This window comes from Arvicola amphibius, chromosome 15 (assembly GCF_903992535.2).
Source record: "Arvicola amphibius chromosome 15, mArvAmp1.2, whole genome shotgun sequence".
In the NCBI taxonomy this organism is placed as follows: domain Eukaryota; kingdom Metazoa; phylum Chordata; class Mammalia; order Rodentia; family Cricetidae; genus Arvicola; species Arvicola amphibius.
Genome location: NC_052061.1, coordinates 19,135,686 through 19,207,774, shown reverse-complemented (window position 1 = coordinate 19,207,774; position 72,089 = coordinate 19,135,686). Strand labels below are relative to the sequence as shown.

The 72,089-nt window shown below is 40.5% G+C and overlaps 1 protein-coding gene and 1 pseudogene across 1 annotated transcript; one reads left to right on the top strand and one right to left on the bottom strand.

Moving 5' to 3' along the window:
• Nucleotides 1-1,876, bottom strand: part of LOC119802283 — a 2,253-nt pseudogene extending 377 nt beyond the window's left edge.
• Nucleotides 1,877-19,088: 17,212 nt separating this feature from the next.
• Smarca5 (SWI/SNF related, matrix associated, actin dependent regulator of chromatin, subfamily a, member 5) lies at nt 19,089-55,459 on the top strand. Its single transcript, XM_038313097.2, has 24 exons — nt 19,089-19,259; nt 21,664-21,738; nt 23,221-23,387; nt 26,018-26,118; nt 27,964-28,064; nt 29,069-29,248; nt 30,594-30,749; nt 30,832-30,963; nt 32,758-32,826; nt 34,327-34,436; nt 37,370-37,596; nt 39,666-39,787; nt 40,458-40,610; nt 42,647-42,779; nt 44,253-44,401; nt 45,307-45,426; nt 46,164-46,274; nt 46,529-46,642; nt 46,960-47,082; nt 50,069-50,201; nt 50,336-50,454; nt 50,990-51,202; nt 53,167-53,274; nt 54,281-55,459. The coding sequence occupies exons 1-24, from the start codon at nt 19,089-19,091 to the stop codon at nt 54,344-54,346; spliced, it is 3,153 nt and encodes a 1,050-aa protein (XP_038169025.1). The 3' UTR covers nt 54,347-55,459.
• Nucleotides 55,460-72,089: the final 16,630 nt, after the last annotated feature.

Below are 72,089 nucleotides of genomic sequence, written 5' to 3'. Positions count from 1 at the left end.
CGTACTTGGCTGAAAATCTAACCCCCCAACTTTGGCTGGAGCTGTAAGCCTCCAGGACCTAGGGATTCTGGAGAGTACAGACTTGTTAAGAGAGGAAGACATGGGCAATGTCTCCTTGACGGGGGGTCTTGGAAAGGTCCTCCCTCCTCCTGAGAGCAGTGGACCTGGGATGCAGGCTCTGATGACTCTGCCAGGAGTAGGGGCTCCATGGCCGGCTGTTGTAATGTGCTGGGGTCCTCTGAGAAGTAGTTCAGGCTCATCCAGGACAGGGTGGCCGAAGGTGTTGTTTCTTCCGAGACCAGCTTGCCTCCCTCTTCTCTCTTCACTTAGCTACCAGCATTTCTGAGACACCACGGGCTGAGACTTGAGCCCACGATAGGACTTCTTGGGCTCTGGGGGTGGGAGAACAGAGACAGGAAGAATCTTCTCAGGAATTGGACAGTTCTTCTTTCAGTGACACACGGAGACAGACAATTTTTTCAAGGGGAGGGCTCTCCACTTTGACAGGCCTCTCTAAGTGTGTCAAGTCCTTCCCAGGCTGGATTTCTTCCTCCTTAATGGACTGAATAGGAAGCAAAGGCAATAGCCCTTCTTCAAGCGGGGTTTCTCCTCATTCTCTGGTCTGGTAGCAGGAAGTGGCCTATCCCTTCATTGACTAGCAGTCCCTTGGGTTGCAATTCGAACTCGCTTGCTATGACGGGCAAGCTCTGAGCTCTTAAGTGAAATTGCCAGAGGCAATGGCATCTTCACCAAGGGCGTAACCAGCAGAGACTGGTTCACTGGTGAACTGTATGTGCACAGGTATGAGCTGACCCATGGGAGGAGTGACTTATCTTCTGTCCTGCGCCCAGTTGGAGTTCAGTTTTTGATGGTCACATTTCTACGGAGCTCAGGATTGGGTCGTTTCTGCTGCTGTGATTCCAGTTCTCAGGCGATTGTGGGAGGACCCTGGTTCCAGTGGCTTTAACACTTGGACCAACGTCAAGTAGTGATTGAATGGTCCAGAAAGAGACCTTATCATAGTAGATCTCTCCCCCCACAAGCATGTCATGTAGAGAATGCTTCTTCCAGCCTGCTTGGTGATGGGCTTAAAATAGGGTAAGTGGTCCTCAATCCAAGTATAGAATCCTTCCAGGTTGTACGCTTTCTCTCAGTTCTGTTGATGGCAAATTGTATCATGGTCATGGAAGAGTAGGGTGAACTCTTCAGACAGATTCTGCAAGATTGGATGCTCCCGAGGGCTCCTCAACCCTTAACCTGATTCTGCTCCAGGTGACAAATTCTCCTTCTCTTCCATCTCCCTGCTTGATGTGCGGGAGCCCCAGCCTGTCAGAAAACCCATCTTCCCAAGCCTGCAGCCTGCAGCTTGGCCACTAGACACTTTCCTCTGTCTTCGCCTTGGAAGGGCCCCAGGTGGCTTGGGAACAGGCACACCCTTAGCTGCTGCTTTTGGTCCCAGCATCTCCGTGATCACTTCTGTCCCCTAAACTCATTGCTGGTTTGGGCTTGAGGCTAGGGACAAGGAGAGTGAGACAAGGTCCCCCCAGAGCTGATGAGGATAAACCTGTTGGGTCCACTGCTGCCGGCTTCTCTTTTCCCTTTGGCAGTTAGTGCTGTGATGGCGCTGGATGCCGGCATTGTTGGGGATGGCCACCACTTGTGTGCTGGTGCAGTGGGTGCTTGATAAGCTTGATTCCCAGCTGCGAAAACTTAGAGGAACTGGACTCTGCCACCTCCTGGGAGGCCTGCTGTGCTTGAGTAGGCTCCTGCTGGGCAGGGGGTCTCTTTGCTTCTTCCTCTGATATTTCTCATTTTGAACAGGAAGGGGCAGCCTCCAACTTTTGAGAATCCGTGGCCACTGGGGGCTGGTTCTCATCATGAAGCTCTCACTCTCCATTGAGAATCACAAGCATTGACCCTCACATGCCGTGTGCGCTCCATGTGGGGATGAGGACAGGCCCAGGCAGCAGGTCCAGAGGGACTGCCAGGTGGGAGCCCCGGGGCTGGGGTTGGGGGAGCCTGGGCCTGTTATAGTTTTCTGGCTTGTTACAAAGTGATGCAAAAGTCTCTTTTTAAACCTTTGCTATTGACCTATTTTTTTAAATAAACTTCCAAGGTCTTCAGCACATTTACAATCAATAATTGATTGCTTTATGCATCACCTTGTTCTAGAGGCCCTGGCAGACCCATATGGGATCAGATGTGAGGACAGTGTATAATTCTAACTATTGGACAGAATCAAAAGGGCTTTGATTCACTTTACTTAATTTTCTAAATTATAACCTGTCTTTCCTGATTTATTTGCATCAGTATAGAATGTAGGGAACTCCAATTAATTGGTGTGTCCTGTACACTGCAAGGAAGGATCCAGTTAGTTCTCTTATAAGTTGAATTCTCTTGTTTTTAGGATAGTTGTCAATCTCTCCCAAAAAATTACCACAAGCTCTTTGTCAGGGTTCACTTTCTTTCCATAATTTGTCAATTCCATCATTATTAAAAGGTAATACAATTTCTGCTCTATATAATTTTGCTAATTGACAAAGTCTCAATTTTCCTTTTAGAATAACTAAGACCTTTTCCACAGGTGTTTTTAATTTTTTACTCAGTTATATGGTTAAAATGATCCATTCTAAACTATTATTTTCCCTCTGCATTAAAACTTCTGTAAGGGAATGTTGGAGGGTAATATGACCAGAACGCAGTTAGGCTTTGGATCCACACGATCCACATGTGCCTTCTGTAATTTATCTCTACCAAAGCCAATTCTCTTTCAGATTTGGCTGAATGTTCCTTGGAACTATTTAAGTCCTTGCCACAACCCAAGGTTTTGTTTAAATTAATCAGTGCATCAGGCTTTATCCCAATAGTGTATAGATGGGAGATGTCTCCTAGCAATCTTTGAAATCATCAATGGTCTGTATTGATCCCCTCTGATTTGCACCTTTTGGGGTCTGGTTTTCTGTAAACCTATTTTCTAGCCTAAATAATTAATAGAATCTCTGCTATATTTTTTGTCAGGAGAAATTTGTAATCCCCAACGAGGCAAAATATTCTTTACTTCTTCAAATATTTTTTTCTAAAACATCTACATTTGAATCAGATAGCAAAATGTCATCCATGTACTGGTAAACTATAGATTTAGGATATTGCTTATGTATCATTCATTTCCAATGGCTACCATACACAATATTGGTACAGGTTGGAGCTATTTAACATTCCCTATGGAAGAATCTCCCATTGATGTCTCTTAGCAGGCTGAGAATTATTATAAGTAGGCAGTGTGAAGGCAGGCTTTTTTCTCTATAATTTCTTGTAAATTATAGTGAAGAAACAATCTTTAAATCAATAACTATAAGGGGCCATCCTTTAGGCAAGAGGGAAGGCAAAGGAATTCCAGATTGTAGAGAGCCCATTGCTGAATCACCTTATTAACAGTTCTTAGATCTGTTACCATTCTCCATTTTCCACATTTTTTCCAATAACAAATACAGGAGGATTCCAAGGGCTGGTTAATCTTAAATACACTGAGCATTTAGTTGCTCCTGTACCAGATGCTCTAAAGCCTGCAGTTTCTCTGCTGTTAAAAGCCATCATGCAACCCATACAGGTTTGTCTGTCAACCATTTTAAAGGTAGGGCTGTTGGTGCCTTTGGAAAATCAACAACTATTGTGCCCTGTTCTTGTACAACCTGAATGGTCCATGCCTGTTCTTTATAACAATATTTTTTTCAGAAACATGCATTAGTTTATGGTTTGTTTCTAAGACTAGGGGAATGTTAATCTGGGTATTCCATTGCTGTAACAAATCTTGTCCCCACAAATTCATTGCTATGTTGGCCATGTATGGTTTTAATATTCCTCTTTGTCCTTCTGGTCCTGTACATTCAACCCATCTCATGCTCTCTTTTACCTGAGATAAAGTTTCTAATCCTAAAGCTGAATATTTACCTTCTGAAGAGGCCAAATTTGGATGCCAAGATCTGGTGAGATAACTGTTACATCTCAGTTGTGTCTACTGGACCTTCAGTGACAATGTCATTTAATCATATTTTTAATTTTGCTCTTTGTTCACTTATAGTTTGCCAAAATACTGCTTTGTGATTTGTCCTGAATTTTTTGCTCTCTCTTTTTCATAATGTTCTATTATTCAGACTAATATGATTTCTTATAATAATTATAAAGCTTTAATTGTTCTGGGAAGTAGTTTCCTCTACAATGACAAGAAATGACTTTACCAGATTTGGCTTAGGAGCCTGCGAATGGCACCTCAAGGAGTTTCTCAATGGCACAGGGTTACCTTAAATATCACCTGTTGACCTGCATTCATTAGTCCAATGCCTGCCTTTGCCGCAACTTCTGCAAATCCAGAAGGGAAGGGTGTTCTGAATGGATTATTCTTAGACAAAACATTGTTTTAGGAATTCCCTGCTTACCATCCCCTTTAAACTGACCTAGTTTGCCATAATTATAACACTTAACACTTCAATTTTTTCTAAACCTTTGGAAATCACCTCTTTTATCCAAGCAACATCATGGTCATAAGATTCAATGTAGACAGTATCTTGGATCCATTCCTTCAAGGGTGCTGGCCTTGCCTTTAAAGACTTAATTATCCTTTTGTATTTAAATTAGCATTTTCAAAAGCCAGAGATTCAATTATTATTTGTCTAGTTTTCTGAATGTGGTATCTTATTATTTACCGGTGAAGTCAATCTTTGTAAGAAATCTGTGAAGGCTTCCCTTGGGCCCTGTATAACTTTAGTAAATGACTCAATTTTCTTTTCTACTTCTCCAATTCTGTTCCAAGCATTCAAAGTTGCTGCATGGCATAAATCTGGGGTGTGGTCATCATATACAGATTGTCTTTCTATAGTAGCATAATCTCCTTCTCTAAGAAGTTGATCTTGGGAGATTTCCACACCTTTACCTTTACTCCATTGTTCAATAGTCTTAGCCTCTTCTCTGAACTACATATTCCATTGTAATTGTGGACCAGGCTCTAAACGGCTTTAACCAAGTCTATCCAGCCTTTAGAGATAATTCTATTACAAACTGACCATGACTTAAACATCTACTTCATAAAAGGTGAGTACATGCCATATGTGACTTCTTCAAATCTCCCTAAATCTAACATTTGCACCCAAGTCCAATGATCTCTTTCAGAGCATCTGTCATTTGGCAATTCCTGTAAGGTTACTGGATATATTAAGGTTAGTTGTTTGAAAACCTTAGGCTGTTCCTCACTAATCCTATAATACAATGCTGAAATTGGTTCTCCTTTAAATTCCTCTTCTAAATTTGAATATCTCTATGACATGTTATTAAAACATCTTAAATGGGGGGCTGGAGAGATGGCTCAGCGGTTAAGAGCATTGCCTGCTCTTCCAAAGGTCCTGAATTCAATTCCCAGCAACCACATGGTGGCTCACAACCATCTGTAATGAGGTCTGGTGCCCTCCTCTGGCCTGCAGACATGCACACAGACAGAATAATGTATATATAATAAGTAAATAAATATTTAAAAGATAAACATCTTAAATGTCATATTCTGTACACCTCTGAAGTGTTTGAAGACAACATGTCCATTTTAAGTAATTCTGTTTGACCTTGAAAACATAGCAAATATGACTACAAGTTTAATTCTAACAGGTGATTAATTACTAATCTGCATTTCCTTTTTTCCTAAACAGTTTGTAATAACAACTTTCACAAACTAGAAATTTGCATTAGATTGTTAAATGGACCTGAATAGGTAAAATACCTTGAACAGATTAGAAATGTAAGTGCAATTTGTTTTAACAAAATTAATCTTAGATGTGTATCAATATTTAAAATTTGTATACACTATACAAAATTCCAACCCAATGTTAAATACTTAAAACTAGTATTTGCTTTTTTTTTTTTTTTTGGTTTTTCGAGACAGGGTTTCTCTGTAGCTTTGGAGCCTGTCCTGGAACTAGCTCTTGTAGACCAGGCTGGTCTCGAACTCACAGAGATCGGCCTGCCTCTGCCTCCCAAGTGCTGGGATTAAAGGCGTGTGCCACCATCGCCCAGCTTAGTATTTGCTTTTTTTTTGTTTTTCGAGACAGGGTTTCTCTGTAGCTTTGGAGCCTGTCCTGGAACTAGCTCTTGTAGACCAGGCTGGTCTCGAACTCACAGAGATCGGCCTGCCTCTGCCTCCCAAGTGCTGGGATTAAAGGCGTGTGCCACCATCGCCCAGCTTAGTATTTGCTTTTTTTTTTGTTTTTCGAGACAGGGTTTCTCTGTAGCTTTGGAGCCTGTCCTGGAACTAGCTCTTGTAGACCAGGCTGGTCTCGAACTCACAGAGATCCGCCGAGCAGAACCAATCTACTTCAAAGAAGATGATGGACAATGGAGAAACTCCACATGAAGTTTACTTTCTTTACAACAAAAGTAAGCCACTGGGCAAGAAAATGCCCTTGCCTCAACTGCTGACAGCATGCTGTCCTAATTGGACAAGCAGGACACAAAAGAAAGTGATTGCCAAATCTTATCAAGACAAGGCAGGACAGTCCTTTAAATATCCTACTTCATAAAAAAAAGTCTGTCAAATATTCTAGGCCTTTAAGATGAAGATGGATGCCCCAACATAGCAGAGAAACTTTTGGTGACTGTCTAGGCAGATAACTGTTTCTGTTATTTCTCACATTTTTTTAGAAGTCGCTTGCTTGTGCTTCCTGCTTATTCAGTTAATATTATTTCTTTCTCAAGTCTCTGAGGTAGTTGAAGACTAAATAGCTATAGTTTTCCTTGTTTACAAGACTCAGAAAAGAAATTCACTAAAGAAGTGCAAAGTGTATAAGGTTAAGAGATATCAAAAAATAGTTTTAGATGGTAATGCAAGTTATGATAGAAATTATACACACAAGACTTTTGACTCACCAAGGTAAGATAGATAATGGAGTATTTTCTCTGAATTTGTCAAATGCAAATGGACGAGACATTGTTGATGTACATTGGCTGTATATATTGTATATAGTTATTGTACTTATTGTATATCTTTTTTATATGAGTTATAACCTTTTTATATTAGACAAAAGGAGAAATGTAGTGATATTTTATTTATATTTTAATAAATAAAACTTGCCTGAAGATCAAATTGCAGAGCTAAGCCAGTAGAGGCCAAGAAGTGGTAACATAAACCTTTAATTCCAGGACTGAAGGCCACCCTGAGCTACATGAAATTGAATCTGTCTAAAAAGAAATAGAACTCGCAGAAAGGTGATCCCTGTACTCGGGAGTCACATGTCCTTAATCCCAAACTAGGGAGATGGAGACAGGAGTGATATGGCTGGGCAGAGAGAGGACTATAAGGCAGGAGGAGACAGGAGCTCAGTGCAGTCTGAGGTCTGGTGGAGAGCATTGCAGTCTTCAGTCACATGGAGGACAGGCTCACCCCTTTGTTTGTCTGAGCCCTGGTAGAGGTAAGAGCGCTCTAGTGGCTTGGTTGCTTTGCTTTTCTGATCTTCAGCTTGAACCCCAATATCTGTCTCTGTGCTATAAGGAGTGGTCAGTCAGCTGACTGTCCATCAGAGGGAACATCTCCTATGTTGCAAATACCTTGCAAAATCCCCATGACTTATGCTCCTAGTTCCTTAAAAGAAATCTTTCAACTTAAAGATATTTTTAAAGAATTAAGAAGGCAACTAACTGTTAATACCTGCAAATCACAGAGAGAAGGCATCTAGATGTGAACCCGTGCACTCTGGGTTCAGACATAAAGCAGCCATGACAAACAATGAATCCCCATGACTCCATCACCCAGCTTGACTCGCAGCTCACAGCCACTGTGTTTCATCTCTACCCATGACACTTGGGAGCAAATCTCCTTCTACACAGTCCAGCGTGTGTCATTGGAGAACAAGTGACCTCTGTCCCAGAACCCACATCCTAAACTCTAGGCTCCTTGGAGATGTGTGTGGAAAGACAGGTCACTGTAACCTGCCCCAGGGATTTAAGTGTGGTGGAGACAGCAGGTGGACCACAGGGAACACCGAGATGGAAGGGAAGGGTTCTCTTCTGAGGAGCCATCAGCAGGGACAGGAACAGGAAGACCCTGGGTCCAGACCCTCAGTCACGTACTTGAAGCAGCCATGACAGCAGAAGATGTATCTCCGGGCCTCTCAGGTCAGCATGCCGTTCACTGCCAGTATGTGCAGCCCCATCTGAAGAAGAGCATTCTGCAACCAACAAGTTAATGAAAGACAGAAACCAACTTCCTTCACATTAATTTGTCAATAATTTTGTACACAGTTATGGAAATCTCACTTTCTCATTTAGTTTATAATCCTTGACTATGTTTGAGAACCCCTGAGAGGCCTGGCTGGGAAGATGGGGACCTAGTTACTGGGCAACTGCAAGAACAGAGCCTGGTCTCCCTGGCAAATCCTCTAAACAGAGATTTTTTTTTCCTGTTGGGGAAAATATTTTCCTTTTTGGGCCATTACTTTCTCCAGAGTCCCAACCATTCCAAAGATAAATAAAAAACAAATTAAGACTTAAAAAACAAAGCTGATATGGTGTGCGCCTTTGATCCCAGCACTCAGGAGGCAGAGGCAGGAGAATCTCTGAGTTCAAAGCCAGTCTGGTCTTTAGAACAAGTTCCAGGACAGCCAGGGCTACACAGAGAAACCCTGTCTCAACCTCCCCCTAACACACCGTGTGTGTGTGTGTGTGTGTGTGTGTGTGTGTGTGTAAAACAAATATCCAGGGCCATCAAGATGGCTGATTGGGTAAGGATGCTTGCCACTAAACCTGACAACTTGAGTTTGATCCCTGGCATCCACAAGGTGAACAGAAAGAGGTGACTCCTGCAAGTTATCCTGACCTTCACACACACTGTGGCACATGAACATTAACACACTAAATAAGTAAATGTAATTTAAATATTTTTTAATTTTTAAATGTTTAGATTTTGTCTGCATGTATGCCTGCAGACCAGAAGAAGGCATCAGATTGTGAACTGCCATGTGGGTGCTGAGAATTGAATTCAGGTCCTCTGGAAGAGCTTCCATTCCTCTTAAACACTGAGCCATGTCTTCAGTCCCTAAATAGTCTTTTTGTTGTTGTTGTTTGAGACAGGAATTCTCTGTGTGGCTTTGGTTTTTTTTTTTTTTTTTTTTTTTTTTTTTTTTTTTTTGTCTTTTTGAGACAGGGTTTCTCTGCAGTTTTTTAGAGCCTGTCCTGGAACTAGCTCTTGTAGACCAGGCTGGTCTCAAACTCACAGAGATCTGCCTGCCTCTGCCTCCTGAGTACCAGGATTAAAGGCGTGCGTCATCATCACCCAGCAGGGTTATGAGTCCTTGGCATCAAAATTCCTAACAGTTGAACCCAGAGATCCCTATATGCCATTGTTATATCAGGCACCTTATTTTGCCATTTAATACGTGTGTGCACATGTGTGTTGTGAGGCTGGGGCTCTCTATGTCACCTTGGTTATCCTAGAATTCACTAGGTAGACCAGACTTGCCTTGAAGTCACAGACCACTGCCTGTCTCTGCCTCCTGAGTGGGCATTAAAGTTGTGCTTCACCACAGTCAGCACAATTCTTATGACAGACATCATTATAAGAACATTATCTCAGGGCAAAGCTGGATGGTATGATAAGACAATGATACAGGTGAGCAGGCTGATTCAGAGAATATGAACTAAGTTCCAGAGCCTGCACTGAATGATCTAGTTGTGTCTAATTTCTCCGTCTGTCCTATTGCCTTCACACTAACTCCTTGTTGTGAGATCAGCTGCAGAGCCAGCCGTTAGTGTAAGCCTTGGGAACAAAACACATCTAGATGACTTAGTCACCAGGTGCTGCCTGCCTGAGAAACAGCAGAGACTGCCAGAGTTCAGGCTTTCTGTTTTTTTCTGTAGTTGTTTGATGTGGGATTTCCCTCTGTATGCTGTGAATACCATTAGTTAATATAGAAACTCTCTTAGGCGTGCACAAGGAAGAACTTAGGTAGGCAGGGAAAACTAAACTGAATGCTGGGAGAAAGAAGGTGGAATCAAGGAGAAGCCATGTAGCCTCGCCAGAGACAAATGCTGGAACTTTCTGGTAAGTCACAGCCACGTGGCAATACACAGAATAATGGAGATGGGCTAGTATAGGGTGTAAGAGTTAGCCAGAAATACGCTTATGCTATTGACCAAAAGAGGCTCCCACAGTTATTATTTTCTCCTCTCACTGACTCTATGCCTTGCTCCAAACCATTTTCTCTGCTTCTGATGGTTATTTAGTGACCTTATACATACTTTCTTTCTGGTTTATGTATCATTTTTCTATAATTTTTTTCTATCAAGAGTCTAGTGTATCTTTCAAATGCTGATAGATTTGGGGAACTCACATATATAATGCACATGCTAAAGGGACAGTTGTTAGCTTGGAGGTAGTATTCACTTACTTGCACTTTTCCTTGCTACTTGTTATTTATCTTAGCTATCAAACTCATGATTCTCCTTTTGCACAATTATGTATAATTCTATGGTTTCTAGACCCTAGACATCTACCTCAAACTAAAAAAAAATGAATACCATGAATACTAAATAAATATGCTGCCTGCCTGCTTGCCATCCCTATCTCTACGTGTTTGGGAGAGGAGGGAAATTGAGACAGTTTACTAGATAACCTCAGTCTGGACTGGAATCCAAGATCTTACTGCTCAGACTTCCAAGTGGTGAGTATGTAGTCATACAGCACCATATTGGACTATGTACTTTCTAACTAACAACATGACTATTACACCAAACACACACACCACACAGATAGCTCATCAGTTAAGAGCATTGGAAGCTCCTTCAGAAGGCCTGTATTTGATTGGATGTTGGCTCACAACTGTCTGTAACTCTAGTTGTAGGAGATACAACTCCCTCTTCTGGCTCTGAAGAAATCGTATGCACCTGGGACAGGCATACATGAAGGCAAAACACTCACATTCATAAAAATGAAAATAAATCTAGGAAGCTGGAAATGGCTCAATGGTTAAGAGCACTAGCTCCTCTTCCAGAGGTCATGAGCTCAATTCCCAGCACCTGCATGGTAACTCACGACCATGGAATCTGATGCCCTCTTCTGGTGTGCAGAAATACATCTTGTCTTAGTTAGGGTTTCTATTGCTGTGAAGAGACATCATGAGCACAGCAACGCTTATAAAGGAAAACATTTAACTGGGGCTGGCTTACGGTTCAGAGGTTTAGTCCATTGTCATCATGACAGGAAGCACAGCAGTGTGCAAGCATACATGGTGCTAGAGAAGGAGCCAAGAGTCCTACATATGGACTGGCAGGCAGCAGGAAGAGAGAGTGACACTGGACCTGGCCTGAGATTCTGAAACATTAAAGCCCACCCCTGTGACACACTTCCTAATGTCATAAACCTCCTAATAGTATCATTTCCTACAAGTCTATGGGGGCACTTCCATTTAAACTACCACACACATAGACAAAACACCCATGTACATAAATACATGAATAAATAAATCTATAAAAAAAGTAACACTAAAAAAATCTAAACAAAATGTAAGACAGAATCTCACTATGCAACATTAAAAAATCTAAACAAAATTTAAGACAGGGTCTCATGTGTAGCCCTGTCTGGTCTGGAACTTAATATGTCAACCAGGTTGGCATTGAACTCACAGAGATCTGCCTGCCTCTGCCTCATAAGTGCTAGGGTTAAAGTTATTTGTCACCAAGCCCAGCTAAATACAAGCTAGATGTATATACATATAATAGCATATAAACACTATTCAGCAAGAGAATATGTGTCAGATATGACTCTAGACATTATCTTTTTATCCTTCCATATAAATACTTTTGGCAAAGAAATGTTTAAGACTGAAAATTATTTCTTAAAATGAAGAGATGTTGGTTAAAGAGTGTGTGATGGTTTGAATAGGAATGGCCCCCAAGGGCTCATATGTTTGTATACTTGGTCATTCGGGAGTGGCACTACATAACAGAAATTAGAAAGTGTGGCCTTTTTGGAGGTTGTGTGTCACTCAGGAGACGGGGGTCATTGGGGTTTCAGAAGCCCACACCAGGTCAGTGACATTCTCTCTTGCAGATGCCTGTGGATCTGGGGGTAGAACTCCCAACTTTTCTAGTATGAGTCTGTAGTGAGAAGGCAAGCAGGCCTGCTTTTTATCCCGCCCGGCTCCCAGCCACCTGGCTAGCTTATGCCCGGAAATAACAACACACAAATTGTATTCTTTTAAACACTGCTCATTAACAACCTATATTTCCTGATTATACATTACATTTTTAAATGAACTACACAATCACAATACCTTAATCAAGATCAGAAATACATATGCATATAACAATATTGACCTTAAATTTCTATCAATAAGGCAAAATTTATAGCAATGCAAATTATTCATCTCTATATCATGAGTCTGCCTGCATGCTGCCATGCTGCCCACCATGACGGCAATGGGCTACACCTCTGAAACTGCTCGCAAGCCCCAATTAAATGCTGTCCTTTAAGCACTGGAGTTAAGTAATGAGAATTGCTGTGGACATGGTGTCTCTTCACAACAATAGAACGCTGACTAAGACGGTACAAAAGTTCAGTTATTTGGGAAGAATAAATTTTAGAAGTCTAATGTATATCATTGTTACTGTAGTTAAAAGTACTCAACTGTATATGTGAAATTTGATGATAGATTTTATTTTATTTTATTTATATTTGGGTGCTGTAGAAACCTCTCTCTATTATACAACCCTGGCTGTCCTGGAACTCATTAAGTAGACCAGGCTGATCTAGAACTCACAAAGAGCCAACTGCTCCGTCTCCATCAAATCTCTCCCCTCAGGGCTCAGGGAACTCCAAAGAGGAGGTGGAAAGTGTGTAAGATCCAAAGGGGATAGAGGACACCAAGAGACAAGGCCTTCTAAACCAGCAGTCTTCAGCCTGTGTATTGAGACCCCTTTGGGGCCGGGGACCATTGGAAAACATAGATAATTATATTATGATTCATTTTGTCTTTTCCAAGAGCTGAAGACTGAACCCTGGGCCTTGTGCTTGCTAGGCCTGTGTGTTTTCTAATGAGAGACAGAAAGGATGTGGATCAGATGGGATAGGAGAAGGGGAAGAATTGATAAAAGTTGGGGGAGAGGAAACAATAATTAAAATATATTGTCTGAAAAAATCTATTTTCAATAAAAGAAAATATTGCTTACCTTTTATTACTACTATTTATTTGAGGCATGGTCTTATATAGCCTAGGCTGCTCTTGAATGAGATATGTAGTTAAGAATGTCCTTGAACTTCTGATTGTCCCAGTTATACCTCCCAAGTATTGGCATTATAGGTGTGTGCCATCATGCGCAATTACGTGTAGTTCTGGGAACTTAACCCAGGGCCTCTTCACACCAAACACTCCTACCAAATGAGCCGTAATCCTTAGCCCCTCTATTTTTGCATTGGTGTATTATCTCACCCAGGGCCTTCTGCAGGCCAGAAAAGTTATGCACCACTGAACTACATCCTCACTAGACCTTAAATATCTCTCTCACACACAGTAAATATATGAGATGATGGTGAAAGGTTTGTAGTAATCATTTCACAATATATCTGCATTTCTAAACATCACATTATACACCTTGAATAAACACATTTTCCTTCTTTCTGTTTCAGGGATTGAATATGCTCAGCAAGAGTGCTCTACCACTGAGCTACCCCTAGTTCATCTGTCAATCATACCTCCAGAAAAGTAGAAAGTAGGGCTGGAGAGATGGCTCAGAGGTTAAGAGCACTGCCTGCTCTTCCAAAGGTCCTGAGTTCAATTCTCAGCAACCACATGGTGGCTCACAACCATCTGTAATGAAGTCTGGTGCCCTCTTCTAACCTGCAGGCATACACACAGACAGAATATTGTATACATAATAAATAAATATTTTTTTAAAAAGTAGAAAAAGTAGATTTTTCACTACTACAACACATTTATTTAAAAAATGCAGGATTAGGGCCCAGTGAATGAAGGACACTCACATGCCTGCCCAGGGTCACTTGCTTGCCCTGTTCAGGGAGGAGGAACCACTGGCAGTTGGGCACCATTATGGTGGGCCAATATATATATTGGTGTATGAAAGAGAGGGAGGGGGGGGGGCGGAATGGCTCATGTCTTGTGGAGAGAGGCAGATCTGAAGAGGCAAAGGCAGTAAGGAACAAGTTGATGTGGGTAACCTGCTTGCCCCTTGAACCATGTTGACGTCTGGGTCTGGGCTTCTGCCAAGGACCATGTCTTGGTCAATGGCCCTGCTACAGCTGTGGTCTGTGTTGATGTCTGTGGTTCCTGTTATAACCGAAGGAAGTGAGGATACCCGGAGTCTGGGGTGTCACACTGATGCCCAAGAGCCATGCCACTGCAGGGGCTACCCTGAACTACCAGAGGCCATGGAGGCTTCTATGCCTGAGCTGCAGCTGAGGGTCATGTCTAGGTTCACAGTCTTACCACAGCTAGGTTATGTGTTGATATCCACTGTGCCTGTTGCCATTGAAGGTCTGGGCCACCACCTGGGGCCATGTTGCCGCTGGAGCAATGCTGATCCGAGAGACCTACACTGCTATCTAGGGCCATGGTGACATCCTGGCCCAGGCTGCTGCCAGGAACCATGTTTGGGTCCGTGGTCCCTGCTCCGTTTGGGTCTGTGTTGATGTCCATGACCCATGTTGCCACCAAAGGCCACAAGGATGCCTGAAGGAACAAAACAAACTCCATTTTGAGAAAGAACTCCATTTTAGACAGGGCCTAATCGGGGGCTGAATGCAGTCGAGCAAAGCCATAAACATTCCCTAAAACTGTGTCTGCCCTGGTCAATGTGATCCACCAGGGTACATCTGTTTACATCTGCTTCCTTTAAATGTCCTTGTAGATACCTGATTAGCCACTGTTTGCCCCTGTAGTTAGCACAGGGTCAGCAGATGTTTGGAGGACGTAACCTGGGGGGCTGCTGCTTAGATACTAATAGCCTATCAGTGTAGTAGAAGGGGAGTGGACCTGCTTTTCGTCCCACCCGGCTCCCGCACGGCTAGCTTTAAACCCGAAATAACAACACACAAACTGTATTCATTTAAACAATGCCTGGCCCATTATATCTAGCCTCTTATTGGCTAACTCTCACATCTTGTTTTAACCCGTATCTAGTAATCTGTATAACACCACGAAGTGGTGGCTTACCGGGAAAGATTCTAGCCTACGTCTATCTCGGGAAGGAGCTTCATGGCGACTGCCTCACTGCCTTCTTCCTCCCAGAATTCTGTTCTGTTTGATCCACCTATCTAAATCTTGTCCTATCAAAATGCCAATGTAGTTTCTTTATTAACCAATGAGAGTAACACATAGACAGATGACCCACCTACATCATATCAGGAGCTAACAGCTCAGCTTTACCTCACCTTTAGCCAAATGTGATATAGGATAAGGAATTTTGTATTTTGAAGTTTTTGTCTTTATCAACCCCTTACAATAGTAGACGGGGTCCTTCTCCCTCCATCTGCTATGTCACACTGTAGAGCAGAGGACCTGTGCTAGCCCATACTTAATAAACGAAACCTTGATTTTGCATTTGGAAATGTGGCTCCATGGTGCTCTTCTTGGGGTCCTTGGACTCATGCACAATGCCATATTTTGGGCTGCCAGCTGTGGCCATGTTGGGTTCCCATGAATATGTAGCTGCTGGGGTCATGCCGATCTGAGTGGCCTGTGTTGCTGGGCCTGTGGTGTCATCTGGGTCCCTAGCTACTGCTGAAGACCATGTCTGGGTCCACAGCACTACTGCAGCCAGGACTTACATTGATGTCCATGGCTTCTCTTACCATTGAGAGCAGTGCAAATGCCCCGGGGTCTGGGCAGACATCTGAGCCCATGGTGGTGACCGAAGGTCATGCTGCAACCAGGGCCATACGGGATGTGGGTGGCCTGAGCTTCCTACCTGGTGTCATCTGGTCCTGAGTTGCTGCCGATGGCTCTGTCTGTGGCCCTACCATATCCAGGGTCCGAGATGATTTCTGTAACTTGTTGCCACCAAAGGCTGTGAAGATGCCAGGGGTCTGGGTCAACACTTTGGGTCACATTGGTACCTGAGGGTCAGGCTGCCACAAGGGCCCTACAGATGGGGGGGGTTGCACTGCCACTCAGGACCATAGGGATGTCTGGACCCAAGCTGTGCCTAGGGTTCACTCCTGGGTTCGTGGCCCGACTGTGGCTCCTGTTACCACTGAAGGCTGTGTGGCTACCTGGGATCTGGGCTGCTACCTAGGGCCATGTTGGAGTCTGGGGACTGTTATGTCTACATTACGGGGACCCTCAAAAGACCACCACAGAGACTGAATCCTATATGTAAAAGCAAAGAGCCTTTATTCAAGTTTGAACTTGAACTCTCTGTGTCCAATGCATTGGCGTGATCAGAGAGCCTCAAGCTCAGTTGGGGTAGGGATTTTTTTTTTTAATAGCAGAGGTTGGGGTGAGGGATTTCGAGGATTCAGTGCCCCTGATTGGCTGACATTTGTCTAGGGGTGCCCTGGTGAAAGGGGATGGGTATGTGCTAGACTAAGGGATATCGGGTGATCCTATCTATAATGGGTGAAATGTTAGGATTTCCTTTAGTTAGGTACTTTCCCCTTGGATGGTCCATTCCTGGTTGGTGCCAGGGTAGTCTCAGTTTCTGGTCTTTCCTGGAACAAGGTAATCTGAAACTCAGGTCTCTCTGGAGTTTGTTGTAGCTGGGCTCGTTCTGAAAAGAGGCCTGCAATACCAACCTAGGCCATGGTGACAACTGGACCCAAGCTGCTGCTACTGGCCATGTCTGGGTTTGTAGCTTAGATGCAGCTGGGGTCTGTGTTGATGTCTGTTGCCTGTGTTACCACAATGGCTCATGTAAACCATGTGTTTAACCATGTGTTGAACTGTGTGTTAAAGTACAAGGACTGTAGGCCTGATGGTGGTGGTGCATGCCTTTAATCCCAGTACTAGGGAGGCGGAGGCAGAGGCAGGTGGATCTCTGTGAGTTCAAGGCCGGCTAGCCTGGTCTACAGAGTGAGTTCCAGGACAGGCTTCAAAGCTACAGAGAAACCCTGTCTCAAAAAAAAAAAAAAAAAGTCAATGACTGTGCTAAACTGCTCCCAGCCCCTCACTAGCAGAGGGAGAGCTGTTTCCAACGGAGAGCTAACCCTGCCCCCTCCCTCACCTCTCATAGGAGATGGTTGTGTCCCCCTACTTGAGAAAGCTGCCCCCCAAAGGACATGGGAGAGCTGGCTCCGCTCCCCACCGAGGGTGACAGCCCCAGCAGCCCAGATTGATCAACTCAGCTACCACGCAGGCACACATCCAGGGCTTTGAATTGGCAATCCCCAACATCCACCCCATGGTCCTGGGGAAGCATAGCCACAGGATCTCCATGAACCTGCAGCAACAGCAAGACATAGGAGAGGAGTATCCATGAGGGCCCAGTAATGATGGTGTACCAAAGCCAGAGGCCTTGAATCTGACCAACGACACATCTCACAGTGAACATTCACAAGTAAAGCTGCTGGACAAAAGGGTCTACTGCACGACACACAGCAGCTCCCAGTGCCACCAAGACGGATGAAGAGGTGATGGAGAGGTGGGAGAGATGGAGGATGCCTCACCACAGGCAATCAGTTTGGGCTAGGGTTCAAACCCAGGGCTCAGGCATGCTCACGCATTTCACCAACCGACCTACAACTCCAGCTTTCACAAGTATTTCAACGCGAGTTTTCCAGAGCGTTTTGATTGGACAATTACTAGGGTAGTACAAACATTTAAACTTATTACATAGCTCTTCTAAGAGATTTGAAATTCGACATAATTCAGTTAACTCTTGAAGAGACTTCCTTTTTTCAATGTTGGAGACCACTAAATCACGAACAGGCGAATGTACGCCTGGGAGTAGATGGTGAGGTGATGCAGGAGCAGAAGCAAGGCTTACTTAGAGCCTCCATGTGTCCTAAGGCCAGATATAGAAGCAACACCAATAATTTTTCGAGACAGAACTTCTCTGCCAGCAATGCCCAACTAAGAATTTTTCTTTTTTAATTTTTGAGACAGGGTCTCACTGTTTAGCTCTAGGGCTTTCCTGGAACTCACGCTGTAGACCAGGCTGGCCTCGAACTCTCAGAGATCCGCCTCTGCCTCCCATGACAAGCAGTTCTTCTTAAGGCGACAAGAATGCGCATTTTGTTTTGATGCACACGGAAAAAACACGCCATCATCTGTCTCCGTCGGCGGCCATTCGCGCTCTCAGGGGTGGCGAGTCTACCCGCCGGCCACAAACGCCGAACTCTGGAAGGGGATGCACGGAGCTGCAACCCGAGGTCATTGTTTTCCTGGACGTCCGACGTCACTTAGCGTCACGCCCGGAGCAGAGGCCAACCCGAGCCGGGATGGCGGGCGGGCGGGCGGGCGCGCCGAGAGCCGCCGAGCCGTTACGGAGCCGCCCGCTCGCATCACGCCGACGAGCCCAGACGCAAACCTACGTCGCCGCGCTGCCTCGAGGCCCCGCCCACCCTCCCTCCGCTGCTTGCCGGAGGCCTGGAGGAGGCGGGGACAAGGAGGAGCCGGCGCATGCGCCGTCGCGGGCCGGCCTGTGAGGGGGAACTAGCGATCTCGCGAGGGTTGGGAGCGGTGGCGTAGGCGGCCGTCCCGGTGGTTGGAGAAGAGTCTGCTCCGGAGCGGAGAAAGCGCGGGAGGCCTCCGAGGACCTTTCGCTTTCCTTTCCCCTTCCCTCAGCCCTCTGCCTCCTCAGTCAGCCCGCCCTCCCTGACCTCCGTGACCCCGCTGGCTCCGCCCACCCTGGTCGACGTGATTCCCGCCGTGAAGTAAACGCCGGGGAGCGGAGCGGAGCGGAGCGGAGCCGAGTGCGGCGGAAGAGGACTCCGGGGCGAGCGCCGCGGCGGGGCCGGCTCGGATCGGTGGTGGAGCCGCCGCGCGTGAGAGCTTGCGGGCGGATCTCGCTCCTCGGGGGGCCCGGACGCCAGAGCCGCGCAGGCCCAGGCCGCTTCCCTCCGCGCCGCGCCTGCCCGTGGCCGCGGCGGGTGACGCAGCCGGAACATGTCGTCGGCGGCCGAGCCTCCGCCGCCCCCGCCTCCCGAGAGCGCGCCTTCCAAGGCCGCGGCGGCGGGCGCCGGCGGGAGCGGCAACAAAGGCGGCCCCGAGGGCGGCGCGGCGCCGGCGGCCCCGTCGTGTGCTTCGGGCGCGGGGCCCGCGGACGCTGAGATGGAGGTGAGCGCGGCGGGCGCGCGGGGAGGGAGATGGATGCTCGGCTGGCGCCAGGTCTCCTTCACCTCTGCGTTTTCCCTCCGTGTAGCCAGCCTAGGCGGGCCGCGGGCGCCCCTAGGAAACACATGCTCCTGATTACCGTGGCCGAGGGGACCGGTGTTCCCCAGCGCTAGATGCCCCCCAGTCTCGCTCAGTTCCCCCCGGATCTGGGTTTTAGTTTGCACGAAACTTTGGGGAAGGGCGAGGGAGCTGCCCCTCCGAGTGGGATTCCCGGGGCGAGCGCGACGTCTCCCAGCGTCGCACGCAGCTGGGGACTTGCGCCTCGAGTGCCCCGTCCCGGTGCTGGCGGGGGCGGCATCTGTCTGTTTTGGGCAGAAACAATGGCGAGAGCTGGAGGGCCGAGGGCGCAGCTGCTTCTGTGCAGCCAGGAGGGCCCTTGCTCCACCGGGAGGGGAGCGAGCGTGACAGCCGCAGCACCTGTCCTGGATCCCCATCTAATTAGGGGTTTGTGGATGGAGAAATGAATGAATGGGAACGTTGGGGGAGGGCGCTGGGCTGCTGGCCCAGCGCATTATCTCCTGCTAAGGTCCATTCAGATCGTTCGCTGTTGAACCACCTTCTGGGGTTCGAGTGGGCCAGATGATGATGACAATACTCGAAGTGGGGGGGAGAGGGTGGAAAAATGGTGGCGCTGCCAGGAAGGTCTCTTCGATATGCTCCCAGGCTTTGAGTTGCCTGGGAACAAAGTTATTGCTTCCAATTTTTATTCTTGGCCTTGGACTTGTTTTGAGGTATTCTGTAGTTCCAGGCCCAAAGCTTCTGAGAGTTTCAGTCCTTAGATTGGAATGAACCCTAGTGCAGCATTTCCACCGTAAGGAAATGACGGGGCAGTCTGATTCGCTTGGGTGAAATAACGTGTTGTTAGTCCTGGAAATAACTTTTAGTGGAGAGGGGAGGTGTTAGTGTAATGCCCTAATTTGAAGTGTATGAAGTTTCATTTTAAAATGGATTTTATTCTGGGCGTTGGTGACATAAGCCTTTTATCCCACCACTTCCGAGGCACTTGGTCTACACTGAGTTCCAGGACAGCTAGGGATACACAGAGAAACCCTGTCTCCAAAAAAAAAAAAAAAAAAAAAAAACAAGCAAAATTTTGTATTTGATGCCCCTTAAGATTTTAAACTGTCTTTTGAATTTCTGGGACTGTTTAACTGGATTCTTGGATTTCTACCCAGAGTCTGGGCACCAATGACACTGAAGGGAATTATATTTACATGTGCAGTTCTCCAAGGGAGATGCTCTTAGTTCACCATAGCTTTGCAGATTCTGTTTGTTGTAACTTGGAGTCACATTTCCCCTATAGGTGTTAGTTCTATTTACGGGTCCCAAAGATGAGAATTTAAAACCCAGATGAAATTAATTTTTGAGTCGCTATAAGTGTGAATGTGATAACACCTGTGGTATAAAATAAGTGCTATTTTTGTTCATCAGATGAGAAAACTGAGTCTTCTAGAGATAGAGCCCGGGGCAGAACTGTGACCTGGTTCCAGAAAGAGCCTTTTCTACACGCCTTGCCCTGTCATGTGTTGTTTTTTCTTTAAGTTTCACAATTTACATATTGCAAAATATCAGTAATTTCTGTTTTTCTCAATTTTATTCTTCACTCCTTTTCTGTTCATGTAGTTTTTATTGTCTTTTAAGACAATTACCTTCAGTCTGCTTTTCATTATCTTAACTGAAGTTAGAATCAGAATTATGTCTGTGCTGAGTACACTTACTTGCCTGATGTATCTGATGACCTGAAATATGTTGTGTAGTTAGTAAAAGAAGACACTGAATTATAGAATTAATGTCTGCAGTTGGAAAGCACATACTATTGTAGGGTATACTTTACCTCTAATGTGTAACGTAGAGTAGGTTGGAGTTTTTGTCATTTGCTTGTGGCATTTGACTGTCATGACTGTTTCGAGTATATTTATTACTAACTAGGAGTCAGACTAAGAATATTTAATTAAGCTCCCCTATTTTTGGTAATGTTCTTGATAGGGGAGCTCAGTGACTAACGCCCTGGCCTCCATGTGTGCATTTGTGTAATAGCACAGTGCATGGACGGAGGTTTATGATAAAAGGGGAACATTAATGTTATCTTTATAATTCTTTTTCCCAAAAGATACAGATTTGCCCTTATGGCTTGGGTAGAAAGTAATTTTGCTTTAGGGTGTTGTTGATAATATTTTAATCATGGCAGCAGTTTATAATTGGGAAAAGTGATTTCCCCATAGTATTTAATTTTATCCTTATCAAGTTTCATGTTATGTGATAGCCATTAAATACCTAGGGAATTTGGAGTAAGAATATATTATTTAGTTGACAATTCTTAAACAACTGTATTTTCCCTTTCTACCAGGAAGTATTTGATGATTCATCACCTGGAAAGCAAAAAGAAATTCAAGAACCAGATCCTACATATGAAGAAAAAATGGTATGTTCTAGATATGTGAATAGCATTTATGATGAACCTTTGTAAAAAAGATTTTAAATGTATTCATTAATTTACATGTACAGGTGTCTCTAATTGTGCTGTAAAACATTATAAATTGTGGCTCTTTTTAAGATGAACATAACTACGGTGATAATACAGAGAACTTTTACCCACTGTAGTTTAGATTGTAATACTAATATATTAATATATAGCTTCAGTCCTCTGACTAAAGTTTACTTCATTGCTGCTAATCTCACATGTATGTATTATTCCCTGAGAGACCTTTTTATTTTATTTTTATTTTTTTATTTTGGTTTTTCGAGACAGGGTTTCTCTGCAGCTTTGGAGCTTGTCCTGGAACTAGCTCTTGTAGACCAGGGTGGTCTTGAACTCACAGAGATCCACCTGCTTCTGCCTCCCGAGTGCTGGGATTAAAGGCGTGCGCCACCACTGCCCGGCTCTGAGAGACCTTTTTTTAAAAAAAAAAAAAGATCATAATTGACTTTCTTAAATTAAAGGTGTGTGCTACCATACCTAACTTGTTTCTCTTCGTGTAAATAGATTATCATGTCTTTAAAACATCACTTACTGAAGGACTTGAGAGTTCATTCTTAGTAAGCTTATTTTCAAGAACTTGTTTTCAAATAAATTCACTCTCTTGATATGACAACAGGAAATATTCAAAGGGATAGCTAAGAAATATGAGAGAAAGGAATAGTACTATATGACATCTGTTGGAAAGTATTTGAGACTGAGGAGATCCATCCGGAGGGATCATTGTCAACAACTTTACAAACTGGTCTCTGCTGGCACATACTGTAATGTCATTTCTGGAGATAAAATTGATGGCAATTGTACCAGAATTAAAGTCTATGTTTCTGGTGATGGCACTGCACAATTTTCTATTAGTAACATGGCTGGAGACCCATTTATTACAATCCATGTTGAATCAAAACTATAAAATTTAAAATAAATTCATACTGAGATCATCAAAGAAAAAAAAGAAAAGTATTTGATAAGTGAATTTCAGACCTGGTACCCATTTAAAATTTGGCATCAGGTTGAGTAACCAGTATGCTTTTTTTCTGAATACATTTCCTTGTACAATGTTTTTCTTGTTTGTTTTGTTTTTATGTTATATTTAAAAATCGTGTTACTGTTATCAAAGAATAATGCACATAAAATGTTAGTTTTGGAAATACATGAATTCATTGAAGCATGTCTGTAGGCATGGTGTATTTTCTGTCATGCCCCTTATAGTCATTCCTGCCCTTAACCCACTCCCAGTCTCATCTTCAAGTCACTAACTGCACCGATAGGGCCGTGTATGCAGCCTGTACTTGTCCATCACCCACGTCTTTGGGAGTCACAGTCACCTGTGTTGCGTATTCATTAGTTTGCTCATTTTGATTCTTCACTTCTTCATGCAGGCATATGTAAATTATTTCTAAAGTTTAATAAAGTGTGTCTTAAATTTTGCAGCAAACTGACCGAGCAAATAGATTTGAGTATTTACTAAAGCAGACAGAGCTGTTTGCGCATTTCATACAGCCTGCTGCTCAGAAGACTCCAACCTCACCCTTAAAGATGAAACCAGGGCGTCCACGGGTAAAAAAGGATGAAAAACAGAATTTGCTCTCAGTTGGCGAGTGAGTAGTAGTTTATAGTTCATAGTTTAAACCTATTTGCTTTTTAAATTATATTTTTTAAGGTTTTTATTTTATCTTCTGTGGCTTCACAGTTGTGGCCATCAGTGTCTCTAAAAATATATACAATGACTTACTTTTAAACCATTAAATGCTTTCTTTGCTTTTATACCATTAAATACTTTGTGAATTTTAACAGCCGTGTTGTACATGGAATTAAGATGTTAAGCGTTACTTAGAGGGGTTAAAAATGCAGAGGTTAAGTGTGTTAGTCACCATTACATAGACGTGCATGGTCTGTGCTTGAACGTGAATCTGATGTATATTCTTGTCTTCCAAAAACCATAACTATGTTGAGAGTATGTTAGTATTTTGTGTTGGTACTAGAGATTGAACTTAGGGCCTCAATCTTGCTTAATGAGCATCCTACCACCAGCTTATAGAATCTACCCAATTTTTTCACTTTTTAAAGTTTTGAGGCAGGGTTTTTCACTGAGTTGTCAGAGTTGGCCTCAAATAAGCCTTAGGGACTGAAGGTCTTTCTCTGTCAGCTCTCTAAGTAGCTAGCATTGCAAGTACATATCCCAGCCTTAGTAATAAGGGCATTTGAGCTGATGTGTGCACTATTTGTTTAAAATGTTTGCTGCATACTTAGCAGGCTGCTTATATGTTGAAGTGTCACATATGCCATCCTTCAGTGTTTTTTGGTAATTCCTTGTATGTATTGAATATACAGATTTTTCAAGATTTTTGTGCTAGTATCCTAATATTTTAAGGGTGGTCTCTACTACTGTAATTCCTGATGTGTTAAATGTTGTAAATTAATTATCATATGTAAGATTATTTTAAAGAGATTATTTTAAAGAGATTTATCAATGAGAAAATTGTTAAGTGATTAGTTGAAACAGGAAAGTATGATGTTCATCTGGAGGGAATAAGCATCATATAATAAGAATATTCTGTTGTTCCAGTATATCTTATTATCACCAATTATGTATATCCAAAGTGCTGTTTTTATATTTAAAAATAATTTTTTTCAAGCCAGGTGGCAGTGGTACAAGGCTTTAATCCCAGCACTATGGAGGCAAATCTCTTGAGTTCTATAAAATGAGTTCTAGGAAAGCCAGGGCTACACAGAAACTCTGTCTCTAAAAACCAAAAAAAGAAAGAAAACTTTTTTTTAAAAGATTTATTTATTTATTATGTATACAACATTCTGCCTCCATGTATGCACACCAGAAGAGGGCGCCAGGTCTCATTACAGATGGTTGTGAGCCACCATGTGGCTGCTGGGAATTGAACTCAGGACCTTTGGAAGAGCAGGCAATGCTCTTAACTGCTGAGCCATCTCTCCAGCCCCCGGAAGAAAACTTTTTAAGAGACATCTTTGTACCTTAGGTATATTTAAATTGTTTCAGATGCAAGATCTTGTTAGCTATTTAAATATTATCAATGTCCTGGAATTATTGCAATAAGCATTATTGTGTTGTGGGATAATCAATATATGGTATGAAAAGAAATGCTTCTGCTCTTTCTGTTATTCTGTAAAATAGGGATGGTTCACAGGAAATACGTAGTAGGTTACTGAGTTTTGTTTCTTTACTGAATAGTGTCATTGGAAAATAAGATTGAGCTCTCTGTCTGTCTGTCTGTCTGTCTGTCTGTCTGTCTGTCTGTCTGTCGTCTTGTAAGCATCAAACCCCAGGCCTTGGCTACGGCAGGCAGGCAGGCACTCTATCACAAACAGATAATATTTTTTTAGTCGTCCCCTTTCTCTTTTTGGAGATGGGTTTGGGTGTGTATTACTTGAGACGTCTCAATGCCTAGCCCAGACTGGCCTCAAATTCAGTCTTTCTCTCCCTGGAATGTAGGAATTACAGCTGTGGCCAGCTAACACCAGGCATTTGCTTATCTCTGCCTCCTCAGTGCCTGGATTGCAAGCGCCAGCTGCATTTTGCTTTTATTTTGATGGGGAGATGGGTTTGAATTCATATCTTGTAAGGCAAGCACTTTGTTGACAAGTCTCCAAAGAAATCTTTGGTCCTTATTTCTTAGCTTTAATCATAGTTATGACTTTAAAAGTGTCATTTCTAGAATTTTCCTCTTGGCAAAAAGACATGAAAAGGCAAGTTAGAAAATTTTTGGCGTGTGTGTGTACTTAAAATTATTGTTTATTAAATTCTTCTGTGTATTAATGTATTTAAAATTTTTGATTCCTTCCTCCCTTTCCCCTTGAGACAGAGTTTCTCTCTATAGCCCTGGCTGTCCTGGAACTCACTATATAGACCAGGCTGGTCCCAGATTTAGAGATTAGCCTGCCTCTTAATGTATATTTTATTCATAGTTTAGCTAGCCTCATGAATATTTAAGGTTTAAATTTACTAGTAAATTTTCTCCTGCTCACTTTTTGGGCTCAATCTGCTTTTCAACTTTTTATTTGTTTATTTTCTTAAAATGTTTTGAGGTACATGGGCTTTAACCTAGGACTTCTACTTATGCTAGATAAGTACTCTATAATGTGCTACATCTGTAGCTTTGACTTAACTTAGATGCCTGTTAAGATTGTGATATCATTTGTCTGCTGTATTGAAATAAAACTCATTATTAGTTGATTTTTGTTTACATTTTGACAGCTACCGACACCGTAGAACAGAGCAAGAGGAGGATGAAGAACTATTAACAGAAAGCTCTAAAGCAACTAATGTCTGTACTCGATTTGAAGACTCTCCATCATGTATGTTAAATTCATGGAATCATTTGATCCTCCCACCCCGTACCCTACCCCCCACCGAGATAGTGTTTCTCTGTAACAGCTCTGACTGTCCTGGAACAGTCAAATAACAACAAAAGGCTGGCCTCCAACTCACAGAGATCCACCTGCCTCTGCTTCCCAAGTGCTGGGATTAAAGGTGTACGCCACTACTGCCCGGCTGAATCATTTGATTTTTTTTTTCAAAGAAGTTGATGTTTGAATTTGCTTTACCGATAATTTATAAATTCTTAGTAATCTTGGATAGCTAGCTACAGGCTGTGAGTAATTTAGGGTTGTTTGATCTGAGGTGCTAACATGTCGACTGGGCTTAGAGCTGTAGAGTGTTTCGAGTGCTCATAGCATTTGCAAAGCCTTGGCTTTGATCCCTAGAGCTGGGAGAGGATAGTATGTGCTGTATTTCAGAATATATGAAAATGCTGTTTATGTACATGTTCTAAGGTACATAAAAAGTGGAATGATTTTGCCTCATATTTTTCCCAAATAAGAAAACTACTTTGAGAGGATCAAGAAAAAAAATTTGGTTATTTGCTGATGTTTTCACATAAATTAATCATTTTTGAAATGTATTAGTGTTTTTCCATAAGAAAACATTTAGCCAGGCTAGTTTTACTTGTACACATCTTGATTTCTGATAGGATTAGAGGCTTCTGCAGTCTTCACTGCAGCCTAGCTTTCCTGCAGCTCCTGTTGAGATGAGTATTCAGTGTGAACAAGAGCAGAATTTTGGCTGGACTCTTGCTTAGTTAGAATGGTAAGGGGTTTACTCACTCTCACTTTGCTTTTCCCCTTTGTCTTATAAAGCACCCAGTTTCCTTTTTCTTTTCTTTTGAGGCAGGGTTTCTCTGTGTAGCACTGGCTGTCCTGGAACTCACTGTGCAGACCAGGCTGGCATTGAACTCACAGAGATCTGCCTCCCCAGTGCTGGGATTAAAGGCACGTGCCACCACTGCCTGACTTCTACTTTTCAAATCAAGCTAAACGCTAGAGACCGTGTCTGACAAGGTGGAAAGGAAATTCAGATTACTTCTTTTTCACATTTATTCATTGTAACTAGTGTATCCAGTCCTGGTTGATTAGCTTTTCTTTTCTTTTTTTTTTTTTAAGATTTATTTATTATGTATACAACATTCTGCCATACAGCATGGCACCTCTGTGGTGCCAGAAAAGGGCACCAGATCTCAGTATAGATGGCTGTGAGCCACCATGTGGTTGTTGGGAATTGAAGTCAGGACCTCTGGGAGAGCAGGCAATGCTCTTAACCTGAGCCTTTGTCCCAGTCCCAGGTTTTCATACTTAAGCAGTGATTTATCCAGGGAAGTAAAACAAGTAATATACACTAAAAGGCATAAGATCTTTTATAAGAAAAAGAACTTAAAAAATTAGGAAGGGTGGACTTGGAGAAAGAATTCTCTGTTTTTATTCCACCATGAGAACCTCTATCTGATCTTTAAGAAGGACAAAAACATTTGGTTATAAACATTGTGCTATCATTAAAAAGAGAGGTACAAAGGCCAGAGATGATCTGAAGGCCAGTGTGCTTTAACATTGGTTGAGTGATTTTGATGAGGACTCTGATGCCAACAGTCATAAATCATTATCAGTTATTTGTATCCAACTACTCCTGCTTCAGTTCAGATTTAATAGGCTACTTTTAATGATTTTAACCTTTCAGAATTCCCATAATACATGTGTCTTGAAAAAAATAGACACTTAAAGGTCCCAGGTAAATCTCTAGAATCAGATAAAAGGGGCCTGACCTGTTTTGTATTTTTTGTGTTTAAATTGAACTTGTTTTCTTGTTCTTAGATGTAAAATGGGGTAAACTGAGAGATTATCAGGTCCGAGGATTGAATTGGCTCATCTCTCTGTATGAAAATGGCATCAATGGTATCCTTGCAGATGAAATGGTATGTACTTGGTTATTTTGAAGCTTGAAGGTTTTTTTGGTTGTTGTTTTGCTTTTGTAACTTAAAATAGGTTGACATTAAATTTATAGCAGTCAAGAGAATAGTTTTGTTGATTACAACTAAATTTTTCTTGAAGTGTTATAAGCAACTTGCCTTAGCTGTATAAGTGATGTCTTCACATGTGAAGAATTATTATCTTGCTGGGTGGTGGTGGTGCACACGCCTTTACTCTCAGCACTCGGGAGGCAGAGGCAGGGGGGATGTTTGTGGATTCGGAGCCAGCCAGGTCTACAAGAGCTAGTTCTAAGACAGGCTTCAAAGCTACTGAGAAACCCTGTCATGAACCTCCCCCCCCCAAAAAAAAATTACAAAAAGGATTATAAACTCTGTAAATAGAGTACATTTTAAAATAATATGTTTTGAGAAGTTTTTTTTTTTTTGCTGTAAATTTATTTATTTTGAGACAGGGTTTCTCTGTATAGCCTTGACTATCTGGGAACTCGGTGTATAGACCATACTGGCCTGGAACTCACAGAGAGCCACCTGCCTCTGCCTCCCGAGTGCTGGAATTAAAGGTGTGCGCCACCACTTGCAACTTCTTTAGTTTTGTAATGAAGTAATTTTGCTGTTTCTCTTGAGTTTTATGAAGTTAACAGAGCTCTATTTCATAAAACGTCATATCTTCTGTTCACTACTTACTAGTTATATAGTAAATATTTTTACCGTAAGAAGTATTCACTTTTGCCTCTGATAGTTTGGGAATATCCCATTTTCTGAGCCTTGGAGGGATGATGTTGATACCGTCTTTTACCGACTTACATGACCTAACTCCGTTAACTGTCATGCACATTTTAATCTCTTGTCATGTTGTCCCAGATGTAGCATTTCTTTTAAATTTTCTGTGCGTGATGGGGGGTGGCTGTAAGTATGGAAAGCGTTTTTTAATGGGTAATTTAATTGATGTGATTCATTGGTTTACAATGTTTAATTATGAATTTTCTCAGGGTTTGGGAAAGACACTTCAAACAATTTCTCTCCTTGGGTACATGAAACACTATAGAAATATTCCTGGTCCTCATATGGTTTTGGTTCCCAAGTCTACATTGCACAACTGGATGAGCGAATTCAAGAGATGGGTGCCAACACTCAGATCTGTTTGCTTGATAGGAGATAAAGAGCAACGAGTAAGTTTTTATACCATAAAGATGAAATAGCCGGAGAAGGGATAATAAAGAAAGGGAAAGGGTCTTCACAAACTATTAGTGATTTCTAACTGTAATACTGCTTTTGTGGTTAAGAATTTTATGAGAAGGCTTTAAAGACTATAGAAAGCTCTAAGAATTTAATTTATGTTCAGTTTGTTTCTCCCTTCGGTAGTGATTTTATAAAGTCAAAGGGTGTCTATTTGGAACTATTAGCATGTTTAAAAAGGTTTTGAATGTGTCAAGATTAAAAATTTGAGGGACCAGATTTCTAGATTAGGGTACAGTGGTAATAGTTATAGAATAGTAATTGTTAAATTCAAGTGGAATCAATTTAGTAGTACGAGATGTTATGATACAAATATGAGTTAAAATACTGATTTCTTAGCCATACCCTTTTGGGACAAAGTCATGGAAATAAGGACACTATTAAGAATAAAGAACTTTGCTGGGTGGTGCAGTGCACACCTTTGATCCCAGCACGTGGGAGGCAAGGCAGGTAGATCTCTATGTTTGAGGTCAGCCTGGATTACAGAGTGAGTTCTAGGACAGCTAGGGCTACACAGAGAAACCCTGTCTCATAAAACAAGCAAAAAAATAAATAAAAGAGGGAGAGAACATAAATTTGGAAATTAGAGATAATGGATTGCATTCATTGATTAAATGATTGTATTAAATGATTTTGTGCTTAACTAGATAGGTTAATTTTTTAAGATTATATTTACTAGTGCTTTGCCTGGGTGTGTATCTCTGTACCAGGTGCATACTTCTGAGGCCAGAAATGGGAATCATGTCCCTGAAACTAGAGATATGGATGGTTCTGAGCCACCATGTGGGTGCTGGGTTGTGAACCTGGGTCCTCTGTAAGAACAGCAAGTGCTCTTAACCACTCACTGAGCTATCTCTTCTTACTAAGTTTGGGGGACTCAATTATTTCTTTGATTTTTTTTTTCAATATCTATATAAAATGAGAAAAATGTGTTAATACATATACAAATCAAAGGAATAAAACTTTACTAACAACTGTCAGTCTTTTGTTACAAATCCTGTTTCCTAGGAATATAGAGACCTAGCGAATTGTGGAAAGACATTTTAAAGAGTTAGGATTCTTGAGTTTTGTGATTCACTTCAGCTTTGTGAAATTGTTAAAACTGACGTTAAAGTGATTAATGAAGTAATTCTAGTGGTAGGAAAGCAAGCTTTAAGTGCTTATTTAATAATAGTATACTGTTTAATAATCTCACTCCTTTTTCTGTATTAAATTACTTGTTGGTAAGTTTAATGTATAATTGCATTGAGTGATGTAATTTTTTCTGTTGCTTTACAGGCTGCATTTGTCAGGGATGTTTTATTACCAGGAGAGTGGGATGTGTGCGTCACATCTTATGAAATGCTCATTAAAGAGAAGTCTGTGTTCAAAAAGTTTAACTGGAGATACTTAGTTATAGATGAAGCTCACAGGATAAAAAATGAAAAATCTAAGGTAATTTGATTCTTAATCTGAACATTTTTGTGTCTAAGGGTTTGATTCAGAATGTTCTAACAATGGTCTTTGATTCTTTCAGTTGTCAGAAATAGTGAGGGAATTCAAGACTACAAATCGACTGTTGCTAACTGGGACTCCTCTTCAGAACAACTTGCACGAGCTCTGGTCACTTCTAAATTTTCTCTTACCAGATGTGTTTAATTCAGCTGATGTAAGCATCTCTTTGTGGTTAATAATATTTTGGTTAATGCCTTATAACTTAATAATAGCAGTGTTTGAGGTGGTCATTAATTTTTTTACACTGGCCTGTTACTAACCTACTAAGTTGATCATGTATTGCGAATTCACTTTTGCCTTGACTTTAATCTCATTTCCCATCAGTTTCTACCATTGGAATGGCATATTCTTACTCCTGTTTGGCAATCAGGGCTGCTTCATTTTACCTCTGAGTTTCTAGGTTAACTGCTTGTTTTAAAAGCATTCCCAAGTAGCTTTGTATATCCCACACATTGTGTTTTATCATTCAGAAATGTCCTTCAGATGTGAAGGGATCGTTTAACCCTCTGTCATAGTTTCTCTTCCAGTTGCTGTGATAAAATAATCTGACAGAGACAAGGGAGGAAAGGTTTATTCTGGCCCACAGTTCAGGATACATACTGTTAAGGTTGAAGGTGCTGGCAGTAGCTGATCATACATCATTCACATTCAGAAAACAGAGTGTGATAAATGTATCCTAGTGTTCTGCTCCTCTTCTCCATTCTGAACAGTCCAAGATCCCCAGCCCAGGAATGGTCACACGGTTGGATAGAGCTTCGTACACTAATTGATGTACTCAAGATAGTCCCTTGTAGTCATCTGGGAGGCCCATTGCTGAGCTAGTTCTAGACTGTCAAGTTGACAATGGAGAGTAAGCATCACTCATGTTTTTCATTGTGGTATAATAACTTAGTCTTTATGTCTATCAGTTATGTACATAATAGAACGATGGTAGAAGTGGCTAACTGTTCATTGTACTAGGGAAAATAATTTATGTATTAATAGTCTGTGCTGTTAGTAATTACAGTTGTTAAACCAGTGTTCAATTCTGAACGATTGTTGTTCCTATGTCAGGAATGGGTGGCAAGAGCTTTGTTTATATTTATAGCATTTATATAAATAAGTTGTATATTTGTTTATATAAAGCATTTATATAAATAAGTTGTATAAAGGTTTTGATTTATATTAAGGGTTATTTTAAAAACAGAAATTTGGATTTCTGTTTGTGTTTTAATTTTTCGAGACAGGGTTTCTCTATGTAGCTTTGAAGCATGTCCTGGAACTATAATTTATAGACCAGGCTGACCTGAGACTCACAGAGATCATCCTGCCTCTGACTCCCAAATGCTCCGATTAAAGGCATGTGCCATCACTGCCCAGCTCAGATTTGAAAGTTTTAATTACAAATATTTTGATGTTTCTGAGACAATTTTAAGATAATTTGTTTTTCTTGCTAGGCTAACATTTATTTCTGCTAAAGCCCTCAGTTATAACAGAGATTATAAGATGTTTGCTTAACATGGCAAATTATAATAGATATTTTTAAGATATTTGATAAGGAAAATGTCCATATTCAGATTTTACATAAATAGTAACGAAATGCTTTTAATGTCAGTTTCACTTTGATTAATTAATAAGATGGCCATTTCTCAGAAACCTTGAGTTGTGTATTAAGTATTTCTGTAAACTAGCTTTCAGACTCTTTATTGTTAGTCAGTTTGTATTTGCAGAAAAATGCTTAACAAATAATATGATTCAGCCACCTGTCCTGGTGCTAGTAGTAAACATGTTTGGAAAACAATGGCTTGAACTAAATTATTTGTGTGTGTATGTATGTGTGTGTGTGTGTGTGTGTCTCAAAACTCGCATACCATACTAATTCTAGAAATCATTTTACATCTGTTGCTATAGGGCATTTGTGGTTAATACTGTTTTTGACCTTAAGATGTTTTTTTGTTTGTTGATCTAGGACTTTGATTCCTGGTTTGATACAAATAATTGCCTTGGGGATCAAAAGCTTGTTGAGAGGCTTCATATGGTATGTATGGTTAGAGCATATTTTTCAATGGTGAAAAGTTATGTAAATCACTTATTTTACTGCTTACAGGAATATAATACAGAATTATTTGAATTTAAAATTTACTATTTGAAATGACATTAGGGAGATGACGTGTGATGGTTTTAGTGTTAGAGTCTACTTTTAATGTAATGTAGAAGAAAGGAATCTCTCAATCCACAGGTAAGGGCACTTTTGGCTATCAGGACCAAACAAGACATTGTGACCATAACCCACAAGTCCCTTCATGACATAACATTAGGGCTTTTCAACATCTGTTGACATTTTGGGTTGGATAATATATAAGGGATAAGAGAAGAGAAGGCTGTACTGTGTGCTGTATATCATTTAACAACATCCCTAACATTTTGTCCTTGCTGCCATTTGTGACAGGCATATCTATAAATATGAAAAAAGTTCCCTAGCAGATAAAATTACACCCTGCTCACCTCTCCCTGCGTCCCAGTCTTTTCAGAACACTCGAGCTTTAATTTTACTTTTACACAAGTTTTCTGGAAACGTTTGACTAGTTCCATTTATTCTTTCATCATTGTTTTTATTGTATTTAGAATTTCTGATTTCTTTTTACGTAGCCTAAGACTTGTATCTACTACTTTCTTTATTGACCATCTAGGCTGAGGCTGGACTGCGTACTTTGTGTGTTCATTCCATCTTCAGTCATTTGAGCACTCTGGTGTTGTGTTTACCCTGATGGAGCGTAAGCACAAAGGCAGGAAACATGGTTATATACTTTGTACAGTACCTGGTTTCAGTGGCTATTTTTCTTCTATCTTCTCTTTCTCCTGTTCTCCCTTTTTCCATGTTCTGTTGTGTCGAGACATGATCTTGTTATGCAGCAATGGCTGACTTTAAACTAGGTAATCCTCCTGCCACAGCCTCCCAAGTGTTGGGATTATAGGTATGAACCCTTATGCTAGGTTGACCTTTTTTTCTTTATACATTAATTATACTTTTAAATTCTTGTGCATTGAGATTTTTTGTTAAGTATATCTGAAAGTAGTGATACTGTCCTTGGCACTTTTAATTCAGATAGTGCAGGAAAGGACTGGGGAAGACTTAAGGATTTGTTAACTTGCTAGAGACTGAATTGAACTGGGTATTTTATACTTGCCACATTTACTGCATCTGTAAGTGTCGAACAGTGTGTGTGCAAGTATCTTATTTTTAAACTAGCATAAATTAGCAATGTTGAAAATAGTTTTAAAACCTCCCATTTTCCTAGTATTTAATGAGAATTTAGCAAGTATTATATAAATGCTTACATATAGGATAAATAATGAAATTGTATTGTTACCCTTCAAGAATGTATTAGTAATAAATTATGTATTTAGGACAGGGAAATCTTAAAAATTACTTGCTATTCAAACAAGTTTCCATGTATTTGGTACATAATTATAAGATTTTAAAGTAATACCAATATTGCAGATAAGGTTATCTTTTACTTTTTGCCCTTTCTCTAAGGTTTTGCGTCCATTTCTCCTTCGTCGAATTAAAGCGGATGTTGAAAAGAGTTTGCCTCCAAAGAAAGAAGTAAAAATCTATGTAGGTCTTAGCAAAATGCAAAGGGAATGGTATGTATTCTGAGATACTTGGCAATACTGTATTTTCTAGATTTTCATTTTACAGTCTTTTGTGTCTTTCTGGAATTTCTGTTACCTGTTGATGCAGTGCTCGTTAAAAGGTGGTAAGAGGCGGGTCAGCACAGCAGCCTGGCTTGGAGGGTGGTTTCTGCTCCCCAGGGATATTCTGGTGATGGTCATTCCTTCTGTGTTTTATTTCACACAAGTGATTAAAAACTAGAAATTTAATTTAGTTATCCTAACATTGAGCAGAATGTTTCTATAAATTTCTTTCACCTAAAGTTCACTTAAAAACAGAGTCATGGGGCTAGAGAAATATTTCAGTGGATAAGAGCACTGGCTTTTCTTCTAGAGGCTCACAGCTGTCTTTAACTCCAGTTCCAGGGACTCCAACACCCTCACCCAGACATACGTGAAAGCAAAACACCAGTGCATGTAAAATAAAAATAAATGAAAGAAATTAAGAAACTGAGTCATAGTTTCTGTACTTAAAAAGTACATTTTTCTGTCTATTCAGAGCTAATAAACAAAATTAAGCAAGATCCATGATGCGAACAGAACAAAAAATGGCTCAGAATGTAGTTCAGATGGGAGTGTTTATCTAACATGCACAAAGTCTTGGGTCACTCCTCATCCCCACATAAACTAGATGTGATGTGGACAGCACTGGAAAGGCAGAGGTACAGTGTCAGGAGTACAATGTCATCTGTGGCTTATGTGAGTTTGAGACTAGCCTGAGATACCCTTTCAGATATGCACATACAAAATGTATGTATGCACACATACATGTACTTAAGAATATATAAAATTTATATTGGTTGTATGAATGTTTTGCCTTACATGTATATTTTTGCCATTTTTGTGCCCTATCCCCGTGGAGATAGGAAGAGAGCATCAGATCTCCTGAAACAGGAGTTACAGACAGCTGTGAGCCACTGTGGGTGCTGGGAATTGAATGTGGATCCTCTGCGAAAGTAACCAGTGGACTTAACTTCTGAACACCTCTCTAGTCCCGTAGATGTAAACCTTAATGTTTTTAGTCCATACATTTATTTAGTCTAAAATACTTTTTTCTCCTAAAAATTTTAAGAAATATATAATATCTTTATGAAATGATTGTAATGATACCTGGTAGTTTCAATATTTTCATAGGACAAAATTTAAAAGCTCAAAATATATTAGTCTTTAGGGATTTTTTTGGCATTTAATTATTTGTGTGCATGTACACGTGTATGTACGTTTCCATGTTAATGGTTTGTATGTGGAAGTCAGAGGACTTGTACAGTTTGGCTCCCCTTACCATGTAGGTTCTGTGGGTCTGCTCAGGTTGGTTACCAAGCTTTGGTGGCAAGTGTCTTTACACTACTTACTGTCCCCACATTTTAGAAATAAGTTTTCTTTTTTAAAGCTTTACAGACAGGTGTAGTGGAAACAGCTAAAAACTTCCGACTGACTTTGTTAAATGCATTTCTCATCATTTCACATGTATGGAATGTACTTTGATCATATTCACAGCCCATTACCCTTCTACCCCAGTTACTCTCCCACTGAGCCCCTTTCCAACATGACTTTCCCTTTGGTAGAGAACATACCATAAACTCAGTACAAGGAGACTATAGGAAAAGATGATGTAATTTTAGAATATGTACTATAAGCATAGTTCTCAAGGGGTGACATAAGTAACTTCCTGCTATTTCACTGTTCTTACCATGTTTTTAGATTGTGTTTGTGAGGAGCTAGGGTTACAAAAGGATGGAAAGGATATGATTACAGATCTAGGCAAGTTATCTGACAGAACTCCACTGTAGAAGAGGAGCTGTTTTCTATGTCCTTAGGACTTTAGAAAGGAGCATACTAGGTTTGCCGTGTGTGTGTGTGTGTGTGTGTAATAGAACTAAGTGAGTTGATGTCAGAGGTGAACAGATGCTAATAAATGTGTGGACTTCCCATCAGTCAGAACTGTAATAAAGTCTGCTGTCAGTGACACTTTACTAAACATTGCTTTGGGTCCATTCAGTTCCTTTGTTTAGAACATCTGGTTTGACTAAGACTTTATTTTGTTAGACATGATTGCTTATTGCTGCTAAGTAATTTCTAAATTCTTATAAGTCACTAATGGCTTGTTATGGTTTGACCTTAAACTGTAGCTACAGTTCATAAACATTCCTTTCTCTGTGTATGTGTAAGTCGTACACAGCATTTTAGTCTCATCATCATGCCTTAACCTCAGGATCCTTTCTCCTTTCTTAGATGTTAACTTTCTTACTTAAATGCTGCACTAGCTACCCATTATATGGCACAGTCTAGTATCATTTAATGGTGGAATAAGTTCTGAGAAATGCATTGTTAGGCATTTTTTCCATGCCGTAGAGTATTTTTACTCTGGCATCTGTAAGTGAATAATTTCACGTGACAGCTGTTGTATATGCAGTCTGTTGACTGGACTATTTCATGTCAATAATTCATGTAACTGAGTAAAATGAGTAAATTTTTTGTTGAAAATACTGTATACTAAAATTGTTTAGCACATAATATTTTTTAAAGCTCAATTACATGAAAATGTATCACACTAACTTTATTAAAAGGGCATAAATGTGAACATATGCTATAGGCAATAAAAACAAAAACAAAAAGTTACAGATGATAAGTAACCATACCTCAGGAATTGATATTGTACACCAGCTGCATAGTTTGTAGATAGCATAATGATCCATCACATTCTGAGTAATACATTGTTCTTTGTTTTGTTGTACAAACATGCGAAACTTTGTAGGCCTTTGTTGTACCTATTTATTCCCTAGATCATTGGAAGCAAGTTTCAGACAATGATTTTTCAAATTATACTTAAGTATTTTGTGATTGGGCTGGCTAAGGGGATTAAGTATGCAAAGGGCTAGGCATTAAACTATTTTTCTTTTTAATAGGTATACTCGGATTTTAATGAAGGATATAGACATATTAAACTCAGCAGGGAAGATGGACAAAATGAGGTTATTGAACATTTTGATGCAGTTGAGGAAATGCTGCAATCATCCATATCTCTTTGATGGAGCTGAACCTGGTCCACCTTACACAACAGATATGCATCTAGTTACCAACAGTGGCAAAATGGTGGTGTTAGACAAGCTGCTCCCTAAATTAAAAGAACAAGGTATCTATGTTACTGGCATTAAATTGAAGAGAAACAAAATCTTTTTTTTAAAAAAAAAATCTAATATTAAGAGGACAAAAACACAACACTTTGAAATGTCTGTTACGACAGTTTTTAAAGTTGAAGTGTTGGACACCAAATCCCTTTCCCCTATTTTAGTTCTTAACTCTCATTGGTAAAAACTCAAAGTAGCTACCATTCAATTTATGTAGCTTTCCTAGAAGTTTAATCTTTTTATCATGAGATACCAGGAATGCTTTTCCTGCATACACATTTCCCAGATCCTTTTTTAGAAAGTTACATTGCATACATTTTTGGGTGTACATGGGGTTTTTGGACCCTTCTTTCCTCTTGTCCTATGTTGAGTGCCAGATGTCGGGGTGCTCTGTGTAACATGGATTGGTTGAAGTAAGAAGGCACTCCAAGATGAAATTTTTTATTTTTGTTTTTCGAGACAGGGTTTCTTAGTGTAGCCCTGGCTGTCTTGAAACTGTAGACCAGGCTGGCCTTGAACTCACAAAGATCCGCCTGCCTCTGCCTCCTGAGTACTAGGATTAAAGGATATGCTACCATTGTCCTGCCCAACATGAAATTTTAAGGCCTGTGTGGCAGTAGGAAGGACCAACCTCTCTCATGTACCGGAACAGCCATGCAAAGGTGTATTTATTGATTGTTACACAAATATTTCTTCATACCAAGGTCTCTAATCTAATTTACATGTCTTCCTGAAGGAGAGCATCACATGCCCCCATGTCTCTAGTCCCTTATGTATTGTTTGGAATACACAATTAATATAAGAGTCTCAGATGTGCCTGAGACATTTTGTGATCAAAGTCATGGGATGGCTACAATGCCTCTTGAGCAAAGCAATTCTCCAGATCATGGGAAACAATCGTTTACCACAGGGATTCTTTAAGGTCAAAGTACTTCTGAAAAAATGAGTGTTTACCTACCTTATCTATCTGTTAGGGTAGATATTAGGCTCTGCTAAATTCCTATAACATTTTCATTGTATTTTTTATGGAGTTTAAAGTATGTACTTATTTACATGAACTCAAAGTGTTTCTATTTACAGTATTCTGAATTTTTTAAATACGAGAATAGCTATGTCTGATATATATTTCTGGATAAATTGAAGCATCTCATTTATTATAGCATTTTGGATATCAGCTTTATAAGGTAATTATTAGTAAATGAAATAGATTTTTGTAGTGTCAAGAGTATAGTGAGCTTTCAATTCCTTCAATTGTGCTTACAGGTATAACATTTGAAGGAAATATGGTTGTACAAATAGATGGGCCTTGATAATAATAGCCAAAAACAACATTGTAGTTGTTAGTGAATTGGTTTGCTTTTTTTTGTAATTTTTTTATGGAAATAGCTGAGTAATTAAAGACTCACATGATAGGTAAAAATGGCAGGAACATGTGAGGCTATTAAATGTTGATGAGACTTCCATTGAATTCTAAGGATGTAGAGATGGAAACGTTCTTACGCATTAGGCTGTCAGCCTCATTTTTAAGTTAGGCTCCTACCGTAATCAATTGTTCTCAAAACAACTCCTTTGTCATATATTTTGCTGAAGATGTTTTGAATCTGGCTTGTGAGGAAACCAGTAGAATAATTTGAGTTGTGGCAGATAAGTGAAGAACTTCTGATACAAATGTCAGGCACACATTTGTATTCTTGACTTAAAATGTTTTCATAATTAGAAATGTATTAGGGACTTCAGGGGTGTGGGCAATTTCAGAGATGATGTTTAAAGAAAGGTTGTGGAGTGCTGTAGGACTGCTTTTAAATACATATGAGGTAATAGACTGATGATTCAGTCTCCTAAATCAGTTTACCTTAGTTTGCTGTGCACGTCACTTTTTTGTGTGCCTTGATGGAAGACAGGTGGAGAATGGCTGACCTGGGTATTTACAAATGCCATTTTTATCTTTTTAACCAAAGTAAGTGATTTGGAATTGATTGATAATTTGTTAGTCCTACTTTCTTTAGCTTTAATTTTTTTTCAATAAAAACTTTTGTTAGAAATCTCTTGACAATGGACTATTTATGTCTGTCAGGTTCAAGAGTACTAATCTTCAGTCAGATGACAAGGGTATTAGACATTTTGGAAGATTATTGCATGTGGAGAAATTATGAATACTGCAGATTGGATGGGCAGACACCCCATGATGAGAGACAAGTAAGTAAAGAAGTCTGGTGAGATTAAAAAAAAATCACAATGATTTCATGTTCTGTTAGCATGTGCCAAGTCATTATATGTTTGCATTGTATTATATTGCAATATGTGATTTTTTATTTTAAGAATACTTTTTAAAAAATTATTTTATTTTGTGTGTATCATTATTCTATCTGCATGTATCTCTGCACCTTGTGTATGCCTGGTCCCCAGGGAGGCCATATTAGCCATTGGAGCCCTGGTACTGGAGTTACAGAAGGTTGTGAGCTGTCATGGATGCTGGAGATCAAACAGGCTCCTCTGGAAGAGCAGCCAGTGCCATCACTTCAGTCAGGGACTTACATATGCCAGGCTGGTTTGGAAATCGCTGTGTAGATGATCTTGAGCTTCTGATCTTTGTGCCTCTTCTTGAGTGCTGGTGTTATAGGTATGTGCTACGATGCCCTGTATAAAATAATTTTCTAAGCCTACCATCAGGGCATGGATCTGTAGTCCCAGCTGCTTGGAAAATTGCATTAGGAGCAGGTGCCTTTAATCCCAGCACCCAAGAGGTAGTAGCTGGTCTACATAGTCTCAGACTAGCTGGGGCTACATAGTGAAATTACAAAAAGAATGTCCCATCTCACAACAAATATAATGAAAATTTCTAATGCTTGTTATTTTATTCCCATAGGACTCCATCAATGCATACAATGAACCAAATAGCACAAAGTTTGTTTTCATGCTAAGCACACGTGCTGGTGGTCTGGGTATCAATCTTGCAACTGCTGATGTGGTAATTTTATATGATTCGGATTGGAATCCCCAAGTAGATCTTCAGGCTATGGTAAGAAATAACAAATACTTGTGTGCTTAGTAGATGTATTAGGTAGTGTCTATTCATTCTATAAACATCCCTGATTTAAACTAGTAGAATTTTCTTTCTTTTTCTTCAGGACAGGATTTTTCTGTGTAGTCCTGGCTGTCCTGGAGCTTTCTGTATAGTCCTGGCTGTCCTGAAACTCGCTTGAAGACCAGGCTGGCCTCGAACTCACTGAGATCCACCTGTCTCTGCCTCCCAAATGCTGGGATTAAAGGCGTGCCTAGCTGAACTTTATTTTGGCACATCTCTGCCTCGTGCATCTGTAGAGGTCAGAGGACCACTCGGGAGTCTGTTACATTTTCACCATCTGGTTTCCAGGGATTGAACTCAGGTCATTAGGCTTGGGCAGAAAGTTCTTTTACCTGCTTAATTATCTCCTCAGACAACTCTTTTTATAAATATATTTTTAAACTATTCTTTGATAGTATCATACGTGTATATAGTTTATCCTGATCTTATACATCTCCCATTGCCCTTGCTTATTACTCCTCTACTCTTGAACTCATGCGAGTACATCCTCCCCTTGTCAACTTCATGTTTTGTTTTGTTTTGTTTTTTAATAACCCAGTGAGCCCAAGTAGTGCACCTGTATATGGGGCCATCTCCTGAAGCAAGGGCAACTTAACCAGTGTCTACATCCAAAGAAAAAAAGATTCTCAATTCCCCCAGTAGCAGTTACTTAGCTCCTTGGGTAGGGATGGGGGTGGGGGGTCTGAACAGCTGTAATTTTGACAGATTGATTCTGTTCAGGTAACTACAACCGCTATAGGCAGATGCCTGAAATGGATGTTATATACAGGAGATAGCATTCCATAGTGTTTCCATCTGTTCTCTGGCTGTTAGATTCTTTTTCTCACCTTTCTCTCCCACCTCTTTTTGATGTTCTTTGAGAGCCCTTGAGTGGGGTGGGAGGTTGATAAAGATGTCCCATTTAGAGCTGAGTGCTTACTGTCACTTAATAGAATTTATTTCTTTGTCATAATACGTCAGTCAAGGTATTTTAAATACTCTGGTGAAAAAGAGGATCAGTAAATAAGTATAGTTGTGCTTTTGGAGAAAAGAGAAGTCAGTTTGGTGAACAGCCATAGCTCATCTGCCACTTGGAACGCCTAAAAATATATGCCCATTTTTGTAGTGTCTGGCCAAATGAGGAAGTTTATTCTAAGGCTGAGAAAATTCATGGTCCACAAACTAATGTGAACTGTGCATTCTGACTATTGACTTGACCTAGAATGTTGGTGTTTGTGAGCACAACTTTGAGATATCTGCCTTGGTCACCTTTGTCTTGTACTCTCTGTAAGGGTGCTTAAGGGATATTGGTAAATTATTAGAAATAAGGTATTTGTTGGAGGTATGTGCTTTGTGAATTTAGCAGAAGTTAAACAGATTAACATACAAACTAGTTTAATTGAATGTATTTAGGTAACTGTAATATTTATATATCATTTGTGAAGGTCATTTTTATTTTCCTAATAAGTGACAATTAAGATTCATTAATTTTGCCAGGTGGTGGTGGCGGCCCACACCTTTAATCCTTAATCCCAACACACTGGAAGGCAGAGACAGGTGGATTTCTGAGTTCAAGGACAGCCTGGTCTATAGAGTGAGTCCAGGACAGCCAGGGTTGCACAGTGAAATCCTGTTTTGAAACACAAAAACTAACCAAAACAGATTTCATTAACTTCGTGAAGGAAAAAATTTTGAGAATCATCATCAAACTGAAATATTAATTACAATTTCGCCTATTAGCTAGTTATCATTGTATTTGTGTTATTCATGTGGTTAGCCTTGTCTCTTAAACAGCTATGATTTCCTTTAGTTTTAGGAAGCTGTCCTTGTATTTGCTGGGATTAAAGACATGCCACCACTGCCGGGTGAATTCATACTATTTTATAAGTGTTAAATTTTATACATCATAAATAGTTTTGTTTCTCATACATTTCTATATTATTTCACTTTTTAACTAAATTCAAAATGACATGATAATTCAATTCTCCTAGGACCGAGCACATAGAATTGGACAAACGAAGACGGTCCGAGTGTTTCGCTTTATAACCGATAACACTGTAGAAGAAAGAATAGTAGAACGTGCCGAGATGAAACTCAGACTGGATTCAATAGTCATTCAACAAGGTGAGGCCTAGAACTTTCAGATCATTCCCTATGTCGCATTGACAGCAACATGTTTCTATCTGATGGTTTCTTAGAGATTTTAAGCACCTTGAGTCCAGCTAGCAGCCAAGATGGCTTATATTCCAGATATTTTAAACTTTAATTTTGTTATTAAGAAGTAGATTTTAAACTTGGGTAAGTTGATTTTAGTGTTTACTGTTTCTTTCTGCCTGAGCCTCATATTTCACTTAAGTGGAAATTAAAGTAATGTTTAGAATTTTTTAAGCATTAAATAGGGTAATAGATAAAGTGTATGACATTTAGCAGATTGACAAGCACCGGGGGATACTGAAGAAATGAAAGGCACAAAGTTTTTTACTTTTTTTCTTATCTGGAACTATGCCAGGCACTGTCCTTACTAAGACTAAAGCAACAAGTGGACCAGGCATGCTTATTTTCAAGGAACTTTAAAATTTAGTAGGAGAGACACTTTTGACTAGACACAGGACTAGAGGGAGTTGGCTCGATTGAAGGGAACTTCAAGTTCTGGTATCAGATCAGCCTTTTGGAATACATACTTTGCCTGTATTTGTGAAAACACAAATTAAGATTGACTAAACTCCTACCCTTTGAAGATCTTTATTTAATTTATTAATGTTGTATTCTTTTCTGTGATCAAACTAAATTTTCAGAAGCTTTGGGTTCATCATATCTAGATATTTTTTTGGAGGTTGGGGTGGAGTAGGGAGACAGCTTTCTGTATAGCCTTGACTAGTCTAGACTTTGCTAAATAAATTAGACTGGCCTTGAACTCACAACGATTTTCCTACCTCTGCTTTCCCAGTATTGGGATTAAAGGCACCTGTTCTTATATAAAATCAAAACACAATGAAGATATGTATTTCTGTTTCTAAGAAAAAGCTGACTTGGAAAGATGAGCAATACCATCTTTCTGATAGGATATTTCTTGTTTATAATGTTTACATATGTTAAAATTTGTAAGACTCCCTCTTTGATTTTCTGTTTGTTTGTTTGTTTGTTTTTGAGCCAGGGACTCACTATATAACTGACTGTCCTGGAACTCACTATGTAAACCAGGCTGACATTGAACTCATAGCCACGCCTGCCTCTGCTTCCCGAGTGTTGGGATTAAATGCGTGGACCACTTTGCTCAGCAACTTGATTTTCAAATATCTCATACTATCAAAAAACATTTTATTGAGTCAATATATAGTAGATAACGTTATATATTATGTAAGCTTTAGAGATATTACAAAACTTAACCAGCTGAAAAATGTGGCATTAAGTTTAATGTACTAATGAGTTTGATCACTTGTAAATTACTAGTAAACAGAAATGGGGTAAAACTGTAAGAGTGGTATTGCCTCTAACATTTAAAAATTTAACTTTTTAGTAAAAAATTATCACACAACACAATTTTTAATTAAAACTTAAAATTAATATAATACAACACAATCTCCCCCCACCCCCCAGGGAGACTTGTAGATCAGAACCTGAACAAAATTGGGAAAGATGAAATGCTTCAAATGATTCGACATGGGGCCACACATGTGTTTGCGTCAAAAGAAAGTGAAATCACTGATGAAGATATTGATGGTATTTTGGAAAGGGGTGCAAAGAAGGTAAGAAGATAAATGGTAAATGTTAATGGCTTGTAACAGAAATAGTTTACAAATAAACTGACAGCCTGCCTGCCTGCCCATTTAACTCATTTAAGGGGAAGTTTTCTGGTTGTAGATAAAGGAAGAGAACAGCCAGAGGCATCTGGAGGAGTCCAGAGCAGAGAAAGTAGACTGAACATGGCCAGGGCTGAAGAAGTAGCAGAGTAAAGAAAGCATAGTGAAAAATAGCGGGCTGAAGAGGAGTGGTGAGAATAGCGAGGCTGTAAGGAGGATGAGAAACTGGAGTTTAACATGGGGAGGAAGCGAGAAAGGCTAGGGTGGACTTTGAAATGTATAATAGGTACTTGTGATACTGAGGGAACCTGGAGGCCAGCATGTACTTTGATATGCTGAAAGGTGCCACAGGTAGGGGACTGCCAGAGGTAAGGGAAATGACTCCTTTTGGTAGCTGGAACTGGCTTGACAAGTTCCTGAGGAATGCTGGCTTTTACCTACCTATCTGTAGTTTAGATTGGTCTCATTTCTGGATATTTGAATGTCTTTTGAAGTTTGGAAAATTCAAGCTTTCTTTGGACCTGAGAGTTTACACTAAAACTACTTGAGAAAATACTTCCTCAGTTATGATCTTTTGTTAAAAAAAATACTTTATGTGCATGGGTGTATGTGTATCACAGTGTACTTGTTACCCAAGGAGGCAAGAAGAAGCCATTGGATCCCCTGGAACTGGAGTTAAATATAGTTGTGGGCTGTCTTGTGAATTGAACCAGGTTATCTGGAAGAGCAACAAGTGCTCTTAACTGCTCAGCCATCTCTAGCCCCAAAAGACTAGTCTGTTTTGATTAAAGGTCTTGAGATTATTTTCCTTTCAATATAATGAGTTTTTTGTTTTTATTTTTTCTGTGTAGACTGCAGAGATGAATGAAAAGCTCTCCAAGATGGGTGAGAGCTCACTTAGAAATTTTACAATGGATACGGAGTCAAGTGTTTATAACTTTGAAGGAGAAGACTACAGAGAAAAACAGAAGGTATTTATTTCAGAATGGAGTTAGTTTACTGAAACCTTGGAGGCTTGTGTTAGTTGTGAGACTTAGTAAGTATTGTTTCAAACAGCAGCCAGTTTTGTTTATTCTCAGTTTAGCTATTTTATTGTGTAAGTGGTGTTTTAGCATGTAAACTCTGATTTGTCTGGTTGCTTGCTTACTTATCTACCCTGAGTACTCATCTTTGCTTTATACTTGAAGGTAGCCTTGAACTCTCCTAGTCTCCTGCCTTTTTGTCCCTAATGCTGGCTTTACACACTATACTAGTTCTGGAGTGTTTTTAATGTATCTTATTAGTTCGTTACATACTGTTACTGAAAGTGTTATTGTATGGGGTTAGTATAATTGGGGATATTTGAAAGTTAACTAAGTGCCAATAAAAAGGCCACGGCCTATTTTTCATGGAATTTGAATTGATTGGTAATTAAAATGATTTCATTTTATTAGTAATATTTGCTACTACAGAGAAAAATTGAAAATTCAATATAGAAGAAATATTTTACTTTGTTAGCATAATCTCAAGTTTTCTAAGAAAATTATGGGTTTTTTCCTACGTATTTGTGCTGTAGCATATATTCTATAGTATTACAGATTTTGTTTTGTGTTTTAATTACATAGTATAAGAAATACTGTAGTCCTCACCTATAGAATTTATAGTCTGGCATATAAACCACTGCTATATATAGTGAAATGAGTGATTTGAATTATTTCCCACTTCCTAGATTGCATTCACAGAGTGGATTGAACCACCTAAACGAGAAAGGAAAGCCAATTATGCTGTTGACGCGTATTTCAGGGAGGCTCTTCGTGTTAGTGAACCTAAAGCACCCAAGGTAGAGTGACAACTTGGAAATTTTGAAATATCTTATAAATTAAGTTGTTTCTCAAGTTCTTATAACAAAATGAAATAGAGAATTATGTTTTGTATGATTTTTGAATTTGTTTAAATTTTGATTAATTTTTATTAAAAGGTGAATTCTGTTCCTTGGAGAATTAGTTGTCATGGTTTAGGAAATGACTTAATATGAATGCATGTGAGTTGGTATTTATTTTTTTTAATGGACAATACTGTTTTTATTTTTCTTAGGCACCCCGACCTCCAAAACAACCAAATGTTCAGGATTTCCAGTTCTTTCCTCCACGTTTATTTGAATTACTGGAAAAAGAAATTCTGTATTACAGGAAAACCATCGGGTACAAGGTGATTGAAATTCTTCCCTACATATTTTCTACTCAGAAACTCTTAAGAGCACACTACTTACTGACATTTGTTTAGCTAAGTGAGCCTAGGAGGAAATACTGTTATTTGCTGTGCTCCAGTTTTATGTGTTTGGTATTGCATTTCTGAGTTTTCATTGAAAAAATTTCATGCGTAGTAATTTTTAAATAGAATATTGGAAATCAGTATATGTTTAGTTTCATGGCTATGCTGAAAATGTGAAGTGTTAATTTGTTAAGAATTTAGTCTGTTAAGCCCTTAAAATACACCAATTGATGACATTGGAAAACATCTGTTAGGTGCCTCGGAGTCCTGATCTACCTAACGCAGCACAGGCACAGAAAGAAGAACAACTTAAAATTGATGAAGCGGAGCCCCTTAATGATGAGGAGCTAGAGGAAAAAGAGAAGCTTCTGACACAGGTATGACTGTGGATTAACACAAAGTTATGTTGTAAAGTACTGTTTTAGGTATGTTGAGTCATGCATAGTACACGTTTCTGCTTTCAAAGAGAATAATTAGTGGGGGACTGAACAGTATAACCCAGCACTGGATTGCTTCCCTACCATATATGGTATTCTGGGTTTAATCCCCAGCACTATGAAGTAAGAGGGAGGATAATTAAACATGGGGAAACTTGAACACATGCTGCATCTTGATTTTCATTACTAGTTGAGGTTAAAACTATGTATAGTAGAGTTGGTATTCTTTAGAACTTATTTCCAGTATTGCTAGCTTTCTGTGAGTTCTAAGTTTTCTCAGTTACAAATTTCTATTTGGTATTTGATTTAAAACACTTCAAATTTAATATTCACTGTACTTAGTACTGTGGTACATAAGGATACTTCTATATCAACTATACGTTGAGCACGTTATTCCCCATACACCTCCCACCCTCCGCTTTCTCTTTCTACCCTGTTAGTCCTTTTTGTTCCTTTTTCTTTTCTGCATTTGTGTCAATATACATGAATGATTTCAGGTGTCTATAAAATCTAGGTGCAACACATGAGAGAATACATACATTGTTTGGTGTTGGCTTCATTCCCTTAGAAGATTATCTCCAGCTGCATCCATGTTTTTGTAAACAGTGTAACTTGTTATGGCTGAAAAAATTTCCACACACTGCTTATTCTACATTCTCATTATTTCTGTAGTTGGATAACTATGTTGGTCCTATAACTTAGCTCTTGAGAATGATTGCTGAATAAAATAAACATTGATTTACAAATATCTCAGACATAATGACTTGGAGTCTTGGGTAAAAGAACTGCCATACAGAGGGTTGGAGAGATGACTCAGGTTACAACATTTGTTCTTGCAGAGGACCAGGGTTCATTCTTAGCCCCCACATGGCAGTTCACATGTCCACAACTCCAGTTCCAGGATATATATATAATATAGGCATATATTTGTGCAAAAACTTATACATATAAAATTAAGTTTTAAAAAGTGCTGTATTGGCTTCTATAGTAGCAGAACTAATTTAAAGTCCTACCAGCAGCATATAATGGTTTTTTTTGTTCACATCCTTGGCAGTACTTGATATTTTCTTCATGATTGCCATTCTGATATGAGAGAAAATTACAATGGCATTTTAATTTTTATTTCTCTGATGACTAGCAAAGTTGGGTAGTTTATATATGTTCATAATACATTTGTATTGATATATATATATATATATGTTCACTAATCATTTATATTTCATTTTCTGAAGGCAGTTTATTTCCTTAGCCCTTTACTTAATAGGGTTCTTTAAGTTTTGGGGTTTAAGTATTTTAAGTTCTTTGTATATTGTAGGTATTAATCCTCTGTCAGATGTATGCTACTTAACATTATTAAAGCATTCTTTGGGGTTCAAACCATTGAAAATTCAGTCTTATAATTTTGGTTGTGAACCTAGCTTTAATGGTTGAGCCATCTCCCCAGCCTGAGAATCTTGACTTTAACCTACCCATTTTTAAAAATTAAATTTATTGTTTGGCAATTATACACACGCAGTGCATTCTGAAAACTGTTGCCTCCAACATTTCTCTCTTAATTCTTTCCACCACTGTCAAACCCCCACCCCAGTCCCATAGTTGTCACCCACTGATCTGTTTGTGTGAGTATGAGTGGGGAACTATCCATTGGAACATGGTGGTTTTACTAGTGGCTGCACAATTGAACACATCCCCTCCGCTTGTCCATAGATAGCCAGTACCCCAATGATGATAGAGCCTTGTGGTCTCCTCCATTACTGAATACTGACAGGGCCAGTCTTGTGCAGGTTTAGTGCAAACAGCTGCAACTGCCGTTAGTTCATGATTATGATTATAATGAGCATTTTATGAACAGAAGGTAACATTTCACAGCTCTCCTCCTTGTCATCCGACTTTTACATCCTTTCTGTCGCCTTTTCTGTGATATTCCCTGTAGTGTGATAGTACTTCTGGCACTGTGTAGGCTAGTCAGCAGGAAGGAAGCTTCCAGTTGAGTTCCAATTTGAGTTCTCTACCTTGTAACCAAATGGTGTGCTGTCTTCAGTAATCAGTTCTCATTCTAGTTGTGGTGGGCAACCAGGAACAGTGGCAGTAGCCTGTGTTGTTCGGGATTTCTCAGCCTTCTTGACCAACAATTTATAAGGAGGTATCACACATCTGGTAATAGGAGTTTTGTTTGATCTCCATGACTTCTGGGATCAGCCACCCATGTAGAATACCTTTGTATAAATATATGTGTGTGTGTGCGCGCGCGCGCGTGTGTGTGTGTATGTGTACTCATGTTCATGTATGTGGACAATTTGAGGGAGTCAATTCTTTTTACCATGTAGATTCTGGGGATTGAAGATTGAATCCAAGTCATCAGGCTTGGCTGCAGGGACCTTTGCATGCTATATGACCTCATTGGCTCTTTCTTAAATAAAGTTTCATAGGGTGTAGCATGTAGAGTAGTAGGTTCTATCTGACTTCTTATATCCTAGTTTTGGTTGACCCTTTCCCTCCTCTTTCTCCTGACCCTCTTCTTTCATTTAATCCTTGCCCCAATGTCTCCTCTCCACTTTGACTTCATGTGCTCTGTCTTTTAAGCTTTATTTTTCTTGCATTTTTCTACTTGTTCATTTTTACTATCTGTTAACTTACTTTTCCTCCCAAACTCCTAATAGTATTTCAGAGCTAAAAAAAAAAAGTGTCATTGGACCTTTTCATGCAGCAATCCTTACTGTTTCCATTTAGGGTTAGTTACTCAGGCTTCCGAATAATCCATAAAGTACTGGTGAAAGAGCATACATGAAAAGTAATGACTCCAAAACTCTTTGTCAAGATAAAGTAAGAGTTGTTTTCTATAATACCAAATGCATTTGTAACTGTAGTGGCATTATTTTCTAAATTTAATATCCCATGATTAAATATTTTGCTTATTGCTTTTTAGGGGTTTACTAATTGGAATAAGAGAGATTTTAACCAGTTTATCAAAGCTAATGAGAAGTGGGGTCGTGATGATATTGAAAATATAGCCAGAGAAGTAGAAGGAAAAACTCCAGAAGAAGTCATTGAATACTCAGGTAATACTTTCCTATTTTAATATAGGAATGTCATCGCTTTTTGAGAGTTGAATAGAGGTTTTTTTTGGAAGCTTCCTGTTTTCTTTTTTATATTTTCCCCTTTCCTCCATTTATTCTGGTTTATCTGCTTACAGCTGTGTTCTGGGAAAGATGTAATGAACTTCAGGACATAGAGAAGATTATGGCTCAGATTGAAAGGGGAGAGGCAAGAATTCAAAGAAGAATAAGTATCAAGAAAGCACTAGATACAAAGGTACTTTGTATATTCATAAGTATAGGAGTTAGTATAGCTCTATTCTGAATATGACGAGGTAAATGTTAAAAGAAATTACTGTAAATTTCTTTTTAAACAAAAAACAACAAAAACTTAACTTTTATTAAAACATAGTTTACCTGAATATTATATTGATAACCTAGTTTAAAAGTGCTGGACTCAGCTTCTGCCTAAGTGGTGTCAGAAAGCTTAGGCCTACATCATTTCTGTAAAGTACCACAGGACAAAGGGCAGAAGAGGCTTGCTACCTAGATGGGTAATAATAGTGAGGCTGGGTGGGCGGTGGTGGTGCACGCCTTTAATCCCAGCACTTGGGAGGCTGAGGCAGTTGGATCTCAGAATTTGAAGCCAGCCTGGTCTACAAAGCGAGTTCCAGGACAGCCAGGGCTACACAGAGAAACCCTGTTTGGCAAAAACAAAACAAAACAAAAATTATAGTAAGGATGAAGTAAGTTTGCAGTATGGGTTGTATAGGACTTGTGTTTTATATATCTATAAAATATAACTTTCATAGATTGGACGGTACAAAGCACCCTTTCATCAGCTAAGAATATCATACGGTACTAACAAAGGGAAAAACTACACTGAAGAAGAGGACCGTTTTCTCATCTGCATGCTGCACAAGCTGGGGTTCGATAAGGAGAATGTGTATGATGAGTTACGCCAGTGCATTCGGAACTCGCCGCAGTTCAGATTCGATTGGTTTCTCAAGTCCAGAACTGCGATGGTAAGTGTCCAAGGTTTTTTCTAAAATGCAGCAGAGTTCAGAATACGTATATTCAGTGTTTTGACTTTTTAAAAATATCCTTGAAATAGATTTTTACTTAGTTTCAGAAATTAAATAATTTCCCCTATTTTTCTCTGTCACAGTTTGAACATTTAGAGGTAACTTGAAAACATTGTTGTCTCCTCCTTTAATGTTGTGTTTTAATGTTGCCGTATACAATAATAGGGCTAGTTTTTGCTACTAGTTTAGTGAGGTTCTAAGTGAGGAGAAAAGCTGCCATGAAGCTCACGTGAACATGACGACTTTTGGGTTTGCAAGTGGACAGTTCTGTAGAGAAAAGTGTTCTTCAGGCATCCATCTATCCCTCAGGATGCTGAATTGACTCAGAATAATACTCCTTATACTGATTTAAGACAGGGTTTAGTTTGTTCTCTCTGTGTACTTCTAACATCTTCAAATTAAATTTCAAGAAAGTTTAGTTTTGGATTGCTTTTCTATATTTCATCTTTGACCTGTGTTAGAGTAATAAACGTACAAAGATTGAGTATTCTTAAGTTTAGAACATACAGGAGTAGGCAAAGTATATGTATTTGAAATATCTTCCTCGTATACGTAGCCATGGATAGTTTGTGGTATTTTCACAATTGACTACTTGAAAATACATTTTTTTTTCACTAGATGGAAAGAACTGCACTTTATATAGATATATTATTTAAATATATAGTTGGTTGAAAGATTCTGCTGATAATAAAGTCTCCTATTTTATGTAAGGTGCTGCTTTTACATAGATAGTTATAAGGAATAATTTTATTATAACAGTAATGAGGTAGTGCCACATAACACATTAACCAGTTCTGAAACTACCTTCCTAATACGCTGTTAAGGCACACAGAATAATCATATATAGACTTTTGTGATAAATGGTTGAGGTATAATTCTTGTCCAGGAGTTCACAGGATTCAGTGTGAAGCAGCATGTGTGCTGTGTGCACCTGTTAAGGCATGGTGCGGTGCATCAGTGGTCTGTGTGCTGCACTATACTTTTTAAAGGGAACACAACTTTGTTTTTTGTTTTTTACCTCTGTTATTGAAAATATTACTGAGTCATGCATGGAGTTTCTACTAAGTAGTTCAAAATTATCGTTTTGTTTTTTGAGATAGGGTTTCTTTGTGTAGCCTTGGCCATCCTGGTTGACTGGACTGGCCTCAAACTCACAGGGATCCACCTGCCTCTGCCTCCAGAATGCTGAGATTAAAGGTGTGCCACACTACCTGGCATTCAGACTTATTTTTAATGCAGTTGTCTGTGTGGAAGTTTTTTAATATAAGAGATTAAATAAACAAAATACTTTTGGTCTGTAAGGAAATGTACTGCTAGCAATTAGTGATGCAGATGGATTTTGCCTCACTAAATATTACATATTGGTAGAGAAAGGAGGTAGACAAAACTCATCATGGACTTTGTAGCTCTGTGTATATTACTGCCATAAAATACGATGATAATGCTTTTAAAGAAAAGATTATTTTCATATCTTAAGTTCTAGGTGATTTTGTTTTTGAATTCTGTATGTTAACCTTTAAATATAAGTAGTCCAGCGTTCCTAGGCAATTTATTGCATTTGTTAGATGTTCATTTTCGCTGCATTAGTACCTAAAAGATCAGTGGAGGGATGATTTATGAAGAACGTACACTAGCATGGAGCTGCACTGTTTATCAGTGCTCGTCTGTCTATTGCACACTGCTACTGAGCTGTGTTCCCTAGTGCAGCTTTAAGTATTTGCTTTGCTTTTTATATCCTCATAGTGTGGTCTGTAAGTAAAAATTAACTTCTTTTTGCTTGTTTTTATTAATCTGTTGGGAATATATGGGTGATTTTTTATTCAAACATACCTTTATTTAGGTATTGAAGTTCTGACAGTATGTAGTTAGAAATAACAAGTTTACCATGTATATTTACAATGCAGGAGCTCCAGAGGAGATGTAATACTTTAATTACTTTGATTGAAAGAGAAAACATGGAACTAGAAGAAAAGGAGAAGGCAGAGAAAAAGAAAAGAGGACCAAAGCCTTCGGTGAGTATTTACAAATATGTGAAATATATAGATGTATGTGAGTGATGCAGTTTTGGAGAGTGTGTGTGTGTGTGTGTGTGTGTGTGTGTGTGTGTGTGTGTGTGTGTGATGCATATATATGTATGTGGAAGTACTTTGTGAGGCAGAAGTTGACAATCAGTTAAGCCACCTTATTTTTTGAGAAAAAAAAAGTCTCAACTGAATTTGTAGCTTGCCATTCTGTCTAGGCTGGTTGTCCTATGCACCTCTTCACCCCCAGCCCCTATACCCTAATTGTTGGGGTTATCTAGGTTTTAATGAGTTTTGTGGCTCTGAGCTCTGTGCTTTCATGAGAAGCAGTTTACCCATTAGCCATCTCCAGAAAACCCACCACTACCGCTACCCTTCAGAGTATGCGAACACTGTTCCATTATATTTGGTTTTGTCTTTTTTCTTTGTAAATAATATATCTCAGTTACCTGAAAATATAAACTGATCTTGATGCATTCCATATGGAAAAGCATGTCTTCTGATTACCAAGAGTGCACACTTGTTATTTTTGTTTATTTACTTTGTTTTGAGACAGGGTTTCTCTGGTAGGTCTACCTATCCTAGAACTCGCTCAGTAGACCATGCTGGCCTCTAATTTAGGGAGATCCACCTGTCTCTGCCTCCCAAGTACTGGGATTAAAGGCGTGCGCCATCAACTGCCAGACTTCACTTGTTTTTATTTTTGAAATTTTAGGAGACTTCAAGGAATATTAGGAAAACAATAGCTTTACCACCTGTCTTAGAAATGTGTTAGCAATTTGAATGTATTTCAGGAGGAAGCTGGCATCTTGTTATTAGTAATGTTAAAATATTTGGAGATTTGATAGTGGTTTTGAAAGATTTGTTGTGTAGCCCTGGAGAAAAGTCCCTGTCATGTTAGTTAACTACTAATGTGGTACAGCATTTGTGAGAATATATTTAATGTTCATATTAGTTTAGTCTTGTCATGAGAACTAATTGTTGTGTTTGTTTATAGACACAGAAGCGTAAAATGGATGGTGCCCCTGATGGTAGAGGAAGGAAAAAGAAGCTGAAACTATGAAAGCGTATCTGTCTCCTAATCACTAAACTAGTAGTTCTTTAATTTACGGGTCTTCATAAGATGTGCTGTACAGTGCTCAACTGTTATGTCATTCAAAGACATCAGCTCCATCTGCTTACTGAGCTAGAAATATAGGATGTAGTCTCACTTTTTTAAATGCAACAGCTGTGCTGAAATTTTTTTATCATTAACATTTGAAGTAATAAAACAGGCTTCATTTATTAATAAATGTTTCATTTGGTTTATTTTTCTATTTTCATTTGTAAGGATTGTGGCTTTTTATTGGCTACAACTCTAACACTTATATGGCTTAAAACACACAAACAAGTAAAAAATATGACAAAGAACATTTGTCCCTTCAAGACTCCACTTAGTGTGTAATTATTTTACTTTACATTCTTTGCCCTTGACTTTTTTTTGTAGTACTATTGAGTCTCATCTGGAAAGATTGTGTAAATTGCATTCTTGCTTATTATAGAATGGGGGAAGGCAAGACAAGTTATAATTTCTATGTGTATTTCTGTTACACTTTCTGTGGTTCTGAGGTGAGTGTGCCCTGTTCCATTGGATGAATGCCTTTTTAGTTGTATAGCCAAAGACACTTAGTATTTCCTGGTTCTTGAAGGTGGTGTATTATTTTGTAGCAGTAATTTTTTTTTTTGTATTTGGTAAATATTTTGACGAACGGGCTGCAACAGCCACAACAACGTAGATAATGTCAGAAGTAAGGTGATTTTTTTTTTAAATTTGAATGACCCAGCCAAAATGAGGTGTGAATATGTCTTATTGTTACAATACTAATAGAATATACCCTCCCAGTTTATAGTATTTTTGAGTTTTTAGAGTAAATGAAAATTTTATTTTATTATATTTTAAAATAACTTCTAAAGTCTTAGTAGCAAGATGGAGTATAATTCCAATTTTTATTTTCTATGGAATAGACTTGCTAACTGGAGACCCTGAAGCAGGAATACCCAGAGGCCTTTATGTGCTACACATCATTTGTATAAAGTTTTATATGTGCAAATTGGGTACATAAGCAATTCTCCATTTTTCTAAGGGAATGCAATAAATGTAGCATCGTGAATAAATATAACTTTTATAATCCTTAAAGTGGTCTTTTCTTTCCATCTCTTTGAATTTTTTTCCTTATTATTTAACTTCAACCTTTTCCCCTTAAGAGATAGGCTGTTTTTCTGAGAGCTATTCCTCTGAAACTTAGTTTTCCTCTGCATTCGAGTCCCTGAACAGTCTGCTATCCATGCTGCGATGACCTGGTTTTCTAAATGTAAGATTGCTGATGTGAATGTCATACATTGGTCTGTGGGATATTGTAGAGTAATTTGAATTCTTTTCATGCTTCCCCTAAGTTGGTTAATAACATTAGATGTAGCCTCATTTTGGAAGAAATCATTGAAAAAAATTTAGATTGAAGAAAACCATAAAGGTCACAAAGTGAAGTTTGAAAATGAAGAGAAATTGGGAAGTGTTCTGCAGTGGAAGGAGCTGAATTGAGTGTGATGTACTTGTCGACCTAGATATTTAAATATAAAAGAACAACAAAGGGAAATCTTAAGTTAAAAAAAATTGTGGAAGATACTAGCCAAATTTAGCATTGTGATTTAGCCAGTGCTGGGGGCTTGCTTTAGGGCCCATTTGGATAGCATGTCACGCTCTGGAAGGAAGGGAGTACTCTGACCCTGAAGTATCTCTGTCTTAAAAGTGGAACTGATGAAGATAGAACGGGAAGCCATACCACAGATTGTTACAGTGGTGGTGGTGACTGAAGCAAAACCAGAGTCCCAGAGGTCTGTTCCCCAGTGTAAAGTACATATATGTCGTTGGGAAAGACAACTGTGCTAACAAGATGCAATCAATATAAATGTTAATTTCAAAACGATAGTGTAAAAATTATTACTGTCCTTTTACTCAAGAGTACTTTGTAATAGATTTTAACTTTGCTTAATTTATGGTTGTCATAGTGCATACTTTTGATGTCAGCACTCAGAATCTGGTGAATTTGAGGCCATCATGGGCTACAGGGACCCTGCTCCAAAAACAACAAAGTGCTTACTTTTTATACAAAATCGGTCATTAATAAGTAGAACAAGGTTTAGAAAATTGAAAAAGCATGATGTTCACAAGTAAAATAATTACTTTCTTCAGGAATACAGTTTACTCTGACTTGAAGGAAGGAACTTGCAGCATGAATGCTGCTGTGTGAGGACCTGCAGGACTAGTGCTGGGCCTCCCACAGAGCTGGGCAGCCAGGGTTTAGTATGGAGGAATGGTAGGCAGTCACTGGGACTTGACAGTTAAAGCTGTCATACTTGTCTTTTCTGAAGCCACCATTCTGAGATGGGACCAGGCATCACTCAGCACTACAAGTTGAGTCAATAGAAGTGTCCCCCCAAGTCTGGTATTTTGACAGCCCCTTCTGGACCCAGACTGACACTCCAAGACCTTCATCTGGGTGCTGGTAAGAAAGGCAGACTTGGAACTTGTGCTGAACAGGATCAATATTACACCAAGATCTTCAGAGGTGTTTTGTGTAGAAAATTGAAAAAGCAATGCTTCAAAGTATCTTGCAAAAGGAAAATGAAAAAATAAAAAGCCACTTTAGTGGCTACATAGCAATAGCTGTTATCAATAGCAGGCATTATCAATAAAGCTTTACTTTGTTTTTTTTTTTCCCTATACTGAACCACTGAGCTGTAATATTTTTTAGGAGGCCTACCAGTATTTCCAGGCTGGCCTTGAACCTTCTGCTTTAGCCTCTAGCTGTGATCCCAGGTGGAAACCAGTGTATGAACACCTAGATTGAAGAGAGGAAGATTGTTTTTCAAACAATGATTTTATTTTCCTATTTATATAGTCCAGGCTGTCTTTTTTAACTCTTGTACATACCAAGGGCTGAGATTATGGGCATGCTTCAATATACCTGGCCTTTAGATTGTTAAATACTGGCATCTTAGTCATAAGAACCCAACTTTGTTATAGTTGTGTTTTCTTAGCAGGGTTATCAGTGGCAATGCAGAAAAAAATATAGACTCATTATACAAGTTGGCATGCACAGTCTCCAATGGTCCTAAATGTAAATCATGTTCAGAAGTTGACAGGCTACAGGCATGTTAAGGTTGAAATGCCATTATTTAGAAGGCTTCTTATATCCATTGGTTAGTATTCCATTTAAATGGGATGGATATAACAACTTTCAAGAATTGATTTTTTTTTCTTGCTCAAAATTATAAATCTGTCAATGTATCAGTAAAGGAAGGGTATGAACAGTGATTCTGGATAATTAAATGATGACTGATAAGCTGGCTAGTTTGTTTCGCTTTTACCTAGCTTATAATAACCTAGGAAGAGAGTCTTAAGTTACCTTAGTTGTGTGTGGGTGTGAGAGAGAGAGCACACAAGCTCACGTGCACACATGCCACAACCCATGTGTGGAAGAAAGAAAGCTTGTTGGAATCAGTTCTTTTATCATGTGGGTCTTGAGATTGGAATTCAGATTGCCTGGCATGAACTTGGAAATAGCTGTAGGTATTTTCTAGGTGAGGTTGGCATGTGGGTGTGTCATTAAGGAGGTTAGAGAATTGTTTTGATTGTTAATTTGATGTGAGAAGATCAGCTCCCTGACAGTCCAGGGCTGTGAAGAAAGCGAGGAAGCAGGTAGCATGGGTGTGTTCATTTCTCTCAGCTCCTGACTGGTGTGGTGTGGTGAGCTGTGGGAAGCTCCCGCGCTGACTCCGCACACTGAAGGACTGAACTGTAACCTGGGATTTTCAGGTGAACTAACCCCTTAGCCTCTAAGTCACATTTGCTCCGAGTGCTTCATGTGCATATATCTCCATGAAGAGAGTTTCCTAGTTAATGCAGCAGGGTTATAAACACTGTTCACAAAACCACCTCCTGACCTGACACTTTGGGAGTAACTATTATTAGGAACCAGTAAAAACAGTAATTTCATAGGAAGCCGTGTGGAAGTCATGTCTCATTTGAGAGAAATTCCTCAACTAGAGATTAAGAGGCACAGAGAATGAGCTTCTGCAAATCACTGAGAGGATGGGATTCAGACTAATCCTCTGTGGCTTTCCCTATAGTCTAGTGAATTTGGAGGCACATATTGTCAGAATGAAATCCATGATGGACAGAGTCAAAGCCTACATGGGTCCTGGCATATCTAATTGAGAGGTACCCTGCTCACATGGAAGTGGTCCCAGTACCCTTGCTAATATCTGGGGAGAGTGTGTCTCTCTGACCTATAGAAGATTAAATCAATATTTATTCATTGATTTTTTTTTTTTAAAGATTGTGTGCTGGAAAGATGGCTGAACACTTGGCTACTCTTCCAGAGGACCCGGGTTCTGTTCCCAGTACCCATATGGTGGGTCACAACCATCTGTAACTTTAGTTCCAGGGAATCCAAAGCCCTCTTCTGGCCTCATGAACAGTACATGCATGTAGTACACAGACTTACATGTAGACAAAACACCCAGATACTTAACAATAAAGATTTTTGAGGTAGGAAATGAGACAGCAGTGGAGGAAGGCTGTGATTTTCTGGTAGGATCAACTGGAGGTCTTATTTAGAAACTGCTGCATATCCTTCATGGTAGAAACCTGGACTGCAAAACCTGAACTCAGGTGTTGAGGGACAATTCTGTATTCTGTCAATTATTTTTAAATAAACGCGGATTGGCCAGTAGCCAGGCAGAAAGTATAGGCGGGACAACCAGATAGGAAGTAGAGGCTGGGCAATGAGAACAGGAGCATTCTGGGAAGAAGGAAGCTCTTTCCAAAGTCCTGCCCAGACACCGAAGAAGCAGGATGTGACCTGCTGCTGAAAAAGCCATGTGGCTAACATAGATAAGAATAGTGGGTTAATACAAGTTACAAGAGTTAATAAGAAGCCTGAGCTAATGGGCCAATCAGTTTATCATCAATAGAGACCTCTGTGTAATTTCTTTGGGGCTTACCAGCTGTGGGAACTGGGCAGGACAGAAACCCCAACCTCATGTTACACTCCGGTACTGCTGCAAAACTTCGGCTGAAAGAAGACATGCCATCATCCATGCAGATCACCTCACACGAGCCTTATTCTGTGTGTCCAGAGTCATGAATTTAGCTCCCATGTAGGCTTACAAATAGGTTAAGAAGCGTATGAAATAATTTTTTTTGGTTTGTTTTTGTTTTTGACGGTTTCTCTGGGCAATTGTCCTGGAACTCTGTAGACCAGGCTGACTTTTTTCTAATTTACAGAGTCCCACCTGTTTCTGCCCCCCTCCTTCCCCCAAGAGCTGGGATTAAAGGTGTGTGCCACCACACCCAGCTCTCTGAAACTAAGAAAAGGTTGCACAAAAAAACACCTAAAGGTAATTATGGGGGCACAAAGATGTGGTTTAAAAATAACTTGGCATAGCAATCAATGCACACCTTTAATCCCTGCATTCAGATGGCAGAGGCAGGAGGATCTCTGTGAGACAGAGTCCAGCCTGGTCTACATAGTGGGTTTCAGAACAGCCAGGGCTATGGAGAGAGACCCTGTCTCAAGCATACAACAACAACAACAATATAATAATAATAATAATAACAATAATTTGAGAATTTTGATTTATGTGGCTATAAATATTGTCAATTTAAAATTAGTTAGCTTAATAGTCTGGGAGCTTTGCAAGTCTTCAGGTTTTCTTTCTTGTCTTTTTTGATACGCAGACTTTACCATGTTGCTGTTTATTGTCCTTACGCAGATGAGTGAAAGATAGAAGATAACTAATAGTTTTGGTGGATATTGTGGATAGACACTGAACAGCTGGCAAAAGGACTTGGGGATTATTTGCATATTTCACTTAGGAAATTAGGGAACACATAAAATAACCCGTGTGTGTGTACATGTGTGTGCACCTTGACACCCAACATCAACTGGTAAAGAGAGAGCTCATTTAATTGATGAGGCTTTACTGGCCTTAGAAACAATGAAACGGGAAAAGTAACAACATTTTTATTGACTCCGTCCTTTTCTTGTGTATGTATTTCTGTCTCCATGCAGTCACATGAACTATTTGCACAGGCACAGTGACAGTACAATACCGTTGTTATTCCAGAGTTGGTAAGCTCTAGAAAATGGTACATCTTCCTTCTAGGGTTCGGATTCATCTAGGCTACTGTTTGCCCCTGCACGAACTACAAGCACTCTGCTTGGCAGCTGGTGATGCTGTCGTTGATGATGATGGTGGTTTTATTTGCTTCTCCAAGCACAGCACCTGTAGGCATCTGGAGAAGTGATTCAAGCTTCTCTGAACCCTCAAAGGCAGGCTGCTGCAGGTCACCAAGGATTGTCACCCGGAGTCTCTGCAGGCTCACTCCTGGGCTAAAGTGCGGGTCTGCTCCGGCTGGGGTGGGGAGGAGAGAAAAGGCAGCGGTGAGACTGTGGGCTTCACCATGTAAATGATAAGGGCACCGTGCACTCTGCAGTGCTCTCTGTACTCAGCATCACCAGAATCATGATTGCAGTGGATTCCCAGAAGGGAGGAGAAATCCCGACATTCTAACAAGTGCGTGCGTAGCTCCTCATCATGTGCACACGTGCCACCCTTGTCAGACCAAGTACGTCACCTTCTGCTGACTTCCACAGAAACTCCACTCGTCGCATGGAAGAAGGTGGCTTCGGCTGGAAATAAAGAATTTGCCCTTTACACTTGCATCTTGAAGGCAATTGTTACAGGTTTTATTTGATGAGGCTCCAGGTCTCGGTTCAATCTCACAACATCTCAATTTAGTTTTACTCAGCCACGGAGTTTCTGCCAGTCGCTGGCTTGTTTTATCAGCCCTTTTATTGCAGACTGGCACACCTGACCATTTAGATTCTTGGTTATTATTTATTCTAAAAGAGATGAAACATGAAGACAGAGCAATGATAACAATGGAACAAACAGAACCCCTAGACATAAGTATATAAATACCTCAAGGAGCGGAATATTTATATTGTCTCGGGATCTCTCCAGAAAATAGCTGATAATCATAAAGAAAATGAGCTAACTTTGCAGTGGAGGAACCTTAGCAGACACCAGTGGAGCAGGTGATAAGAGATCCCCAGAATCAGACAGAATGCCCTGAGAACAGCACCATCCCTGTGATACTCCTGCTGAAATCTAACCGTGAGGAAACCAGGTAAATCCAAGTTAAGACATTCACACCAAGTTAAGAAAGGAGAAAGGTGTGGGGGTGGAAATGCTAGGCACCTGGCTCAGGGAGCACAGAGTTTGCCCCAGGTGGCCTGGGAGTTGAGTGGGAAGTTGGTGAGAGAGGCTTTCACACATACACACACACACACACACACACACACACACACACACACACACACACACACACACACACACACACACACACACACACACACACGGACACCAAATGCCTTAGGCCAGAAAGGTTTTCTTTTAGCTCCCTAGCTCCCAGTTCAGCCCTCAAGCCCTCGGGGCAGAGAGGTCAAGGAACCTAAAGTTAGACAGCCACAGGCAAGGGCAGAGAGGGAAGCCACATGTGTTGGTTTCCCCTGTTTTTACACAACCCAAGACCCAGTCTAGGGAATGGTGCTGCCCACTTTTAGGCTGTGTGTCCCCTGTCAGTGAATAATGAACGAAGACAATGCCTCACGGAAACCCTTCCCAGGTGCTCCCACAGTCTGTAAGTTGATAACAGAAACTAAGTATTGAATAGCAACACCTAATAACCAGCCTCTTGGCCTTGGAGAGAAGGGGGTGGGGGGATAAAGAAGGAACTGTTCCATGCCCTTAGAAATTAAGGAAGGGCTAGGCAGCTACAGCACGTGCCTTTAATCCCAGCACTCAGGAGGCAGAGGTAGATGGATTTCTGTTAGTTCAAGGTCAGTCTGGTCCATGGAGTGAGTTCCAGGACAGTCATAGAGAGGCCCTATCGCAAAAAACAAACAAACAAACCCAAACAGACGAAAAAACAAACAAAAAAATTGAGCGGTTGGAGAGAAGGCTCAGCAGTTGAGAACACTGCTCTCCCAGAAGCCCTGGGTTCCATTCCTAGCACCCACTTGCCTGCTCACACTCATCTTCATCACCAGGCCCAGGGATCTGATGCTGCTCTTTCCTGGCACCAAGCCTGCACATGGTCACATGCAATCAGAACACCTATACGCAAACCAATAAAGAAATTAAAGCAGGTCTGACAGATAAATACAGGTGAGATTTGGGACTGGCTTAGTTGGGGGTGGAGGAGCCCCGGTGGAGCTCAGCCTGAGGACTAGGTTAGAGAAATGTGTATGCTTGTTTCCTGGTTTGATGACTGTGTTGTAGTTATGTGAGGGAATGCGTCTGGAGGAATTCCATTTAGAGTGTTTAGAGTGGCGGTTCCAAATTTACTGGCAACTTCCTTGTAGTGCTTGAGGAAAAAGTCTTGTGGCATTTGACACTCCACTGCAAGTTGGAGATGGTCTCAAAGGTGTTTGAGAGGCATCGAATCAACGATGGCATTAATAGAAAATTTACAACTGCTGTGAGAACCACCGAGGAAGGGGAGGAAGAGAAAGAGGGCTTTGGGTCTCACTTACTGGGTCACATCTGCGGTCATTGCTTTATGGCATCCATTATCCAAACTCCTGGGGGCTCAGTGTCTTCAACTGCAAATACAGACGTTTACAACTGCCTTCAGGGTCATTGTGAGGACTGGAAAGAATATAGCTACCACACAGCGCAACCTCTGGCAAATACTGGGCACAGAGTGAGCGTAGAGAGACAATTACCATCATGTGTCTTTTTTCTTTATTCTCCCATCTATTATATCTATTATATTCTAGCTGCAGGTTCCCCTCCCTCCTCTCCTCCCAGTCCCCCTGTGCCACTCCCACCACCACCACCACCACCAAACCTCCCTTTTCCTGTGGATTCACTTCTTTCCCTTCAGAAAAGGGCGGGCCTCCCAGAGATGTCAACCAAACATGGCATATCAAGTTGTAATAAGATTTAAGATTAAGTGCCTCCCGTCATATTAAGGGCAATCCAGCAGGAGGAAAACAGATCCAAAAGCAGGCAAAAGAGACAGAGACATCCACACTCACACTGTTAGGAGTCCCACAAGAACACTAAGCTATTTAACCATAACAGAGGACCCAACTCAGACCCATACAGGGCCCATGATTGTGGATTCAGTCTCTATAAGCCTCTATGAACCCTGCTTAGTTGATTCTGTGGGCTGTTTTCTTGTGGCTCCTACAATCCTTCCTTGCCTTCTTCCTCTTGAACTCCCAAGCTCTGCCTAATGTTTGGCTGTGGGTCTGCATCTGATCCCATCAGCTGCTGGATGGACCTCTCTGATTATGACAATCATGCATTTTAAATGCATATGCAAAATGAATATTACCTCCTGAGTAGACAGCATGTTTTGGCTGGGTCTATAGCGTATTTGGTCTGAGGTCTCTGTGTTTCTCTTGTTTAGGCTCATGAATCACTACCGCAAGAACCATCAGTTCTAGTCTGTCCCAACCTCAAAGTGGCAGGACTTTTGTTGCAGAAGGAATTACCAAAAGGAATTTAAATATCTCCTACAAATTAGACCTCAAAGAGTCCAGTCAACCAAACTTGGATTCACTGCATTTCACTGACATATTTAGAACAAGAAATGAACGGAAAAGTTTTGAATCCCTGGTTAATGGAAATCCATCGCTGCCAATGTAATAAGCCAGTCAAACCGAATTATTAAATCCAGGTTTAATGAACAGAGCAAAGTAACTCCTGGGTGACCCTTAGGAGGGCAGGAGAGGAATCACGTGGCAAATATGGCTTCCAGGTCTTAAGTAGCCTATAGGCGTGGACTTGAGCAGCCCCAGGAGGGAGTGTGACTTTTGGCAGGCTTTCTCAGGGGTGGGCTTTGAAGAGGGCAGCTCCAGGGGAGGGGCTGCCGCTTGGCACACTGAGGGTGGGGTTTGGAATGGGAGAAGTGAGACCTGAGCGTTGAATGGGCCCCAAGCTGGAGATCCCAAACATTCCAACCTTTTGGACGTCAATAGGGCTTCCACCTAAATATGAACCTCTCTGAAATTAAAGAAAGAAAGGTAGATGGGTGAGATGGTTCAATGGACAAAAAAGCTTGATGTGCAAGCCTGGTGCCTTAACTTGATTCCTGAATTTCACATAGAAGTGGAGGGATAGAAACGACTCCAAAACGTCATCCTCTGACTTTCACATGTGTGTAGACTCCTGTGCCTTGACACACAGATCTTGCATGCGCACACACGTACAAAACACTACTTTTTTTTTTTTTTTAAAGGATTAGAATTAGCCGGAGTCGTTATTGCTGCTTCACGTAGCTCCCTGTGATGCAGGGGTGAGTGTTATGTTTGTTTCACAAGTCTAAGCAAAATGGAAGTGCATGCTTATTTTCTTCATTTTGGGGGATGTAATGACACTATGTTCCCGGTTCCATTGGTATTGGTGTGTTTTGCTGTCCTTATGTCTGGTCAGTTACTGTAGCTGTTTATACTGTTGGTAGATTCTATTTATTTACAGGGCTTTTGCATCTATACTGAAGCATTGTCATGGTTTATAGATACGAAGGCTGCTGACCCTGAGCTGTGCTGTCTTGCTGGCTGCATCTCAGGAAACTAAAAGATCCCAGTGGAAATGAGCAAATGCAAGCACCTGCGCACTGGATGTTGGGTACTACTGTTTTTACTTTTTTTTTCTTTTCTTTCCTTTTTTTTTTTTTTTTTTTTTTTTTTTTGGTTTTTCGAGACAGGGTTTCTCTGCAGCTTTTTTAGAGCCTGTCCTGGAACTAGCTCTTGTAGACCAGGCTGGCCTCGAACTCACAGAGATCCGACTGCCTCTGCCTCCCGAGTGCTGGGATTAAAGGCGTGCGCCACCACCGCCCGGCTGTTTTTACTGTTACGATAAGCACCCAACAGGCTTCCAGGAAGGTGTGGGATACAGAGTCATCCAGTCTGGCTGCCAGCTAGATCTTCGTTACCCCTGTCAGAAAACACAGAGGTGAACTGGCCATGAGAACAGTCATTGAAAATTGAGGGACATGCTGGTGTCGGAGGTGAAAATCTCCTTCAAAGGCCTATGACTTAGATTCTTCTAGGGATTGGGTTTGTCCAGCTATTATGCAATTCTTTCAGAGGACATTGTGTGTATGTATGTGTGTGTGTGTGTGTGTGTGTGTGTGTGTAGGCCCAAGGTCAACCGTGTTCCTTAGGAGAGAGACCTTTAAAACGGGGTCTCTTATTGCTCTGGAGCTTGATCATTAGGCTAGTCTTCCGGCCATGAGACGCAGAGATCCTCCTGTCTCTGCCTCCACAGCGCAGGGGTTACAGATGTGCTGTGGCATGCTCATGATTTCCCTCCGGGAAGAAGGCAGGATCCCTCAACAGTCCTGCATTTCTTTGTTCATAAAAGCGACCAATAGCTTATCTCCTGCACTGAGGTCTCTCAGACAGGGTGATACCTGACCTCAAAAGAGGATGGTGGGGATTGAAGTCTATTAATAATTAATCCCAGCACTCAGGAAGCAGAAGCAGGCAAATCTCTGAGTTTGAAGCCAATCTGGTCCATAGAATGAGTTCCAAGACAGCCAGGGATACACAGAGAAACCCTGTCTTAAAAAAACAAAAAAAATCTCTATCTATCTATCATCTAATTTATTGACCCACTAGTGGGTATATATCCAAAGAAAACAAAGTCTTGGAATTCAATTGACATCTTCCTATTGTCTGAGTAGCATCCTTGACTTATGGATGTAACTTTATTATTTCCAACATAAACAAAGGTTCTCTCTCCCATATCGCCATTTAAAACAAACAAATAAACAAAAATAAAACAAAAAACAACCTTCCTTTTAACCATACCATGAAGTGGTCATGTTGTTAGTTTATATATCTGGTGCAGAAATGCAGGAGATGCATAAATGGACCCCTTCCCAAGATGCTTAACCTATCCTAACCGAACCAAGCTGCTGCTTTGACTCTCCTAAGGTATGGGCCATTTGTTTCTGCTGGATTCTGCCACTTACCACATTTGACTCCAAATTTTGGAGTCTACCTTTTCAGCCACTTCTTCCCTGCACCTGCTCTTTCCTGGCACTTGGGTAGATGTCACCTAGGAGCTGCCTGCTACTGCTAAACCAATCACACTGGTGCACCCAGCAGCTTCTCTCAGCCCCCTGGGTACCCATTACACGGAAATGGATGCCTCTCTGTGACCTGGGACATCGCTCTCTCAGATGACCATGGTGCAAACTTTCTGTGTCCCAGGATTTGTCAGTTCATGGGTCTTTCTATGATGACTCCTGTCCTGAAAGTAAAACAAAACCAAACAAAAACAAATGAGTACAAAACCATGAACAAGGTTTATGGAGAATATGGCTTTGAAACAGCCTATGCTTGATTAAGGTCTTCTATGCTAACAGAGACTCTAGAAAGATGTTTGTCTAACCGCTTATATCTCTTCTAACTGTGTTCAACCTGAGGCTTCTAGAAACTTTTAGATAGGGATGGCATATGTTTGATGAATAAGTAGATTTGATAAAGTTTATAAATTACTAAGGTCTATTCAGTTAGCAAAAAACTGACTTGAAGATGTATGTCTAGCTTCTTCGTCTTTGCAAAAACTTTGTTAAGCTTTAGTTCTTTGAGATAAGTTGAGTCATACAAAAACTGTGATATTCTATAAATACACAAAAATACACACTGTTGAAGAATCAGAAAACAGAGGCTCCCAGTCTGTCTGCAGACTGTGTTTAGAGTTTCCAGTTTTATTTTGATACCCAAGAGTTAAGTTAAACCCTCTATTCAAATGTTTAAGGCTCAAACTTAACAGGGATAAAATTGTAAAATTCTAATCTTAAAGACGCTACTAAGTTGCTGTAACTGTTTCAGTTAATTAAGACATACAAGGTAATGATCCAATGTCCTCAGAACTATGTTTGTTGTCAGGTAAGTACGAATATAATTTACTGGGGCAAGATTAAGCCTTTTGTATATGTTGCTAATGTGAAGCCTGAAGCAAGTAACTAGAAATAAATAGTCTGTCTAAAATTAGGTATAATTAATTGGTTAGATCATGGCCCTTAAACCTCTCAGAGAGATCTGCTGAATATGGCATCTAAAGTGTTTAATGAGGGGGGCTGGAGAGATGGCTCAGAGGTTAAGAGCATTGCCTGCTCTTCCAAAGGTCCTGAGTTCAATTCCCAGCAACCACATGGTGGCTCACAACCATCTGTAATGAGATCTGGTGCCCTCTTCTGGCCTTCAGGCATACACACAGACAGAATATTGTATACATAATAAACAAATAAATATTTAAAAAAATAAAATAAAGTGTTTAATGAAAATGGCTTCTCCTGAGAGACAGAAACACCACCAGCTTCTGGTAGCTGTCTTCAAAGACAGGCAGCAATGGACTCCACCCAGAACTTGTTTCAAGTGTGGTAACAATGACCACTGGTCAAAGAACTGTCCCATGCCTTGCCCACCACCGGCCTGCCCAAACTGTGGACAATGTTGGGTTAGCTGTTTTGCTCTGCCTCACCAAGATAGGTCAGTTTTTCCAAGTTCCTCCCTACAGGAAAATTTCTCAGACTTTCTGGGGCTGGGGGCTGGGGGCTGGCGCTGTCCTGCGTGGCAGCAGCGTGTGACAGCCAACGAATGACAACAAGGCCATCGAGGTCACCATGGACACTCCCAGGCCGACTGTCCAGGGAATGAGTAATACAGAGGCCATTTGGATTATACTTCGCGCTCAAATGTATCCGTCTCAGATGTCTGTGGTGGTGCTGATGGGGAGCTGTGGCTCTGTTGGTTTAGCAGCAGCAAACAGACCTTAGCAAGCTCCTCCCTCTAGTGCTGCAGCTACATGGTCAGTCCATATCATATACAAATCCAGGCCTTGTTTTCTTCCAGAGCTAGCAGGTGGCCTGCTGAGAAAGGCAGACTCAGACAGACCTGGCTGATGGGCTTCATGTGGAAAAAGAGAAGCTCACAAAACAAGTCTTAATATAAAACCAAATTCAAGCTATCACGCTGCTCTTATTAACTAAAAACTTACCTTTTACTATCTTTTTTTTCTTTTTTTTTGTTTTTTGAGACAGGGTTCCTCTGGGTAGCTTTTTTGGAGCCTGTCTTGGACTCACTCTGTAAACCAGGCTGGCCTTGAACTCATAAAGACCCACCTGTCTCTGCCCCTGAGTGCTGCGATTAAAGGCGTGGGCCACCACCGCCCAACTAGAGATTTAAATTTATGTAAATTGGAGGGTCTAAGTATGTGAAAACTGAGACTTAAAGATGATAAATGATGTTAAGGTTTCAGAGTTTTAACATTAATCAATGAGGTTCTGATAAACCATTATTTTGGCCATGGTAAAGCACTGGTTACTGTTATCATAGTAACAGGCTCATAAATTTAAATTTTCTTTGGTTATTTTCTAAATATAGACTTAAAAGTGCTTCTCACTGTGTTGAAAACACCTCTGCCCAATCCATACATACCCAGACATGCTTACACATCTGTCCATCATACCCAGACATGCTAACATCTCTGCCCAATCCATACATACCCAGACATGCTTAAGCCTCTGCCCAGTCCATACATACCCAGATATGCTTCTATCGTGTAGACAACTTCTCAGGCTTTCTTTTCTCTGTGGCCCCCAAAGCACGCATCTTCTCCAGCTGTTTACAGATGCTTGTTAACAGCTTTTCTGCAGGGAGGATTTCAGTGCCCATTATAGACAGTGGTCATGCTAATATATCTAAAACTTTATCTCTTTTGCCAACTTTAAAGAATTTATGTAAGTTTCGGGAAGTCCTGACTTGTCTTCAATGTCACAGTCAACTGTCAACAGCCTAAGCTTCTCCACCCACTGCCTACCCTAGAGGGTGGGCTCTTTCCTTCTCCTGGCTTTGGAACTCCTTTCCACGCTCCCCAAAGGCTGGGCCGCAGGTCTGAAAGTTTCAAGCGTGCTCTCAGGATAAAGAATTTCCCCAGTTCCTAGACTTTACTTTCTGTCCTAGTTAATGTCTACTCCAGCAGCTTTCTATTCAGCTGAGAGACACCATCCAGGAATTAACTGTGACCTGCACCACACTGCTCCAAGACAGCTTGTAATCCACCAGCCGCAGGTGGTCCTGCAGAACCAGTCAGCCCCGGACTTGTTATAAACTGCTCCAGCCAATGGGATTGCTTTTGACAAATGCCCCCTACCATTGTCTGAATCTCCTTCTCCTGGCCTTTGACTGGCATTCCAGCCTTCCTAGGCTCCAAAGACCTAAGAATTTGAATACTCTCTACTGTCTGGCTTTATCTCTATTTCTTCGCTCATCAGCCAGAAGGGAATGGGACACTCCTATAGACGTCCTCAGCTATTCTGAATTAGTGTTTCTCTGAATACTCCAGTGCTGGTTTTTCAGTTGGTATCTATGTTTAGTTCTCTGAGCTAGAGTAGAATTTCTAGGAATCAGTTAATTTTTTGGTAGTGTTAGAAATAACAACACAAAGGGCGGAGGCTGTACCTCGGTGGTAGAGTGTCTGCCTATGACACAGAAGGCACTGGATTCAATGCCCAGTGTTGCCAGAAGACAATCACAGTAAAATTCAGCAACAGAGCCACGTTTGGTGGCACACACCTGCCATGGCAGCACTCAGGAGTAGGCCAGGCAGGAGAGATAATTCGGTGGGTAAAAGACTCATCACCAAGCTTGATGACATGAGTTCAGACTGGGACCTTCACAGTAATTAACCAGCTCCCGCTAGGCGGTGGTGGCACACACCTTTAATCCCAGCACTCAGGAGGCAGAGGCAGGTAGATCTCTGTGAGTTCGAGGCCAGCCTGGTCTACAAGAGCTAGTTCCAGGACAGGCTCTAAAAAAAGAGAAAGAACCAGCTCCTACAAGTTGTCCTCTGATCTCCACTCCTGTGCCATGGTGTGCATGTGCTACTGTCATACACACACAATCAGACCAGATCAAATTTTCAAGGCCAGTCTGCATGTAACAATAAGACCATAAGAAAATGAAGGGATAAAGATTTAGTCAGTAGTAGAGGTATTACCTTACATGGGCAAGGCCTTGGGTTTGATCCTGCCTACCACAAAATGCACAGACAATAAAGAAAAGAAAGCATCGACAACAGCACAGGTTTAGAGTCAAAACTGTGAAAAATAGTCAAAATGTCATAATAGTCCATGGTTTAGGCAGACCAGATCAAAGACTGGAGAACTGAAAGACCAGTATAAATCCAGACCCCCTAGCGGGAGGAATAGAACCAAAAATCTAGGTTAGCCAGTTCAGTGACTTTATTCCAGGAAATAGCTGACCACAAAGTTAGATTATAATCTTGAGAACAATCTTGAGAAATGGGGAGTTACCCCCTTGTGATTATCACTGGTATTTTCGGAGTCTTCCAATGATGTCCTCCCTATCCCCTTTGGGTGTGGTTTCTTCCCTTAAATGCCCCTTCTCTTAAATACTTGGGGTCGAACTCCTCTACGCCTGCATGGGATATGAGTCTGGGCCCCGGTGTGCTGGTTTCTGTCAATAAACCTCATGTGATTACAGCAAGGACAGTCTCTTGTGAGTTCTTGGGGGGTCATGTTATTCTGAGACTTGAGTGAGAGTCTCCCAACTCTGGGGATCTTTCAGAATGTCTCCACATAGTCGACAAGGAGTTATTGAAAATGTGACCTCTCCTATAGCACTTTCAAGAACATAGAATATTGCCATTTACATAAATAAAAAGTTCAATTTTTTTTTTAGTAACTATTTAGGTTGGAGAGGAAGGATTGTGAGTGGGGAGGAGGGCAGATTGGGTGTAGTATGAATTCTAATTGGTCTTAATAAATAAAACCCGGAGTTAGATATCAGGGGGTGAAAGCTGAAGGATCAGAGAAGCAGAGCCGCCAGAGAGACCTTTTACCTCTACCAATGCTCAAACCAAAAGGGTGCTCCTGTCCTCAGACTGTAACTGTCTCCACCAAACCTCAGACTGCAGGGGTGAGCCTCAGACTGCCCTGAGCCCTTGTCTCCTTCCGCCTTATAGTCCTCTCTCCACCCAGCCATATCACTCCTGTCTCCACCTCCCTAGTGCTGGGATTAAAGGTGAGGGATCATAAGTGCTGGGATCACCTCGATGTGAGCTTTGTTTATCTTTTAGAGGGATTCAATCTTGTGTAGCCCAGGGTGGCCTTGAACTAAGAGATTCCTCTGCCTCTGTCTCCTGACTCCTGGGATTGGAGGAGTGTGCCATCACTGCCTGGCCTCCTAGTGGTTTAGCTCTGCACTGTGATCTTCAGGCAAGCTTTATTTGTCAGAGTATGAACAACTAGGGATACTGCAGATTGGAGGCTTCTGTCTAGGGGAGGCTTTGCAACTTCTGTTCCCAGTGCTTGGCCATTGAGGCACTCTGAGGTGCTTCATATTACTATCTAACAAAACCAACTATCCTGGCTTTTCTGTGCTAAAATAATCCAGGAAAACCATCAAAGGCCCTAACAATGACAGAAATGGGAAAAGAATACCCTGCTCCAACAACAAAATCCTTCAAAGTACCAAAGGAGGACTGAAGAGATGGCTCAGCAATTAAGAACACTGACTGCTCTTCCAGAGGTCCTGAGTTCAATTCCCAGCAACCACGTAGTGGCTCACAGCCATCTATAATGAGATCTGGTGCCCTCTTCTGGCCTACAGGCAGGATACTGTATAAATAAATAAATAAATAAATAAATA

What these genes read in the sequence shown, in the direction of transcription:
- Smarca5 (XM_038313097.2), top strand. Translation starts at nt 19,089, where the DNA reads ATGTCGTCGGCGGCCGAGCCTCCGCCGCCCCCGCCTCCCGAGAGCGCG. An exon ending in TTCAATAGTCATTCAACAAG is followed by an intron (nt 42,780 to 44,252) that starts GTGAGGCCTAGA and finishes CCCACCCCCCAG; the next exon opens with GGAGACTTGTAGATCAGAAC. An exon ending in TCAAGTCCAGAACTGCGATG is followed by an intron (nt 51,203 to 53,166) that starts GTAAGTGTCCAA and finishes TTTACAATGCAG; the next exon opens with GAGCTCCAGAGGAGATGTAA.